Below are 72089 nucleotides of genomic sequence, written 5' to 3' on the forward strand. Positions count from 1 at the left end.
CCCTCCGAGCGCAGATTACGCAGTCGTGCCGAGTCACTGACGCGAAAGGTGGAACTAAAGTGCGTGATTTAACATTCTAGTCGGACCCTTTAGTGCGCTGCGCCACTTAAAAATGAGCGGGAAAATGAGAAGCAGTCCGCAGAGAAGGAAATTACCACGACACGAGTGCTATTTGCGTGTGTGTGTGTGTGCGTGCGTGTGTGTGCGTGCGTGTGTGTGCGTGCGTGCGTGTGTGTGTGTGTGTGTGTGTGTGCGCGTGTTTGTGTTTGTGTGTGTGTGCGCGTGTGCATGCGTGTGTGTGTGTGTGTGCATGCGTGTGTGTGTGTGTGTGTAACTTTTTTAGTCTCCCTTTTTATTTTAATTTTTATTTAACAGGATCAATATATAAGACATTGCCTTTTAAAATTTTGATGATTATATGCATGTAAAACATCTAGCTTCAGTGTATTTGCAATTTTTGTCCCCGGCAGGCTGGTACCATATCATCCCCTAGCTTGAATATTCTCAACAGACGTATTGTTACGCTTGCAGACATTTTAGCCCTCCTAATACAGTTTTTTTCTCATCACTGTAATGTTATGACTACAATTTCAAAGTCTGAAGAAATAAAAAGTCAAATACGATTTCGAATTTGTCTTTTTAGCCCTGGGTTGAATGTGCCCCCCCATCAAAACCCCTGGCCCCAGCCCAGCCCCCTCAGTGAAATATATCCAGAACCGCCCCTGCCTCAGAGGCACACATAAAAAACCCAGGGGCTACATCCTCCCCCCTCTAAAAGTCCTGATGGATCGGACTACATCATAGTCACGAAAAGACTGTCTTTACCTATAATTAGTGATTGCAAAATGAAGCCCCATAAAGCAGTGAAGCCAGTGGCGGGCCGTGCATTTCAACCTTCGGCCTTCAGTGACTGTCACATACATACACAATACTGTATCGGCTCGTCAAGCAGCACTTAATTTCAGGAGCATTTGAAACCACCAAGTATGCATTCACAATTAAGAGCAGGAAAACTAAATTTACAGATATTGTCAAAAATAAAAAGATGATTTAAAAATACGAAATAAAATGTCACCCAAATTACGCTGTGTGATCTTAAACAAGTCTGTCCAATAAATTGTGCAATGTTGCAGTTCATTTTAAGACACCAACCAAACAATAACAATAACAAAACAAACTATTCTTTGAAAATAAAGTAAACAGATATTTGCATTTTGAAAATCGGCGATACAACAGCAAATAACTGAAAATTTTGAGCAGCTGAGATTGAACGAACATCCGTGCACGAAAGTGACTACAATGCGCCATTATAAAGGCGCTAATCCAATCTTTTTTTTTTTTTTTTAAGAATCTTTATTGAACAAGTCAGGATATAATTCTCAGTAAACAGAAAAGGCGCTAATCCAATCACCGAACGCGCACGGCCAGTCTCGACGTAAGGCCTTCTAGCTGGCCCAAGTACACAGTCTCGTGATCTGATTGGCTATTGCAACCTGACTGTGCCCGTTCACTTACAGCGCACGGGGGCCTGCTCTGTTTAATATGAAGGCCCCGAGCAAGTTTAATTTACCTGGCAACACAAGCTAGCTGAAATATGATTGGTTAAAAACTACCATAATAAATCAGTTATTTATCGAGTGGCTTTCAATGTTGTTTAAAATAACATTGAAAGCCACTCGACTAAGTGGAAATAATATCAGAATCTGAATCAGAATCGTAACGTATACAGAATGGCGTAAAGAATACAGAGAATAATTCTGTTTACGTATTTATGAAAATAAAATAAATTAAATTTATGTTATTCTCAGAAAAGTAAATTTAATTTTAAATTTAATAATTAAATTTACTTTTCTGAAAATAACATAAATAAAACATAAATTTATTCAATTTACTTTTCTGAGAATGTTTAGGCCAGCAGAGAAGGCCTTGCTGGCCCTGACGTAACGCCACTGAGTGAAGCCCTGCAGGGAAATACTTCACACACGCTTCGGGGCTTCAAGATGAATCATGAATACGCCATCATGTAGACAGGAAAATTTATAACATGCTTAGTGCATGCAATAAAATGGTGGGGTGTAAATCATGCTCTGAACACATAATATGTATTTGAGGAGTGTTTTTACATGAATTGTTCTGTGTTACTTTGTCTATGTTTGTGCTTATGCAACAAGTAAAAATATGAAATAAGGAGGTAAAATAAAGTGCGTATTCATTTTTATTTAAAAACAATATTTTCTCCAAAGTTTTTGGACTCAGGCGGTTTCATTTTTTGCAGAGAATTTCACCTGCTTTTGAACAAACTCTTTCACATGGTACTGATGAAGCAGAGGTGCATAGATATGTGATAGCAAGTTGGTATGAAGGGGAATCCATAGCGTTTCTTTGCCGCTTTTATTTCGAACAACACTCGAACCTATCGTATCATTTCCTGAATCAGTCACGTGGTAGACCCCCTTCGCGGGGGTTCAAACCTCACCACTGACGTCATCAACACGCGCTACGACTCCCCATTCATGAACCACTCATCTAGATTACTCGGCACACGCTTCAGTGATTCGACCCGTGGAGCACATCACTACCTATAATGGTTAAATGTCTTAATCCAGAGGTCCCCAAACTGCGGCACACGGGCCGGATCCGGCCCCCTCTGCATTTGGTCTGGCCCCCCCTGAACAAACCAGAGAGTACTTTGATTTATTTTTCATCTATGTGGATTTGTATTTGGTAATAAAGTTGGGCTTTTGCAATAAAATGTTCCTTAGTTGTGAACTATTTTCACTATTAACTATTCATTAGTAACTATTTCATAAACACATAGAAGAGAACGGGATCATGGCGAAAATGTTAGGTCAGAGAAAAATAGATGCAGAATGCAGGGAATTCAACCCAAAGTGGACAAACGATTATTTTTTTGTTCAACGCAAAGAAAAGGCTGTCTGTCTCATCTGTCAAGAGGCGGTGGCGGTATTCAAAGACTACAATCTGCGGAGACACTATGAATCCTGTCACGACAAATACGAGCAACCTGTCAAAACTAAAAAGTGGAATGTTAGCTCTCCAAAATACATTTGGACGCCAAGCTCAGCTGGACCAGTCATCTCTTTGAGCTAGCTTTCGTGTTGCTCAACTGATAGCAAGCAGGGGTATGTCCCGAGAAGAAAGACGTCTTCAATAGCGTGAGTCTATCAGCGAGTACAATCACCAGACGTATTGAAGAAATCGCGGTTAATGTATATGCCCAGCTGCAGCAGTAGACGAAAGATTTATTTTCATTAGTACTGGATGAGATCACGGACGTGCAGGACACAGCGCAACTGCTAATTTTTATTCGTGGGGTTAACACGAACTTTGAGATGTGCGAGGAGCTGGCAGCCCTCCAAAGTCTCAAAGGGCCTACGACGGTGGAGGATATTTTGGGCAAAGTGCACCAAACTATGGAAGAGTTAGACCTGGACTGGTCAAAGCTAGCCAGCAACACAACTGACGAGGCTCCGAGTATGGTGGGTCTAATAGGACACATGAACTGGAAGATGGAAGAACGGGGTTTCAAATTCACTGCCTAAAACACCAGCAAGCAGGCACTGTGCTGCAAAGTACTGACTTGGGATTCTGTCATGAAGGTTGTGTTATCATGCATAAACCTCATCAGAGCAAAGTTAATTATTTATTTCATCAATGTAATTTATTTCCTGGCTTTTTTGGAGGGTTATTTAGTTATTAATTATTCCATGAATAGTCATATTATGTATTTCCTGACTTTGGTTCTGTGAAAAATCCAGAAAAGGATAATTGATTTTGTGTGGTGGTTTCTGGAAAACAATAATTTTTTACATTTAGGTACTCTTTCAGTCACACTTTTTCTGTTACAAACTGACCCCGGCCCGCCATCACAGAAGCGAAAGGTTATGCGGCCTTCACAGGAAAAAGTTTGGGGACCACTGTCTTAATCCCTTAACCCAGGGTTCGGCAACCCAAAATGTTGAAAGAGCCATGTAGGACAAAAATAAAATAAAATTAAATTAAAAAAAAAAAACCAAATATGTCTGGAGCCGCAGAAAAATAAAAGCCTTCTATAAAACTTACAATGAAGGAAACACATGCTGTATGTATGTAGGAGACTGGACTGTCTCAGAATTGTTTGTCAGGGGTGCCCACACTTTTTGGACCGAAGATCTACTTTTCGATCAACTAACCTTACCTGCACGCGCGCGCGCGCACACACACACGCACGCACGCACGCCATGAGGAGAAACAGCCTGAAACTGAGGCATGCGATGCACTTTTGCAGCCTGTTAACTATCATAGCTCACACGTACCATTTTAAAGTGCTTCCTTGGGCCCTCCTAGATTCCTATTCTTTGCCCGTGCCCTCGGTGAATTGTACACGAAGCAAACTCTGAATGAGAATAATGACGATAAAAGATAGACCGCAACAGCTCTGATCACAAGCTGCAATTGCAGACTGCTGAGCGCTAACAACTTCCGGTGACGTAATCACGCGCCATCGTAAATTCAAGATTTACCTGCTTTATTTTATTTTTAAAACATTTTTTGGTGAAAATGAGACTGATAGGATGATTAGGGTGAGCGTACATTAACACAAAAATATATATTACGAACATGTACAAAGACACACAACTGGTTGTTTTGTTTATTTTCTCCTGGACACTCCTCGGATCTACTTGGGACCTGTCTTAGATCTACCGGTAGATCAGGATCGACGTAATGGGCACCCCTGGTTTATGTTATTCATTCCTTTGTTGTGTGTTCACAAACAGTGGCAGTTCTAGATCAATTTACTGAGGGGGCCCTGGCTGGGGCCAGGGGTTTTGGTAGGGGGGCACATTCAACCCAGGGCAAAAAAGACAGATTTAAAATCTTATTTGACTTTTTATTTCATCAAACTTTGAAAACATTGCAGTCATAACATTACAGTGACGAGAAGGGGAAAAAACAGTATACCAATCACATTCTTAAGCTGCCCTACCCTTACAGTAACCGTATTCTGCGATTTTTATGATTTTTGGCAAAACGATCAACAAATAAGTCAAGATTTAGTGCTCTTGCCCTCTTAGACTCAATGCTCAGTAACCCAAGATTACTTAATCGATCGTCATTTATGGTGGGCCTGAGGTATGTTTTCACCAGCTTTAATGTGGAAAAACTCTGTTCGCAAGCTGCAGCGCTCACTGGGATTGCGACAGCTATTTTACAAAGTCTGTAGAGCTAAAAAAAAACGTCTTTGTATGGTTCAATGAACTGTAGAAGCTGCATTGTCTCTGCATCCCAGCCTGGATTTTTCTTTCCAAGACTCTTTTGAACTGATGTCGTTCATGCCCCAGGTTATAAATATTTGAATCATACAGTTCTGCAAACAGATCCATCTCTTTGAGGAATTTATCTTTTTGGGGATTTAGAGCTGGAATACCATTCATGATTTCTCAGTTTTTATTTGAAAATCGTCTTTCAAGCTCACTGAGCATAAGATCAATGACCGGGTAGAAAAAGTTTGTCCGAAACCAGTCTTTATCTCTTTCTGGCTCTCTCTGCCCAAGAGTGGTAATACAGTGCTGGCTGAGTTGTGAGCTGAGCGTTTTTGGTCGTTTTTCAGCTGGATCACACTGCCCAAAAACATTCAACACTTCATCCCACACATCATCAAAAAACAACTCTTGCTTGAAATCACTCAATGTCTTAACTCATGCTTCAACTAAATCTAGAGCTTTTGAAAAGTCAAGTGTTGAAGACTGCAGCATATCAGAGAGAAGCTTTGTTTCTCCAAACACTTTACGAAGCATTACAAGACACACTGTGAATTCAAAATTTATCTGTGCTAGCAGACCTCGAGTCTCAACAGATCTTTCACCATGAAGTTCTTCTGCAATCTCTTGCAGGAGTCGCTTAAGGGCAGGCAGTCGATCCATGATGTTACGTAGAGCTATAAATCGACATGCCCAACAAGTGTCACTTAAACGTTGGAGTTCTCTTGGTGCACCTTCATACATATCTCTTTGTATGGCAATCCATTTAGGATGGACAGCTGATCCAGATGTGAACAAATATAGTTTTTGTAGTAAATAGAAGAACTGCTCTCCCTCTGGGATAGCTTTGACTGTATCTACTAGAAGTAAATTTAGACAGTGGGTGGTGCAATGGATGTAGAAGGCATATTTTGCTCTCTCTCTGATTCTTGCCTGTACCCCGGAATGCTTCCCACTCATGACAGAAGCTCCATCATAAGCTTGGCCGACAATGTTCTTTTTGTACTCTAGACTATAACTTTCCAGTATGTGGATTATTTTCTCACTATGTCCTGCTGCATCGAGCTTCTCTGTGGATTCAAAATGGAGGAAACTTTCCTAGATCGCTCCATTGTAGTAGTACCTTAGTAAAATTGAGATCTGTTCATTTTCCTTTACATCTTTTGTTTCGTCTGCTATGATGCTGAAAACTTCACTGTTTTTCACTTTTTCTGCAATTTCAGTTCGAACCATGTCTGCTAAACAATTGAGAGCCTCATTCTGAATAATTTTGCTTGTGTATTTTGCATTATCGCACTATCCAACTGCCCTGTGTCAACCCTCGAGACCTTCAAGTTCCTGGGAATCAGTCTCCCAGGACATGAAGTGGGAGGTCAACACCAACTCCATCCTGAACAGGGCCCAGCAGAGGATGTACTTCCTGAGGCTGCTGAGGAAGCATGGCCTGCCACAGGAGGTGCTACGACAGTTCTACACGGCAGTCATCGAATCAATCCTGTGTTCTTCCATCACGGTTTGGTTTGGGCCCACCACAAAAAAGGACAAAATCTGACTTCAATGGATAGTTAGGACGGCGGAAAAAATCATTGGCACCGCCCTACCCAGTCTTGAGGACTTGCACATTGCAAGAATCAAAACAAGGGCACGGAAAATCCTCCTGGATCCCCCGCACCCTGCCCACCACCTTTTCCAGCTACGCCCCTCAGGCAGACGCTACAGATCCATGCGCACCAAATCCAGTAGACACTTAAACAGCTTCTTCCCTCTAGCCATTAACTCCCTAAACAGTCACTGATGTATACTCCACCGCACCAGACACTTCAAAGCGCTCAAGGACATCTGCACAATTGCACACTTCTTGTACTCCAAATACTGCTACTGGTCACTTTAAAATGGTTCAATGATTTTCTGCACCAACTGTACAACTGTTATAGTATTGTATTCTACCACTGATGAAGGTCTGCTTGATACTTTGCACATTGTCTCACAGTTGTTACTGGGTGGTACCACCGCACTACGGTTCACTTACATTACGAAATATCCTTCCATACTTATTTGTCATGTCCTTGTTTATGACGATACTAATGCAGCGTGCTATACCGGAGACAAATTCCTTGTGTGTTCTACATACTTGGCCAATAAAGATGATTCTGATTCTGATGAATGGATGTCAACCTTTTCTGAACAGCTTTGTCATGTTTGCGATTGTGTCAAGAATTGCTTTAAAATTCCCTTTGTTATCCGAGTCTGCAGACTCATCATGACCTCTTTGAGCTATGTTTTGTGTGGCAGTCAGTAACAGCACTTCCCCTATTGTTATGTATTCTTTTCTTTGATGTATCTGTTGTGCTCCTTATTGAAGGCAACGACCAGTGTTGCATTAGATGCTACAGCTCTCTGATAGTCCCTCCATGCAACCATGGCTTGCTTGTGGCGCTCAGATCTTGCATGCAATGCAAACCCTCCTGTTTTGTCAGATGCTTTCTTCTAGTTCTTGAAACCAACTGGTGAGTCAAAGACTGTGTCTTGGTTATTAGGAGGGCACAATATGCCAAGTCCATCTGTTGTGAATATTCAAGCCAGGGGTGGATGTGGTACCAGCCTGCCTTGAAGCTCCTTCTCCAGTCCCCCATCAGGGTCCTGGAAAACTGTTTTAGGTCTGGCTGCATTGGCGGGTCCTCTTTACATCTGCTGATATCTGTGGACAAAGACAAACCAAATAGATGTAAACACAAATTCTGCATGGACATAGCATATACACGAACCCGCTACACTTACATTGCTGAGGCACTCAGACATACACAATTGTCTAAAATGTTTTTATTGATGCTATTTATTAATTTTATTAATTATTTTTTATTGTATTCAATAAATATAAATTAACTGCGATTGGCTGGCAACCGATTCAGGGTGTCCTACTGCCCGAAGACGGCTGGGATAGGCTCCAGCACCCCCCGCGACCCTAGTGAGGATTAAGCGGTTCGGAAAATGGATGGATGGATGGATAAATATAAATTAATACATTCTCAAGCCTGACCAGGGACTAAATTGCAAATACACTGAAGCTAGATGTTTTACATGCATATAATTGTCCCAATTTTAAAAGGCAATGTCTTATGTATTGTTCCTGTTAAATAAACTTTCAAAAATAAAAAGGGATATTTAAAAAGTTACGCACACACACACACACACACACACGAGCGCGCACGTACACACGCAGACAGTGGGTGTCCTCATTCTCAGGATCTTCATCTGTCTCTCTTTGCTGCTCAGTGTCCTGTCTGAAAATAAGTGTCTCCCGTGTCCTCTGACTCTTCCTCTCTTGTGCTCTCAACTTGCTCCTCTTTAGCTCGATCACCACCATCATCTGGCTCTGTCTCAGTGTCTGAATCATTGAGTTTCTTTTTTGTGTAGAAATAGGATGGAATACACTTTTTTTCTCTTCATTTTTAACTTTAAAGTTTTAACAGTGAAGAGGAATTACACTTCAGCAACCCTCCTGTTGCGGGCTTGCTTGGTTTTGGCGTTGTGGTCTTACCTTGACAACAGTGGCGATTGCTCTCGGACTGCAAGGGAAGCTCAGCTTCCCCTAAAATGTCAAAGAATAAGTGATCAAACACTGTATATGAATGTAAATGTCATTGTGTGTACATGTCATTGACTAATATGCGCTACAACGTGCTCAACTTTTGTTCCGAATCAGCTTCTTCTTACTGGTTACGATGCGACTCCCTCCTCATTCATTCCCGCAGCTTCGCTGAGCGTCTCGAGAGTTTACGGTAGGTTGTCCCAATGCGTTGAACGGAGACGAGTCATTGGATACAAGCTGTTTTTTGTCCCGCCCACGGACGCTCGGCGTCTCTGGGACTGGATGGCAGTGGGCGGGTACCGGACGCTCATCTTTTCTGCATCTGATTGGATGATCTGTCTGAGCCTGCGTTCCAGTTTGATTGACATCAAAATGAGCCAATGACCGACCTTTTAGTGGAGACTTCCGTGTGAGCAATTATTCAATTCACATTCTGTTCTGAGTTGAGCTGAAGACTTATTCTAATCATGTTAGCGACACTCTCTTCGTTAAAAACGACTAGCGACAGATTCATCTTTTATTTCTGGTGTGTTTTATTGTAGTTGCTTGTGTTCGCAGAGTGACTTATATCACCCGTTAAATCCCTGGAAAAGACTCCTTGTTGGTATGACAGGGTCACATATCATTTTCTTGAAAAGGAGCGCAGAGTAGAATTCACGTATAAATAAACGGACACATTTTATGATGTAGCCCGAAATTGAGCTTCCCCTTGACAGACCAGCATCATCGGGCGCCGACAGGTATGGCAGCCTCGGTCACACGCTCCCTAGTATTATCCCTGTTTTTGTCATTTTCGTTAGTTTTTGGCGACCCTGAGCGGCTTACTTCCACGAGGGAAAAGTTGCTGCGCATTGGGGAGTCTACGCTCGGTCTTTTTTCACCAGCATGCGAAAATCCACAAGGTTTTTCGGAGCTAATCGCGAGCGGAGCGGCTGCGCTGTACGGAGCATGGAAACGCCGCCGGAGGAGGGGGAAGAGAGCAGGGGCGGTTCTGGATCAATTTCACTGAGGGGGCCGGGCTGGGGCCAGGGGTTTTGATGGGGGGGCACATTCAACCCAGGGCTGAAAAGACAGATTCGAAATCTTTTTTGACTTTTTATTTCTTCAGACTTTGAAATTGTAGTCATAACATTACAGTGATGAGAAAAAAACAGTATTAGGAGGGCTAAAATGTCTGCAAGCGTAACAATACGTCTGTTGAGAATATTCAAGACAGGGGATGATATGGTACCAGCCTGCCGGGGACAAAAATTGCAAATACACTGAAGCTAGATGTTTTACATGCATATAATTATCCAAATTTTAAAAGGCAATGTCTTATATATTGATCCTGTTAAATAAAAATTAAAATAAAAAGGGAGACTAAAAAAGTTACACACACACACACACGCATGCACACACACACACACACGCATGCACACACGCACACAAACACGCGCACACACACAACCACGCGCACACACACACACACGCAAATAGCACTCGTGTCGTGGTAATTTCCTTCTCTGCGGACTGCTTCTCATTTTCCCGCTCATTTTTAAGTGGCGCAGCGCACTAAAGGGTCCGACTAGAATGTTAAATCACGCACTTTAGTTCCACCTTTCGCGTCAGTGACTCGGCACGACTGCGTAATCTGCGCTCGGAGGGGGGGCCACAGGGGGGGCCAGAATCGGTGCTACAGGGGCACTGGCCCCCGTTGGCCCCCCCCCCCCCCCCAGAACCGCCACTGGAAGAGAGCCGGCGTGCTCGTCAAGCTCCGGCAGCGCGGATTTCGAACCCCGCTCCCATCGATCCATCTTGCTAATCTACGATCTCTGCCAAACAAGATGGATGAACTTCTTCTCCTCACAAAGACCAACAAAACCTTTGCACGTTCTGCTGCGCTCTGCTTCACTGAAACCTGGCTCAGTGACCGCCACCCCGGCTTCCGCCTTCTCCGAGCCGACCGTGACACGGAGCTATCAGGGAAATCGAAAGGTGGCGGGATTTGCTTCTATATCAACAAAGAATGGTGCACTGATGTCACGAAGCTCGACGCACACTGCAGCCCGGACCTGGAGTCGCTGTCTTTAAACTGCAAGCCATTCTACTCGCCACGTGAGTTCACCTCCTTTTTACTAGTCGGTGTTTACATTGCGCCACAAGCTAACGCTAACACGGCGATACAAACGCTAGCCGAACAAGTAAACAAACTCGAACCAAAATACCCAGAGTCACCCCTGATAATTTTGGGCGATTTTAATAGAGCACATCTTAACCGTGAACTTCCCAGATATAAGCAGCACATCGACTGTTTCACCAGAGAAGGCAATATTCTAGACCACTGCTATACAACAATCAAAAATTCATACCGATCGGTCGCCCCTGCAGCATTGGGTCTTTCTGACCACAATTTAATCCACTTAATACCTATATACAGACAGAAACTCAAATGTGTTAAACCGGTTGTTAAGACTGTGAAAAAATGGACAGATGAAGCAAAGCTAGCTCTACAAGAATGCTTAGACTGCACTGATTGGGGCGTCTTTGAAACTTCAACGGGCACACTGGATGAATACACAGACACTGTAACATCATACATCAGTTTCTGTGAGGACATGTGTGTACCAACGAAGTCCTTCCGCTCCTTCAACAATAACAAGCCATGGTTTACTCCCAAACTCAGGCAACTCAGGAAAGAGAAAGAGGCCGCATTTAGAAGTGGAGATCGGGCACTGTACAAACACACCCGAAACCAATTGACAAAGGAAATTAACATCGCTAAGAGAAGCTATGCAGAGAGGCTGAAAAACCAGTTCTCTGCTAACGACTCTGCATCTGTATGGAATGGCCTGAAAGCAATCACTAACTATAGAATGCCACCCCCCAAACAGTGAACAATAAGGGTCTTGCTAATGAACTAAACATGTTTTTCTGCCGATTTGAAAAGGTCACCCCCATTTCCCACACACACCCACCTCTACCAGAAACCACTCTACCTACCCCCCCACCCTCTTTTTCTCCACTACATATCCACGAACAGGACGTGAGACGGCTCTTCAAGCAGCAGAAGATCAAGAAAGCTGCGGGGCCCGACAAAGTGTCCCCCGCCTGCCTGAAAGTCTGCGCTGACCAGCTGGCTCCGGTCTTCACACAAATCTTCAACAGATCCCTGGAGCTGTGTGAGGTCCCATCCTGCTTCAAACAGTCTACCATCATCCCAGTTCCCAAGAAATCGGCAACATCGGAACTGAACGACTATAGGCCTGTCGCCCTGACGTCTGTGGTCATGAAGTCCTTTGAACGCCTTGTGCTGAACCACCTAAAGAACGTCACCGGACCCCTGCTGGACCCACTCCAGTTTGCCTACCGGGCAAACAGGTCTGTGGAAGACGCAGTCAACATAGGTCTGCACTACATCCTCGAGCACCTCGACAGCACAGGGACCTACGCAAGGATTCTGTTTGTGGATTTCAGCTCTGCGTTCAACACCATCATCCCGGAACTCCTCACCCCCAAACTTCTCCACCTCGGTGTGTCCCCTACGATCTGCCAGTGGATCCTCAGCTTCCTGACAGGACGGACACAACAGGTGAGACTGGGAGCAACAACATCATCAATACGCACCACCAGCACTGGAGCCCCACAGGGATGTGTCCTCTCTCCACTGCTCTTCTCTCTCTACACAAACGATTGCACCTCAACAGATCCAGCTGTCAAACTCATAAAGTTCGCAGACGACACCACGGTCATCGGTCTCATCAAAGACGGCGACGAGTCTGCGTACCGCCAACAAGTGGAGCAGCTGGAGCTCTGCTGCAGCCGACACAACCTCGGGCTGAACACGCTCAAGACTGTAGAGATGATCGTGGACTTCAGGAAACATTCTTCTCCACAGTTGCCCCTCACACTATCCAACTGCCCTGTGTCAACCGTCGAGACCTTCAAGTTCCTGGGAATCACAGTCTCCCAGGACATGGAAGTGGGAAGTCAACACCATCTCCATCCTGAAAAGGGCCCGGCAGAGGATGTACTTCCTGAGGCTGCTGAGGAAGCATGGCCTGCCACAGGAGGTGCTACGACAGTTCTACACGGCAGTCATCGAATCAATCCTGTGTTCTTCCATCACGGTTTGGTTTAGGGCCGCCACAAAAAAGGACAAAATCCGACTTCAACGGACAGTTAGGACGGCGGAAAAAATCATTGGCACCACCCTACCCACTCTTGAGGACTTGCACACTGCAAGAATCAAGACAAGGGCACGGAAAATCCTCCTGGATCCCCCGCACCCTGCCCACCACCTTTTCCAGCTACTCCCCTCAGGCAGACGCTACAGATCCATGCGCACCAAATCCAGTAGACACTTAAACAGCTTCTTCCCTCTAGCCATTAACTCCTTAAACAGTCACTGACGTAGTCACTCTTCTTGTACTACAAATACTGCTACTGGTTATTCTAAAATGGTTCAATGATTTGTTGTTTACGATGATACTAATGCAGCGTGTTATACCGGAGACAAATTCCTTGTGTGTTCTACATACTTGGCCAATAAAGATGATTCTGATCCGCCACTGCTTGACAATATAATCACACTCGTCGTCGTGGTAATCTTGGGACTGCTTCTCTGGGGGATGCTTCTCATCTTCGCGCTTGTCTTTGTTCAGTGTTGCAGCGCACTAAAAGGTCCGACTAGAATATTAAACCACGCACTTCCGTTCCACCTTGGCGTCGGCGACTCAGCGCAACTGCATAATCTACATTCGTTGGGGGAGGAGGGGGGGGCACAGGGGGATCCAGAATCAGTGCTACAGGGGCACTGGCCCCTGTTGGCCCCTCCCCAGAAACACCACTGTTCACAAACGCCACCATAGAATTTATTTTGTGATTTCATCGCTTGAGTTTCTGTTTTGGTCGATTTTCGCTTTTCTTAGTGTCATTGAGTCGGTAATTCATTTCCGTTTTTCGGAGGTTGTCTTTGAACGCCTCTCGAGTCGTACCAGAGGAGAGAAGGCACGAAGTCGGACACAGATTTTCACATTACACCAAGCGCGTACACATGAAACAACCAAATTCCCAAATTTCATTTAATTGAGCCGCCAAACGGACGACACCATGTTTCCACTCACCAGGGTCAACCCTCAATCTGGTCCCGCATGCAAACATCAAGTACACATTCACACAATGTGAGGCTCAAACAAAAACAACAACAACCCCCCACCCCCAAAAAAAATCCACTGGGTAAATTTCTGTTTCAGATTGTAATTAAGACAAAACTATGTATGCTCATTAAATAAATAACTTCCAGATCTCCACTGTCAATTTGGTACCGATTACAAAATGTAACTTGCTGGATCTTGTCACATAAGTTGATTTCTTCACAAGAACCTCATGAGATCTGTTTTGAACCTCATACATAATTCACAGCATCACATTGTTCGCATGATCCTAATCCAGTGTGTAAGTGTATGGCAACATCCACTACGTGATTATTCAGCTCCTCTGCAAACATGAGCAGGGTTAGCAGTGTTAAAAAATGCACACAAAGAATGTTGGTTTTTTTTCTTGTTTTATCCCATGTTTTTCCACAGTCAGTTTGGTACCTTTTCCAAAGAGTAACTTCCAAGCAGTATGGGGAGGCAAGAAAACAGTGTGAAAAACAAATTGCCTTTTGGCTTCTTATCAGTCAAGATTTATTCTTTGTTCAAAAGCAGGTGGCCATAATAAACAACAAAAAACAAAACACATTATGCTTGTGCGTGCAAAACAATTGTTTTCCATAACAATATTGATTGGCTTGAACAAAATATAAAGCTCAGAAAAATATTTTGTTTGGGTCTGTATCTGGATCTGTACTGTTGTTGGATACCCCGGTGGGCCTCGTGTGCCCTTGTCCTGGACTGGTTGCGAGATAACGAAATTTCATTTTTTAATGATTTTGTCAAATCAGGCGTAAAGGTCAAAATGTCAGACTTTAGGGGGATTTAATTTCAAAATGTAATATTAGATCTCAATGAAAATTTGATACCTGGGGTGGCCTGGTTTGGTTCCGAGATAAATAAAATTAAAATTTTCATGCATTTTTTTAAAATGACGTAAAATTTTAGTTATGGATGGAGAGTTAACATGGAGTTCATTTTCTGTCGTAACTTCAGAATGCTTCTTGGTACTATTCTGAGACCGTTTCCATTCACCCTGGATGCACCTATCGTTGCCTGACCGCTAAGATATGATTTATGACAAACCAGGAACGGAATACATTATTTGGCAAGCTTTTATTTTGAAGGGGGGCAACGACGCTGGCTGGCGGCACGTTACCGTAATACAGAGTTTTAACAAGCAATGAAGCATAGATACCCTTTTGTAAATTCTCCTGAATTTTGAAGTTAACATGGTCAAACCTCCACTCGGGGCGTCCACCATCATCTCGCTGGACCAGAAGATCTTTTGTTGAATCTTTGTGCCCGATTAAAGTCGTCTCGGTGTACGTTGGTGTTTTTCTCGGCCGATTTTTGCTTCGTTTAGCTTGCTAGCTGCTAACAAAGAGCCGCTCGTGCTCAACACATCGCTCCGACAGAGATCGTAAGCGTAAAGTGTTGTTGTAATTTTCGTGTGGAAATGTGCGCAAGGACAGCAGAGTACGAGGAGGAACTTTGTGGAGAAAAAGAGGAACACAAGCGACAACGTCAACTACTGGACGCCATGAGCAGGATGCAGCCAAGAATTGTTCTTCACGGAGCAGGTTCGATCACACTGTTATTCTCACGCGTGTCTCTTGTTCACAGCCTTCACATGTTTTTCTTGTATACACGCATGCACACAGTGTTATTGTAATTTTCGTCTTGTGTGAGTGTGTGTGCGTGTGTGAGTGTGTGTGCGTGTGCGTGTGCGTGCGCGCTCGTGTGTGTGTGCGCGCGCGTGTGTGTGTGTGTGTGTGTGTGTGCGCGCGCGCGAGCGAGTGTGTGTGTGAATGTGTGTGGGGCCGGCGCTCGCCATTTTGTTGCCCTAAGCATAAATCAGTGGTCCCCAAACTTTCCTGTGAGGGCCACATAACTTTTCGCTTCTCTGATGGGTGGCTGGGGTCAGTTTGTCACAGAAAAACTGTGACTGTAAGAGTACTTAAACGTAAAAAATGATTGTTTTCCAGAAACTCAAAACAAAATCATATAACCTTTTCTGGATTTTTCACAGAACAAAAGTCAGGAAATAAATAACACTATTAATGAAATAAATAACTAAATAGCCCTCCCTGGGTTCTTCACAGAAAAAGCCAGGAAATAAACTACACCATTTATGAAATAAATCAGGGGTGGCCAACTCGTGGCTCACTTTTGAGCTGCCTCGGCGATGGCGCTGCCAATCAAACAACGGTGCTTAACTCATTAAATCCCAGCCATTTTCACTGGAGCAGCCCCCTCAATCCCAGCGTTTTATTGGATTTTGACTGATCTTGCAAGGCCCACAGAATATTTGGTTCTAATGCTACATAAACATGGAGCCTACCAAAATAAAGTTTGGACTCTCTCAGCAGAAACAATTTTTTTTCCATTCTTCAGCAATCGGCATTACAAAATGGCTAAGTTTCATGAAAATGGTGATTCCTGGGCAAAAACCCCCCGAAGAAAAAGAGCTTTTTGTAAAAGCATGCATTTCAAGCACGTGAGGCACCACTGCCACCTACTGGTCTCTTTTTTACATGATTTACAATGCAAACGGCTTATTCTCATTCACAGATTGCATCAGACCCTCCTCCTCTCTATCACGCAAAAAAAAAAAGACTTAGACGTACAAGTACGTCTTGTGTAATGAAAGAGTTAATACACAGAACGTACTACGTCAGCCTATCATCAATTCCGTTCCTTGATTGACATAGAGGGCAACCAATCAAATGACTGAATCACCACTCATGCGCAGACAACGGCGCTAAATGCTAATTGCTAAGCTAGCCAGTGAATTACCTCTGTTTTTAGGGCAGGGGTGCCCAATACGTTGATCGCAATCAACCAAGAGCCAGCAGACTGGTCCCAAGTCTACCGCGAGCGGTGGGAGGAGGAAGTGGGTGTGTGTGTGTGTGTGTGGGGGTGGGGTTTGTGTGTTTGTGTCCTAAGGTTTTATTTATGTTCGGGCGCTCCGGCTGTTACTCGTCGTGGACTGCATGCATATGTGCATGCGCGTTTCGCATGCGTGTGCACCTGTGTGTGTGTGTGTGCGTGTGGCTCTTTGCAGTAACACAGTAAAAAAATTGTCTCTTAGTTTCTGACTGGTTGGCCACGCCTGAAATAAACGTATAAGACCCAAATACAGCGTTTGAAGTATTTCAGTCTACCATCATCTCCTTATATGATAAACATTTTCCATTAACTAAAGTCTCCAAAAAGTATAAAGACCCAAGTAAGCCATGGATAACGAAAGGCATAGAAAACGCATGTAAAAAGAAAAACAATTTATATAAATTGTTTTTAAAAGTGAGAACTGAAGAAGCAGAAAAAAATATAAGACCTATAAAAATAAACTAGTAAAAATGATAAGAACCAGTAAAAGAGATCATTATCATGCACTATTAGAGCAGAATAAAAGTAACACACAAGAAATATGGAAAATACTTAATCAAGTAATCAGAAATAGTCCTCAAAAAGTGGATTATCCAGAGTATTTTATCAAAGGCAAAAATACTACCAGTACCAGGTACCAGTTCTCTCGAGAGGGGTTGGACTCTCTTCCACTCTGGAGTTGCTCACGGTGAGAGGCGCAGAGCAGGTGTGGGCATACTCATTGCCCCCCGGCTCAGTGCCTGTACATTGGGGTTCACAACGGTAGACGAGAGGGTTGCCTCCCTCCGCCTTCGGGTGGGGGGGACGGGTCCTGACCGTTGTTTGTGCATATGCACCAAACAGCAGCTCAGCGTACCCACCCTTTTTGGAGTCCTTGGAGGGTGTGCTGGAGAGTACTCCTACTGGGGACTCCCTTGTTCTGCTGGGGGACTTCAATGCTCACGTGGGCAATGACAGCGAGACCTGGAAGGGCGTGATTGGGAGGAACGCCCCCCCCCCCCCCCCCGATCTGAACTCGAGTGGTGTTTTGTTATTGGACTTCTGTGCTCGTCACGGATTGTCCATAATGAACACCTTGTTCAAACGTAAGCGTGTCCATATGTGCACTTGGCACCAGGACACCCTAGGCTGCAGTTCGATGATTGACTTTGTGGTTGTATCATCGGATTTGCGGCCGCATGTTTTGGACACTTGGGTGAAGAGAGGGGCGGAGCTGTCAACTGAACACCACCTGGTGGTGAGTAGGTTCCGATGGTGGGGGAGGATACCGGTCTGTCCTGGCAGACCCAAACGTATTGTGAGGGTTTGTTGGGAGCATCTGGCGGAATCCCCTGTCAGAAAGAGTTTCAACTCCCACCTCCGGCAGAGCTTTTCCCATGTCCTGGGAGAGGCGGGGGACATTCAGTCCGAATGGACCATGTTCCGCGCCTCTGTTGTTAAGGCGGCCAATCTGAGTTGTGGCCGTAAGGTGGTTGGTGCCTGTCGTGGTGGCAACCCCCGTACTCGCTGGTGGACACCAGCAGTAAGGGATGCCGTCAAGCTGAAGAAGGAGTCCTATCGGGCCTTTATAGCCTCTGGGACCCCAGAGGCAGCTGACAGGTATCGACTGGCTAAGTGGAACGCAGCTTCAGTGGTCGCCGAGGCAAAAACTCGGGTAATAGGAAGAGTTCGGTGAAGCCATGGAAGCTAACTTCCGGACGGCTTCGAGGAAATTCTGGTCCACCATCCGACGTCTCAGAAGGGGGAAGCAGTGCACCACTAACACTGTGTGCAGTGGGGATGGGGCGCTGCTGACTTCGACTCGGGACGTTGTGAACCGGTGGGCAGAGTACTTCGAAGACCTCCTCAACTCCACCAACACGCCTTCCTCAGAGGAAGCAGAGTCTGAGGACCCTGAGGTGGGCTCTCCTATCTCTATGGTTGAAGTCACCGAGGTGGTTAAAAAGCTCCTCGGTGGCAAGGCCCCAGGGGTGGATGAGATCCGCCCAGAGTTCCTCAAGGCTCTGGATGCTGTGGGGCTGTCCTGGTTGACACGCCTCTGCAGCATCGCGTGGTCATCGGGGAGAGTGCCTCTGGATTGGCAGACCGGGGTGGTGGTCCCTCTTTTTAAAAAGGGGGACCGAGGGTGTGTTCCAACTACAGAGGGATCACACTCCTCAGCCTCCCTGGTAAGGTCTATTCAGGGGTGCTGGAGAGGAGGGGCCGTCAGGAAGTCCTCAGATTGAGGAGGAGCAGTGTGGTTTTTGTCCCGGCCGTGGAACTGTGGACCAGCTCTACACCCATAGCAGGGTCCTCGAGGGTACGTGGGAACTTCCCCAACCAGTCTACATGTGTTTTGTGGACTTGGAGAAGGCATTTGACCGTGTCCCTCGGGGAGTTCTGTGGGGGGTGCTTCGGGAGTATGGTGTACCGAGCCCCCTGATACGGGCTGTTCGGTCCCTATACTGCCGATGTCAGAGTTTGGTTCACATTGCCGGCAATAAGTCGGAATCGTTTCCAGTGAGGGTTGGACTCCGCCAAGGCTGCCCTTTGTCGCCGATTCTGTTCATAACCTTTATGGACAGAATTTCTAGGCGCAGCCTAAGCGTTGAAGGGGTCCGTTTTGGTGGCCTCGAGATTCCGGCTACAAGCGCCCTAAATGAGTTTTCTCCGCAGGGTGTCCGGACTCTCCCTTAGAGATAAGGTGAGAAGCTTGGTCATCCGGGAGGGGCTCAGAGTAGAGCCGCTTTTCCTCCACATCGAGAGGAGCCAGATGAGGTGGCTCGGGCATCTGATTCGGATGCCTCCTGGACGCCTCCCTGGTGAGGTGTTCCAGGCATGTCCCGCTGGCAGGAGGCCCCGCGGACGACCCAGGACACGCTGGAGAGACGATGTCACCCAGCTGGCCTGGGAACGCCTCGGGATCCGCCAGGAAGAGCTCGAAGAAGTGGCTGGGGAGAGGGAAGTCTGGGCTTTCCTCCTAAAGCTGCTGCCCCCGCGACCCGACCCCGGATAAGCGGTGGAAAATGGATGGATGGATGGATGGCAAAAATAGTATCCTGGAAAAAACTGCAGAAATAGCAACTGAATTTAATGAGTATTTTGTCAACATCGGCAGTAACCTAGCAAAACAAATTCCTGATCCAACAAACTTGTTTGAAATACATGGATACGTAGAGAAAAACTCCTCCATGATGTTCCTTCCTGCTGTAAAACAAGAAGAAGTATCAAATATTGTGAAAACTTTTAAAAATAAAAAGTCAACTGATTGCTTTAATATTGATATGACATTAATAAAGCAGATTATAAACTATGTAGTGCGACCTTTCACGCACATATGCAACCTGTCATTCAAAGCTGGTATCTTTCCATCAAAAATGAAAATTGCTAAAGTTATTCCAATTTATAAAAGTGGAGAAAGACATCTGTTTACAAATTATAGACCAATATCACTACTACCACGATTCTCAAAAAAATTAGAAAAACTATTTTCTCGCAGACTTGTTAGCTTTCTACAAAAACATGCGCTGTTAACTCATTGAATACCACCCCTTTTCACTGGAGCAACCCCCTCAATCCCTCACATTTTACTGAATTTTGACTGATTTGCAAGGCCCACAGAATTTTCTGTTCTATGGCTATATATACATGCAACCTGTCAAAAGAAAGGTGAGACTCTCTTCTTTCAGCAGAAAAAAAAATTGTTTCTAGCTTTCTCCGTTCGTTGGCAATCAGCATTAGAAAACTGCTAAGTTTGATGGAAAATGCCGATTTTCTGCAGAAATCCAGAGAAAATTAGCTTTTTGTAAAAGCATGCATTTCAAGCATCATTTCAAGTTTTACACTATTTTTTGCTTTTGTGGCAGCTCAAATACCTCAATAATGTGTTCCTCCTACAAAAGAACATTACAAATAATGTTTTTGTCGCAAAATAATTTATTTGCACACACCAAAACTATTGAACTATGAACAAAAGTGCAGCTGTGGAGAAGATGGTTTTTGGCTTCCATCCAGTTTGTCACCACATCGATTCATCCCACCACGTCCAGATGCACGACCTATAAATTATAGAAACATAAAAAGTTGCAAATATATCTTGCTGCAGTGAGGTACAATAATTTTATTTACCTTTCTTTCCACCACCAAAGCGAGGAGTCGTCATCTTTTGGCTTCTGGTTGGACAATCTGTAATTTATAGAAGTATGTACAATTACCACACTTTTATTTTTCTATTTTTTTTATTGTTGCTTTCCACTTACATTTCAACATCTCTCACACACACACACACATACATGCTCGCACACTGCTATTTACACCATTCATTCCACGTTGTTCAGCATCCAATTTGAAATGAAATGGAATATGAATTTAACACGAGTGGTTTTAGCAGAGCTGAGCGGACCAAATGTGTCCTGTTTTTTTTGTTTGTTTGTTTTTTGAAAACCTATGGCGACATGCAAGTCAGCGCATTTACGGCGCATATTTTCATCCACATCTACGAGACGCATCAACCGTACATAAATGATTAGTGTTACTGGCAACTTCATAGTATAGCGGGGAATGTAGCGGTGCATAAAAGTGACTGAGGAGGCATAAGAAGTGATGAAGTTTTGAATGGGAACTTGCAAGCTAGTCAGCAGTTACCTCCTCGTTCCAGCGGCTCTGGCGAGGACTCTCAGCTGCTTTCCGTTATGTCCGAAGGCACATATTCGTCCGACATCGGGATCCAAATCGCTCTCCAATTCATCGTTTTCGCCGTCGTCTTTATAAGACGATTCCAATGAATCGCTGACGTGTGCCCGGCATCGGCCATGCGAAGCAATGCAGCCTCTTTGCCGTCATCGCTGGAAATCGCCGGGGAGACGATTTGTGGGCAACGTGGGGCATCGGGAGGCACAAAATGCTCTGCCAAGCGATGATCGCTGATGTGGAGCAAGTTCATCTTCATCAGATGAACTCGAAACTCGGCGTGAGCTATGCGGGCTGCGTGTAGCACGCCATGTTTGTGCAGGCCGACGTTCGTTTGACGGGTGCCGCTTTCGATTAGTGACCGAAGCGTCATTTTCTCTTCCACACAAACACCATCTCCTTTGTTGTTTTGTTTCGAGGACGCTTTTATACCGAAAAATAAATAATTTTTAGTTAGTTATTTCCTTTTCTCCATCGTTGCTAGTTGCTAATGTTCCAATCCACTATCCACATACGCCCCTCCTTCACTGTACGCCCTTTCTACTACTTCTGCTGCGTGATCCTGGTTGATTTTTGCACCACTGCCACCCGATGGCCATTTTTTTGCTATTTAACATTGCCGTCAAGCCTAATCCTGTGGTGAGAAGTTGCATCGGACTCTCTTGCACCCTCCCCCATGAAAACACGTGATTGACGTATTAATACGTCATGGGGAGGGAACGGCTATGCGCAAATTGACGTATTTATACGTCAAAGGGTGTAAATGAGTTAAGTGAGAATCAATATGGCTTCAGGGAAAAACGGACCACCTCAATGGCAGTTATGGAGTTTGTGGAAGCAATAGCCACTAATATAGACAACAAAGAATTTACTGTTGGGATTTTCCTAGATCTAAAAAAAACTTTTGACACAATAGATCACAGTGTATTATTGAAAAAACTAGAAAGATATGGCATTAGAGGTGTAGCTTATAAATTGATAAAAACGTTATTTAGAAAACAGATATCAGTACGTGTAGCTCAACAATAAAAAAACGAATCAACTGAAAATCACTCATGGAGTTCCTCAGGGGTCAGTGCTTGGTCCAAAACTATTCATCTTATATATAAATGATATGTGCAATGTCTCAAAACAATTTAAATGTGTCCTATTTGCTGATGATACAACTTTCTACTGTTCTGGAATAAATCTGAAACAGCTCCTGACAACCGTAGAAAATGAATTAAACAAATTAAAAAACTGGTTCGACAGAAATATATTGTCAATTAACCTGAAAAAATCGAAGTTAATTGTTTTTGGCACAAGACCAATCAAACACCAAGCTAAAATTATGGTAAACTCAATTGAGATAGAAAGAGCGTATGAAACCAAGTTTCTCGGATTAGTAATAGACTCAAAACTATGTTGGAAGCCACATATCGATAACGTAAAAAGAAAAATAGCCAAAACCATAGGGATCCTCTACAAAACCAAGGAAGTGCTAAATAAGAGATCTTTGTACACATTATACTCTTCATTATTATTACCATATATGACCTACTGTGTGGAAATATGGGGAAATGCCTGCAAAACAAACACACTCCCTATTCTAAAACTACAAAAAAAAGCAATTCGAATTATTAATCGATCAAAATATACAGAACCCACAAATCCACTATTTATCAAATTAAATACGATGAAATTTTATGACCTGGTTGATTTTAAAATCGCCCAATTAATGTACAATGCACACAATAACCTGCTCTGCCAAAACATTCTGAAGTTTTTTCAAATTCGAGAAAGCAGCTATGATTTAAGAGGTACCAACTTATTCAAAAAAACTCAAAACAAGAACAAACATCAAGCAAAGAAGAGTGTCAGGGTGTGGAAGTATATAATCCCGATACAAACCAAAAGTTGTAAAAATATCACGGTTAAGGGTAAAGTATGAGCCTTAATGGAGACTTCTTTCTTCTTACTTTTTTCTTTTCTGATTGATATAAAAATGATTTATTAGATACACCCACATAACGACGTAGGACTAGATAAGTTTTTTACTTCTTCCTACTCCCTTGAACATAATAACTGTGTTGAATGATGACTGATTTCTCTTTCATTTTTACTATTTTATTTACCTTATGTTCTGTCAAATTATTACTGTATATTTTTTATGTTCAATAAACAAACCAAACCAAACTAAATAATCAACTTTGCTCTGATGAAGTTTATGTCTGACACCACAACCTTCATGACAGAATGCCAAGGCAATACTTTGCAGCACAGTGCTTGCTGTTGAATTAGGCAATGAATTTGAAACCCCGTTCTTCCATCTCCCGGTTCATGCGTCCTATTAGACCCCCGAGATGCGCCCACTATACTCGAAGCCCCATCAGTTGTGTTGCTGGCCAGCTTTGATCGGTCCAGGTCAAACTCTTCCATAGTTTGGTGCACTTTGCCCAAAATATCCTCCCCCGTTGTAGTCCCTGAGAGACTTCGGAGGGCTGCCAGCTCCTCGCACATCGCAAAGTTTGCGCTAACTCCACGAATAAAAATTTGCATTTGCGCTGTGTCCTGCACATTCGTCATCTCATCCAGTGCCAATGAAAAGAATTGAAATACTTTCCTCTTCTGCTGCAGCTGGGCATATACATTACCCGTGATTTCTTCAATACGCCTGGTGATTGTACTCGCGGTATTGAATGCGTCTTTCTTCTCGGGACACAACTCCTCCGCGACAGCATTCATGCATTTCTTGACAAAATCTCCATCAGTAAAAGTTACCGCTGCTTGCTATCAGTTGAGCAATCCGAAAGCTAGCCCACACGGATGACTGGTTCAGCTGAGCTTGGCGTACAAATGTATTTTGCTGAACGAGCATTCCACTTTTTAGCTTTGACAGTTTGTCTGCTCCCATTTGGCCATGCAAGCTACAGGCCTGAGGATTTCACAGTAACGATCGTTACTGGTAGCGTATCGTTTACGTGGGATCATTTTTACGGTACCGAAAAATCGTTTCCTACAAAAATCACCGCACACTAATTGACTGTACGCGATCGAATCTCTCCTGTGTGATCAACGCGATTTCACTGTGCCCGTATGTGTGTTTGTGGTGTGGTGTGAGTGTTTTTCTTCGATTTTACTTTCATTTTGTTAAGTGGTGCGGGGTGGAGGGTGGGGGTGGGGGGCAGGAAACTTTATGTGCGCATGCGGGTAGCTGTTTTAGTCCGCGAGCTGAGAAAGCGCACAGGTGTCTCCCCGTGCCGATGACACATTGAGATGGTGGCGAAAAAACACACCGAAAGGTGTTTACTTCTGACGTTTAAGAAAATGGGAAGTCAGATTTTTCATACGAATCATCCGAAGAAAGGCGTATCACTAAGCTTATGTGTGATGTACACAAAAAAATACCAAAGAGAGATTCGACGGGAGGCACAAGTCCCTGGGACTCGCTGATCAGAAAAGTACGAGTCCCATTATGCATTTGGAGAGTCCCAAATTTTGAATTCTGAAATGGTCTACTTATTCAATTGCATATGATAATAACACATACAACAACATATACATACAATTATAAACAAATGCTGCAAAAATTTAAATAATTCAGGTATACAAGATTTGCTGAGATATACTGTAGGTTCTTATTTCATCCCATGGTTCAGTCTTTGAGTTCATAAATTCTCCTCTCTTTACTCTGCTTCCAATGATGCAAGGCTTTCTCAAAGTCAACTTATTATTGCAAAAAGCTATCCAACTTTAGCTGCTTCCTCTGTGATATCTCCGCAATAAACTTTCGCAACACTTGTTCGCAACACTTGTTTTATCATTACACAACTTGGCAATCGTCTGCTTTCCGCGAGGTGAAGGCTGATCTCGCCAATCTCGTCTCGCGAAAGTGGAAATCTCGTCATGCGAGATTACTTAGTGCGAGATCAAAACAACAATGGCGGCGATTGCCAAACTGCGATCGTTGCGGGAAAAAAAGATGTACCGTAGCAGGCCTGAGGATTTCGGGAATTCACGGTAACCGTTTTTCGGTTCTGTCGGATTACCCAATGGGAAACCACAGTAACTAATTTTGGGTTCCATAAACGTTCATCACGGGAACCCATTTTTCTATTTTGACTGATATTCATAATGAAGAATTCTGAGACTCCGAAGTATAATGTTTCAAGGGTAAATGTTTGAAAACTATGCATTAACAATGAACATTACATCAGTAGCTGTGTACTCCAGGTTGATTAAAAAAAAAAATGGATCAAAATATAGTGTACTCGTATGGCTTCATGAATACAGCATACCACAAAATCAGAGTATTTTTTCCAGTCTCACACTGCAAAGATTAATTTACTGGTAATCATTAATACAGGTAAGTATTGATGTGGCTTGACATCCTCTTTCCAAGACGATGCATGTGTAATCCACTGTCAATTTGACGAAAGAATCTACCACACGTCATCATTAGTTCTACCAACAGTTAACATTAGCATTACCACACCTTATGACGAATGTTTTATTCATAAAGTTACCACGCTACAACCAGTAAATTATAGAATAACCAATACTGTTTCATAATATTTTTCAGAGCGATTAGCCTAAAGATCAAATGACCAACTTGCCTCATAATCGTGCCTCCCGTCGTATCTCGCTCTCGTGTTCTGTGCATACATCACAAGTGAGTTTTGTGAGACGCCCTTTGGACAATTCATACGAAAAATCAGACTGGCATTCCCATTTCTTAAATGTCATAATTAGTAGACCTTTGTGTGTTTTTTTCGCCGCCATCTCAAAGTTTCATCCGCGCGATTCCTCAGTTTGCGGACTAAAATAGCAACTCGCATGCACACATAATGTTGTCTGTTACGCCCCCCCCCCCCAACACTGAAAACAAAACGAAAGTAAATTGGAAGAAACACTCTCACACTCACACACCACAAACACACACACAGGCACAGTGAAATCACGTTGATCACACAGAAGAGATTCGATCGCGTACAGTCAACTCGTGTGCGGTGACTTTTATAGGAAACCATTTTTCAAAATGACGCCACGGAAACGACACACTACCGGTAACGATCGTTACCGTGAAATCCTCAGGCCTGCCGTCATTTTTTTTTTTTGTTTGTTTGTTTTGACTGAGAAATTTCCTTGCGTCCCAAAAACGCACATTATTTGGAACTGTGCCAGCGGGAAAATTATTGGATTGGATTGGATAAACTTTATTGTCAAATGTACTGTATGTGTAACATGCAGCACAGATGAAATTTCTTCCCTCAACATAAAACAAGGGGAGCCGCTGCGGGTGTCCGCCCCGCCATCAAAAGAAAAGTTCACAAGAAAAAGACAAAATAATACAAAACAACACATGAGACACAGACAATCGTGCACTCTTAACCACTTTCCGGCATACACTTTGTTGTCTGAAGCAGTTATAGATGAAAGAGGAGCGAAACAAAGTGTCCTTTTCACTAGTGGATCAAAGACCGCATGCTGCAATGTGCACACATCTGCTACAAGCGAAGCTTGAAAGCATCAAGAAGCTGTAGCATCCATTAACAAAAAAGAGATTGGCTCTCTTCTCCTGTCCCATGTAAGTCCGCTTCAATTCCAAGCCGCGACTCCCAGCTCCACATACGCATCGGCGTTCTGCGCTGACGCTCCTTCTTTTCATTGGCGGCTCCTCAATCCATGCATCCATCCAGCCGCAGACTGTCCATCAGCACCAACCTTTTTGCTGAACAAAGCTGAAAAGGCTGAAAATGCTGCCTACTTCAGGCGCAAGACACAAGCGCCCCGGGGATGTCCAGCAATGACAGTCAAATGGCGCCGACATTCCTCCCAATCAAGAAATCAGTGCTGGTACACGTGTGCTGCCGAAAATGCGTCTAGGACGCGGGACGGAGAGGTAATGAGATGGCTGGTTGTAGACATGGTAACTTTATGAATAAAACATTCATCACAAGGTGTCTTAATCACTGTCGGGAAGGCCTAACGATGACGTATGGTAGATTCTCTCAGCACGATGGGGTGCAGAGCTTTCAGCCGCTCTGCCCCCAAACTCTGGAACTCACTCCCACCCGACATCCGTAATATTAACTCTCTAACCATATTCAAAACTCATCTCAAAACCACCTATTTAAAATTGCATTTAAACTTTTCGCTTTTTATTATTTATAATTTTATCTGTGGTTTTATTGCCCTTTTTTGATTGTAAAGTGTCCTTAGGTATTTTGAAAGGCACTTATAAATAAAATGTATTATTATTATTATTCTTTGGCCAACTTGATCATAGATTACACAGTGCGTCGTCTTGGGGTTGCAAAGAGCACGTCAAGCCATGTCAATAGGATATGACTATATATAGTAACAGCACATACAGCACATTTGACAATAAAGATGTACTTGACGAGTAATAAGTCATTTTTTATGAAAGATTCATCACATGATTTTAATCACTCAATTCTTATTACATGCTTTTGCATTAATAAAGGAGTGAGTAGCCTTTAATATGTTTATTTCCATAAATTGTACACACACACACACACACACACACACACACACACACACACACACACACACACACACACACACACACACACACACACACGTATAATCATGTTAACAGTGTCAGGTTTACTTGTGGCCCATGATATGTAGCCCGGACTGAAGTATTGTGTACACATACAGTATGTGTTTCTGATGGCCATAGTATTTCACAGTAATTGATATACCGTATTTTCCGCACTAAAAGATGCACTGGATTATGAGGCGCGCCTTCAATGAATGGCTATTTTGTAAAATTTTTTCATACATTGGTCGCTTCACATTATGAGGCGCAATCTACAATGCTTCCACTAGATGGTGCTACGCTACTTCCATTTAACTCGAGAGGCGTCTGTTCAACTTGAGAAGCGTTCATGACCGCCTCTGAAAAATGTAAATGAACTATTACTGAAATTAAACTACGAAAATTGAAAATAATGCATCAAAACAAAATCAAGCGAGGAAATCACAAAATAAATTCTATATCCCCCCCTACAGAATGTCTTTTGTGATTTCCTCGCTTGATTTTCTTCGTGGTTTCATTGAAGAAATAATTAATTTACGTTTTTCGGAGGCGGCCATGTATGGCTGAGTTTTTGTCCGTCTCCGTGCCTTCTCTTATTCCGTTCAACTCGAGAGGCTTTCATGACAGCCTAGGAAAAACGCATTGACATTTCCTTGATCATAGCGCCACGACTACTACGATCAGATTTCAGTAGTACTTATTTTTTCATTTGTTGTGTATTCACAAATGATGAAATCACAATATAAATTCTGTAGGGGTGGCTATAGAATTAATTTTGTTATATCCTTGCTTGCTTTTCAGTTTTGATGTATTATTTTCAATTTCCGTAGTTTCATTGAAGTAATCATTAGTTTACGTTTTTCGGAGGCGGTCCTGAACGCCTCTCGAGTCGAACGGAAGAAGGCACGTAGACAGACAAAGATGTACCTGTATTTGTTGAGAATATTTTAAAAAATGAACACCACAGCTCTCCTTTTTTCGAAGCTGCAACAACAACTTATTTAATAAAGCAACGACACAGTTCACTGAACCAACAGCAAGTTATAACATTCGAAGCATGTCTCCAGGGAGGAGCCTTATTTGAGTCGATGTATTACCGTAATGACCATACAAAAGACGCACCGAATATAAGGCGCTCGGTGAGCTTTTAAGAAAATTGAAGACTTTTTGGTGCGCCCTATAGCGCGGAAAATACCGTATTAATGATTACCAGTGAATTAACCCTTTAAACCGAGGGCAACTTTGCCAAAAACACCTAAGGAAAATTGCAACCAAAGTAAATTTGTAGCTATTCTTGAACCATTTGGAGTACAGTATCAGCATAGTTTCGGTCTCTTTTTGAAATATTCAAAATGTTGTTGTTACTATGAATATTTCTCCCGTACAGGAAGAATCTGTGTAAGTGCTCCTGTCACTGAACTATGGATGTTCGAAAACAGACAAAAAAGGTGAATCTTCTGTTCGTCTAATTTCTTTTCACAATATCTGCCTTGAAAATGGATTGAGAATGTTGATTAGGACTTGAAAACACAACAGGATCAAAGCTTAAGTCTCCCCAAGCTTCGGTTCAAATTTGACAATTGTAACATGTAGGGTACCATTCAAATCTCCAGAAACTCAGCTTTTAAAAGATCCATAACATGTTTTCACATGACGACGTGCATCAGTGATTTGTTTTGACAGATGACGGAGGCCCCTTGGTGGGGCCCTCCTAGCTTTGCATTGTGAGACTGGAAAAAATTACTCTGATATTGTGGTATGCTGTATTCATGATGCCATATGACACTGGTGTCAAACTCAAGGCCTGGGGGCCAAATCTGGCCCACCACACAATTTTATGTGGCCCGCGAAAGCCAATCAAGCATGTCAACTTCCAAGATGCGCCCTAAATCCTGTACCAAAATTTAAAATGATCATATGTAATAAATGAGAGGTGTTGTCAGCTTGTTACCAAACCCCTCATTACAGTCACTTAAATAGTTGAAGAAATGGTTATTCTTCACTTCTTTATTTGGTTTCAAAGTCATAATGGCCCTCCAAGGGGAAGGGCAACTACAATGTGGCCCGCGACAAAAATGAGTTTGACACCCCTGCCATACGAGTACAATTAAAGTGTGAACATATTTTGATCAATTTATTTTATTTAAGAAACCTGGAGTACACAGCTGCTGATGTAATTATGTTCATTGTTAGTGCATAGTTTTCAAACATTTACTCGTTATATATTATACCTTTGAATATCAGAATTCTTGATTATGAATATCAGTCAAAATAGAAAAATGGATTCCCATAGCGAACGTTTACGGAACCCAAAATTAGTTACCGTGGTTTCCCATTAAGTGATCCAACGGAACTGAAAAACGGTGTCTGTGAATTTCTGAAATCCTCAGCCCTGAAGCTATCATACTTCATTCATAGTGTCTCTGCAGATTGTATTCGTTGAATACCGCCACCGCCTCTTGATAGATGAGACAGACACTTTTCTTTGCATTGAACAAAAAAAAAAAAGAATTGTTTCTTCCCTTTGGGTTAAATACCCTATATTTGGAATCATGTTTGTCTCTGACCTAACCTTTTCACCATGATTACGTTCTCTTTGAGAGGGGCGCGTTGAGAATTTGTTTCAGCGGTTGCCAGATAATGGCACAGACCGCAGAAGGATGGAACACATCACGTTACATATGTTTTATGATATAGTTAATAACTAATAGTTAAGAATGAAAATAGTTCAGAACTAAGGAACACTTTATTGCAAAAGCCCAACTTGAAGAGATGCACTTCCCCAGAAACAATTTGGTGCATTTTTGCCAAGTCAGCCCAGTCCATGCATCTGTAGCGTCACTGCTCTGTGCGCCTGGCGCGTGGGTCAGCAAATTGATGTTGTGGGACACATCACAATAAGATAAGAAAACCTTTATTTGTCCCACAATGGAGAAAATTGCAATCTACAGCAACAAAATTGAGGGGGGGGGGGGGGGAGAGAAAATGAAAACAAAGTATTGCATGGACAAAATAAATGTTTCAGAAAATGAACCGTACACAGGACAGAATGCAATATAACATATAAAATATAGATATAAGCAGATATGCAACTGCATATATGCTGCATAAGGGGGCTGTGCTATTTAAATTGGGTGGATGGGAACGTGCGGCGGTATCTCCCCCTCTTGCAAACCTGGTAAGTCGGTTAAAATCTCAATTTAAAAAAAAATCCTCGTCTCACTCCTCGGTGGTGTCCGTCCCCCATTCAGCTTGGGTCCTCTACCAGAGGCCAGGACGCTTGAGGGTTTTGCGCAGTATCCGTGCTGTTCCCAGCACTGCCCTTTTCTGGACTGAGATGTCCGATGTTGTTCCCAGGATCTGTTGTAACCACTCATCAAGTTTGGGGGTCACTGCCCCGAGTGCTGCGATCACTACAGGCACGACTGTCACCTTTACCTTCCAGGCTCTCTCCAGCTCCTCTCTGAGCCCTTGGTATTTCTCCAGTTTCTCGTGTTCCTTCTTTCTGATGTTTCCATCACTTGGGACCGCTACATCCACTACAACGGCGTTCCTCTGCCCTTTATCTATGATCACGATATCTGGTTGGTTCGCCATTACCATCTTGTCAGTCTGTATCTGGAAGTCCCACAGGATCTTCGCTCTGTCATTCTCCACCACCTTCGGAGGTGTTTCCCATTTTGACCTTGGGGTTTCCAGTCTATACTCCGCCCAGATGTTTCGGTAGACTCTGCCAGCCACCTGGTTATGACGTTCCATGAAGGCTTTCCTTGCCAGCATCTTACACCCTGCAGTTATGTGTTGGATCGTCTCAGGTGCCTCTTTGCACAACCTACACCTTGGGTCTTGTCTGGTGTGGAATATCTGGGCCTCTCTGGCTCTGGTGCTCAAGGCCTGCTCTCGAGCAGCCAGGATGAGTGCTTCTGTGCTGTCCTTCAGGCCAGACCTCTCTAGCCACTGATATGACTTCTCTAGATCAGCTTCAGTTATGGCCTGGTGGTACATCCTGTGTAGGGGCTTGCCCTCCCATGATGGTCCCTCTTCCAGCACCTCATCCTCTGTTCCCCATTGTCTTAGACATTCTCTGAGTACATCATCCGTTGGAGCCTTCTCCTTGATGTATTCCTGGAGCTTGGATGTTTCATGCTGGACAGTGGCTCTCACACTCACTCGGCCCCGGCCTCCTTCCTTTCGATTTGTGTACAGTCTCAGGGTGCTGGATTTGGGATGTAACCACCTTATTATTCCTGCAGGGTATTTGATCACTGGCAGGGCATAGCCATTTATTGCCCGAGTCTTATTCTTGCCATTGAGCTGGCTTCTTAGGACTTGCCTCACCCGCTGGAGATATTTGGCCGTAGCCGCTTTCCTTGTTGCCAGTTCGAGGTTGCCATTGGCTTGTGGTCTACCGAGGTACTTGTAGCTGTCCTCAATGTGTGCTATTGTTCCTTCAGGGAATGAGACCCCTTCAGTGTGGACTACCTTGCCTCTCTTAGTCACCATCCGACTACATTTCTCAAGCGTGAATGACATCCCAATGTCACTGCTGTAGATCCTTGTTGTGTGCATCAGGGATTCTATGTCCCTTTTGCTCTTAGCATACAGCATTATGTCATCCATAGAGAGGAGGTGACTGATCGTAGCTCCATTTCTGAGGCGGTATCCATAGCCTGTCTTGGCGATTACTTGGCTTAGGGGGTTCAGTCCTATGCAGAACAGCAGTGGGGAGAGTGCATCACCTTGCTATATGCCACATTTGATGGACACTTGGGTAAGTGGCTTGGCATTGGCTTCAAGTGTGGTTTTCCACATCCTCATCGAGTTCGCATCGAAGGCTCTTAGGGTCCTGTTCACCTTATAAAACTCCAAGCATTCAGTGATCCATGTATGTGGCATCATGCCTGACATGAGCTTCCATGTTGTGGAGGGACAGGTTATTGGCCGATAGTTGGATGGGACTGCACCCTTTGAGGGATCCTTCATGATCAGGATCGTTCGCCCTTCGGTTAGCCATCCTGGCCCTTTTTTTAAAAAATTTTTTTACGGTACCGAAAAATTGTTTCCCATAAAAATCACGACGCACTGTTTGACTGTACGCAATCGAATTTTTCATGTGTGATCAACGCGATTTCACTGTGCCTGTATGTATTTGTGGTGTGGTGTGATTTTCTTCGATTATACTTTCGTTTTGTTCGGGGGGGGGGGGCAGGAAACATTACCTGCGCATTCTGGTTGATATGTTCGCCCGCACGCTGAGAAAGCGCGTGGATGACTGATTGAGTTGGCGGCGAAAACGACACTGAAAGGTGCATTACCTACAACTTTTAAGAAATGGGAATGCTAGTCGGATTTTTCATCCGAATTATCCGAAGAAGGGCTCAGCTCACGTGTGATGTACGCACAAAACACGAAAGAGATTCGATGTGAGGCATGTATTGAAGTCTATATATCATAATACCGTAAGTTCATTCTTTTTAAAGATTCATCACATGATTTTAATCATTCAATTCCTATTCCATGCTTTTGTATTAATAAAGGGGGTGAGGAGTCATTGATATTATGTTGATTGACAAAAATAGTACACACACACATAATCATATTAACAGTGTCAGGTTTACTTGTGCCCCATGGTATTTAGCCAGAACTGAAGTACAGTCAAACCTCGGTTTTCAAACGTCTCTGTTCTCGACCAAATCGGTTTTCGACCAAAAATTTTGAGATTTTTATGCCTTGGATTACGACCGACATTCAGTTCTTCACCAAACTGAGCGCTTGAGCACTTGAATGCGCCACTCGACTTCTCTCGACTTCCTCACACGAGGAAGTGATGCTTCCTCGGGTTGACGAAGAAGTGACGCCTCCGTTGTGAGCAGACGTGTTCAATAAATATATATATTTTTAAAAGAAAGAGCGTCCATTAGAGCAAACGTGTTCAATCAAGATTTTTAAAAAAGCAAACGTGTTTGTTAAGATCGACGCAAATTGGACTGTTATTTCTGCATGGCACCAAAGAAAGCAAGTGGAAGTAGTAAAGCTGCTGAAAAAAGAGGAAAATAGTGTGCAAAACTATTGAATTTAAGAAAGATTTGAGAGTGAAATATGAATCAGGTGTGCATGTGTCTGTGTTGGCTAAGGAGTTTGGCATGCTGAAATCAGCAGCATCAGAAAAAAGAAAGACTGTCATAAAGTCAGTGATGTGGCTAAAGGATCTCGTGTGTTTAGTGAACAAAGGCCACAAATATTAGAGGAAGTGGAGAAACATTTGCTTATTTTCATAAATGAGAAACAGCTAGCAGGGGACAGTCTTGGCCAAGATACAATTTGTGGCAAAACAAGACAATTATATAGAGATTTGATTTAAAAAAAAAAAAAAAAAGGATCCTAGCATTGCCCCTGAAGAGTTTGATTTTAAACGTTCAGAAACGCCCTGCGAAAGCTGAAAAGCACAAGGTAGAATTTGCACTCTGGCCTTGTCCACCACTCAAAATGTGCAATGTCACACTCTGGACAATTCTTTTGACAAATAACCATGGGTAAAAAAAGAATTAAACCACCACCAAGGATAAAAATAATCAAAGAAAGAAAGAAAAATCCACTACTAATATGTGATGTTGGTAATGTCACATATTTAATTATAATCTGAACTAATATAGCTCTCCGAGTAACCTAAGTGTATACCATAATTCCACGTGTATTTTTGTCTCCTTGTGTCTTGCAGACATCAGTGAATATGGTTGTCCTGAGCGGCTGGATGCAGAGCCCTCTCACATTAAAGAGGAAGAGGAGAGCAGAGAGGTCTCCCACTTTCAGGTGGAAGAGGAGGCCCAGGCCATTTACATTAAAAAAGAGGAGGAGCCAGAGCACCCTTGCACGAAAGATGGTGACAACACATCATCAAATGTTGATGGTGATGAGGATGAAGAGTCTGATGGTGATCTGACATGTCACACTGACAACAAACTCTGTAAATGTTCTCTGTGTGGGAAGATGTTTACTGGTCGGAGGGCTTTGAAAAGACACGTGAGAACACACACAGGTGAGAAACCTTTTGCCTGTTCAGATTGTGGCCAAAGATTCTCTCGGAAGGGAAACTTAAAAAGACACATGAGAATACATACAGGTGAGAAACTTTTTATCTGTTCAGATTGTGGCCAAAGATTCTCTGAGGAGGGAAGCTTAAATGATCACAAAAGAACCCACACTGGTGAGAAACCTTTTTCCTGTTTGGCTTGTGGTCAAAGATTCTCTCATAAGGGAAGCTTAATTCGCCACACAAGAACCCACACTGGTGAGAAACCTTTTTCCTGCTCAGTGTGTGGCCAAAAATTCTCTCGGAAGGGAACCTTAAAAACACACACCAGAACACACACTGGTGACAAACCTTTTTCCTGCTCAATTTGCGGCCAAAGATTCTCTGAGAAAGGACACCTAAAAAGCCACACAAGAATCCACACGGGTGAGAAACCCTTTGCCTGTTCAGTGTGTGGCCAAAGATTCTCTCAGAATGGACACTTAATTCACCACACAAGAAGCCACACTGGTGAGAAACCTTTTTCCTGCTTAGCTTGTGGTCAAAGATTCTCTCGGAAGGGACACTTAAATAACCACACAAGAACACACACTGGTGAGAAACCCTTTTCCTGCTCAATTTGTGGCCAAAGATTCTCTGAGAAGGGACACTTAAAAAGGCACACAAAAACACACACTGGTGAGAAACCCTTTGCCTGCTCAGTTTGTGGCCAAAGATTCTCTGAGAAGGGACACTTAAAAAATCACACAAGAACTCACACTGGTGAGAAACCTTTTGCCTGCTCACTTTGTGGCCAAAGATTCTCTGAGAAGAGAACCTTAAAAACACACACCAGAACACACACTGGTGAGAAACCTTTTGCCTGCTCAGATTGTGGCAAAAGATTCTGTCAGAAAGTACAATTAGTTTCCCACACAATAACCCACACTGCTGAACAACCTTTTTCCTGCTCAGTTTGTGGCCAAAGATTCTCATTGAAGTCTCAGATTAAGAATCACAAGTGTGATGAGATGAACAATTATCAATGAAATTTTCACTTCTCATCAGAGTAGCCTTCATCAGGCTGATTGTATTTTATGTACCTTCAAACTGGGATGCTGAAGTTTTATTTTCCTTGACTGCATTGGAAAGTTTTTTCTTTCTTGATTGGAATGAATTAGGAAATCTCGCATTGTAATTGCCGTTATAATACTTTTGGATTCTTCATTTTTATTTGGTTTTGAAATGTGGTTTTTCAATGTCATTTGTTGTCATTCGTTCTCAGAGAGGCTTGGTCATTTGGATTCATTCTTTGTTTTTTGTTTTGTTTTGTTTTTCCAAAACGGAGCCGTTCTTGTATGGATAGTACCCCACGTATCGAGATTTGTTTCATCATCTTTTATTGGATGCGATTCTGAATAAAATTAAAATGGACATCTTCCATTTTGTCATGAAATGTGTGATGGATCCAAATGTATTTGTCATGTTCCGTATTTGGCAGCAGGTGGCAGGCGTTCCATTTCGGCCGCCTGCACACCTGATGCCTATTTGTCGGTGATTGCACCTGCTTATCAGGCGCTCCGGCGGTTGACTCATTGCCGGAGTATTGCATGCCGTGCCACTGCTGTTGCCCATGTATTTTAGAAAGCGCTACTTGGATACTATTGCTGTTCTTTACATTCTTCGACGTTCCATTGTTAAGATTATCGTAATTACCTCATCGATTCCCTTGCCGTTTTTTGCAAGCGTTTTTTCGTTGTCTCGTTATATTAATTCCTGGTTTTCGTTAGTAACCAGCGCTTTCTGTTTTTCAATTAGACGGTGTAATTTTGGTTTGTAATAAACATTATTTTGTGAGACAGTCCTTTTTCAGTGTCTGCTATTTCGGGGATCCACTCATTCTCATTTGCTCTGTTACGTACGAAGCAGTTCCTTTTGCTGCTTCGTGCGTAACGTGACAGAATACTCCGGCCACCATGGATCCCGCAGGCACTGAAAAATGTTTTTTCCGCTCTATCCCGTCAAGAGCAACATATGAGTCAGCAGGGCCAAGCCATTACGGAGCTCCGCGGCGTGGTTTCCATGCTGGCTCACAGGTTTGATGATCTCGAACCACGTATTGTGCGTTTAGAGGGACGGAGAGCACCTGGTTCAACTTACCACCGCTGAGGTACCCGTCTCTCCCCCTACGGTAAGTAGGGAACCAATGCTCCCACACCCTCATCCGTTATGGTGGTGAGCATGGTCAGTGCGGGCACTTCCTTCACCAGTGCTCGCTCATTTTCGATCAGCAACCTTCCGTTTATGTCAACGATGACGCGAAGGTTGCATACATAATGAGCCTTTTGACAGGTCGGGCGGCGTCATGGGCAATTGCGGTGAGCGAAGCACAACCGAGCCTCCGGTCTTCCTTCCCCGGCTTTGTGGCTGCGTTTCGTCGGGTGTTCCATCATCCCGTGCGGGGAAGAGAGGCTGAAGGCCGGCTACTGGAGCTCCGCCAAGGAAACCAATCCGTGGCGGACTGTTCAATTGAGTTTCGTATTTTGGCTGCTCAGAGCGGCTACGCCGACCGGGCACTATGTGGTTTGTTTCGTCGCGGATTGGACACCGTACTCAAGAATGAACTTGCTACCCGCGACAACTGTACCGATCTGGAGGAGTTGATCGATCTCTCCCTGCTCTTGGACAACCACCTGAGAGAGAGGAGCCGGGAGCGCGGAGGTGGTTGGTTTCCGTTGTGGCATACGGCGTACACGGGGACATCCTGCGAGACAACTCGGACAGCTGGGTCCGGAGACCATCGCAGAGCCCGGAGTGCGGCCACCGGGGAGGAGCCGATGCAGCTGGGTGGCGGAAGTTCGAGACCGGAGGAGAAACGGCGCCGGTTCGAGGACCAGGCTTGTTCCAACTGCGGCCTACAGGGACATCGGGCCGCTTCCTGCCCATCGGGACCTCAACCACCTACGCCCGCCGAGTACTGTGAGTCACGACCCCGCGCTGAATCTCAAGAGCCTCGCAGAGTCGACTCTCGGCCGGGACACCCCAGGAGACTTGAACTAGAGGGAGAGATCTACGGGGCGTCTCGGTCGCGGCGGATCAGAGCTCTGATTGACTCGGGGACCGATGATTGTTTCCTCGATACGGACATTGCCTCAGAGTTAGGCTGTTTAATCGAGGAGCTAACCGAAAGGAAGCGCGTTCACGATCTTGATGGGCGCCTTCTGGCAATGGTGGCACAGATCACAGAACCTCTCAAGCTCAGGTTATCTGGGAATCACGTCGAATACAGACGGTTTTATTTGATGCATTCCCGAGCCGTGCCGGTTGTTCTCGGCTTACCCTGGCTCAAGACACACAACCCCATTATTTCATGGGACCGCCCGGCCATTGGATTTGGAGCCTGTTTTGTTATGAGCATTGTTTACGGTCCGCCGTAGGGGGGCGCGTGCGTGTCTACAACGATGCCCCCAAAATCATCTGCCTTGACGGAGTGCCTAGTTGCTATCACGACTTGCAACAGGTGTTCAGCAAGGACCGCACCCGATCTTTGCCTCCACACCGTCCGTACGATTGCGCCCTAGACTTGCAGGCGGGCGCCCCGCTGCCGAGCTCTCTGCTTTATCAGGTGTCTCATCCAGAACAAGAGGCATTGAGGGACTATATTAACAGCTCGCTCGCTGCAGGTCTTATCAGACCGTCGCAGTCACCGTTAGGGGCAGGGTTCTTCTTCGTTGAGAAGAAGGACAAGTCGTTGCGGCCGTGTGTGGACTATTGTGGGCTCAACGACATTACCATTAAGAACAAATACCCACTTTCGTTGTAGGACTCAGCTTTCGCTCCCTTACAATCAGCCACCATTTTCTCGAAATTAGACTTACGTAGTGCGTACCATCTGGTTCGCGTGCGGGAAGGGGATGAATGGAAGACGGCTTTTAAGACTCCCTTAGGCCATTTTGAGTATTTAGTTATGCCATTCGGTTTGACTAACGCTCCCGCTATATTCCAAAGTCTGGTCAACGACGTGTTGAGAGACCTGTTGAATGTATTTTGTTTTGTGTATCTCGATGATATTTTGATTTTTTCCCGGTCATTGCAGGAACACAAACAGCACGTCAGGCTCATTTTACAACTTATATTAGAAAACAGGCTCTTCGTCAAGGCAGAGAAGTGTGAATTCCACGTGCAAACCATCTCTTTCATGGGATTTATAATCGAGCAGGGTAAGCTGAGAGCCGACCCCGTCAAAACTAGGGCGGTGGTGGAATGGCCAACTCCTACTAGCCGTAAAGAACTACAACGGTTCTTGGGGTTTGCCAATTTTTATTGAAGATTTGTCCGTAATTATAGCCAAAAGGCTCTTCCGCTAACCCGGTTAACTTCCATTAAGATCCCTTTAAAATGGGACTCAGTTGCAGACTCGGCATTCACGAATTTGAAAAAAGCCTTCACTAACCCACCCATACTGCAACATCCTAATCCCGACCATCCTTTTATTGTTGAGGTGGACGCCTCGGATTCAGGAATGGGGGCGGTTTTGTCTCAACGTTCTCCGGTTGACCAGAAGCTGCACCCCTGCGCTTTTTTCTCTCGTCGACTCAGTGCCGCTGAGTCGAACTACGACGTGGGAAACCGCGAACTACTGGCGGTAGTAGCGGCCCTACATGAATGGAGACACTGGCTCGAGGGGACTAAGGAGCCATTTACTGTTTTCACAGACCATAAAAACCTGGAGTACATTCGCTCCGCTAAAAGACCGAACTCACGCCAGGCCCGGTGGGCACTGCTGTTGACTCGATTTAATTTCACCCTCACATCCTGTCCCGGTTCAAAGAACACCAAGCCTGACGCCCTCTCCCGTCTCCACGATCGCGCAGAAAGGGACCGCACACCAGGATCCATACTTTCGGACCATTGTATCCTGGGGGCGTTGAGGTGGGAGATCGAGCGGAGGGTTCAGGAGGCTCAAGATGGGGTCCAAGTCCCGGCTGACTGTCCCGCAGGGAAGCTGTTTGTGCTTCCACCACTGCGTTCGGAGGTGTTGCAGTGGGGGCACGCGTCCAAGGTGGCTTGCCATCCCGGGGTGAACCGGACTTTGCACCTCATCTCCCAGCGGTTCTGGTGGCCAGAGCAACGGAAGGATGTCGTGGAGTTCATCAACGCCTGCTCCACCTGCGCCTGCGGTAAGGCCTCGCACCGGCCTCCGGCAGGGTTGCTCCAACCACTACCCATTCCTCCTCGACCCTGGTCCCACATCTCCCTGGACTTTGTCACGGGTCTTCCTCCATCCCGTGGGCGGTCCGTCATTCTCACCATTGTGGACCGTTTCTCGAAATCAGCCCACTTCATCCCACTGTCCAAGTTGCCGTCGGCGTTGAAGACCGCCAACCTCCTCGTCAGGCATGTTTTCCGTCTCCATGGCATTCCTCTGGACATTGTATCCGACCGGGGGCCCCAGTTCGTGTCCAGAGTGTGGAAGCGGTTCTGCCGGTCCCTCGGGGCCACGGCGAGTTTGACGTCGGGATACCACCCGCAGTCCAATGGGCAGGCGGAGCGCGCTAACCAGGATCTGGGGGCGGCCCTCCGTTGTGTGTCTCTCCACCGTCCCTCGTCCTGGGCTGACCACTTACCTTGGGTGGAATATGCACACAACACCCTCGTCTCTGCGGCCACTGAGCGGTCTCCTTTCATGACGGCCTACGGATATCAGCCACCGCTGTTCCCGTCCCAGGAGGGACAGGTGGAGGTTCCATTGGTGCAGTTCCACCTCAAACTGGCCCATCGCGTGTGGAAGGAGGCCAGGGCCGCATTGTCCCGCACCGCATCCAGGAACCGGCAGATCGCGGACCGTCGGCGACGCCCGGCGCCGACCTATGTGGTGGGGCAGGAGGTGTGGCTGGCTACAAGAGATCTGTGCTTGGCCGGCACGTCTGCCAAGTTGGGGCCACGTTTCACCGGACCGTTCGTGGTGGACTCCATCAGCCCCGTCGCAGTCAAGCTCCGGTTGCCAGCCTCCATGAAGGTTCACCCCGTGTTCCACGTCTCGCTGATCAAGCCGGTGGCAACCAGTCCCTTGGCTCCTTCTCCCACCCCGCCTCCTCCTCCGCGGGTCGTCGATGGTGACCCGGTGTACACTGTGCGGGCCATCCTGGACTCTCGGCGCAGGGGTAAGGTGTTCCAGTATCTGGTCGACTGGGAGGGCTATGGGCCAGAGGATAGGCAATGGGTCCCCCGCTCCTGGATCTTAGATCCGTCCCTTCTTCGCGACTTCCACGCTTCTCACCCGGGTAGGCCGCCAGGAGGCGTCCCTTGGGGGGTGGGGGGGGGGGGGGTACTGTCATGTTCCGTATTTGGCAGCAGGTGGCAGGCGTTCCATTTCGGCCGCCTGCACACCTGCTGCCTATTTGTCGGTGATTGCACCTGCTTATCTAGGCGCTCCGGCGGTTGACTCATTGCCTGAGTATTGCATGCCGTGCCACTGCTGTTGCCCATGTATTTTAGAAAGCGCTACTTGGATACTATTGCTGTTCTTTACATTCTTCGACGTTCCATTGTTAAGATTATCGTAATTACCTCATCGATTCCCTTGCCGTTTTTTGCAAGCGTTTTTTCGTTGTCTCGTTATATTAATTCCTGGTTTTCGTTAGTAACCAGCGCTTTCTGTTTTTCAATTAGACGGTGTAATTTTGGTTTGTAATAAATATTATTTTGTGAGACAGTCCTTTTTCAGTGTCTGCTATTTCGGGGATCCACTCATTCTCATTTGCTCTGTTGTCAATAAATGTTGTCAAGTCAAATACTGTTGACTTGACTTGACTGTTACATACGAAGCAGTTCCTTTTGCTGCTTCGTGCGTAACGTGACAGTATTGTTATTTGCTGTGTGTTGCTTGCTGGCCAATAAAGTTCTCTTGGCTCAAAAAACTTTGATCAGCCGAGTCTTCTTCAATATTACCAATCACAATATTGGTGAGATTCTTGACTGGCGAGGCACTATGTCCCTGGAGTGAGATATAAAAATAGGAGCCCAAGAACAGGTTTGCCTGTTTTTCAATGTTCACCTTCATTATGTCTCAAGTTAGGTCAGAATGGAATTTTTGAACGCCGCTTTGAACTGGGAGGTCCGAGCCCCAAAGTCAGGGGAAAAAAGACTCCAAATCCACTCATCAGAGAGGATCCCCGTGGAGACAAAGACTGTGAATGGCAAAACATCATCCATTCATCCATTTTCCAATCTGCTTTATCCTCACAAGGGCTTCAGGCGTGCTGGAGCTTATCTCAGCTGTGTTGGGGCAGCAGGCGGGGGACACCCCGAACTGGTTGCTGGCCAGTGTAATGGGAATTTGACATCTAACAATGCTAGTAATAATAATAATAAAAAGTTTCATTAAAAAGCGCCTTTCATGCCATCCAAGGACACTGTACAGACAGTACAATGTAAAAATAAATAATAGAAATATTGTATAAAAACAAGACATAAAATCACAAAACAGAGGAAATGGAAGAGTTATGTATTCTAGGCAGTCCTGAACAAGTGTGTTTTTAGACGGGACTTGAAAGTGGAGAGAGGTGTACAGTTTTGGAGGTCCGGGGGTAGATTGTTCCAGAGCTTTGGAGCAGCACGAAGGCTCTGGCTCCCATGGTGTTGAGGCGGGTAGGGGGCACTGACAGGCGGAGGGGGAATGAGGATCTGAGGGAGCGAGTGGGGGTATGCACCTGAAGTAGGTCGGACAGGTAGGGAGGGGCCAGATTGTGGATGGCCATATATGTATATAGGAGCAGTTTGTAATTGATGCGGTAATGGACAGGGAGCCAGTGGAGTTGCTGAAGGACGGGGGTGATGTGCTGGAAATGATCAGTTACAGGAATAGCATCGGCAGTGGGCTTGGAGGGGCTAGAGGGACCAGAGCAGCAAACCATGTCCAAAGTGTGGCCTTTGATGTGGGTGGGGAAGTCGATGAGACAATGTACCCAAGACTCTTCAGACAGGATGCGAAGTCTCTGGTGAGTGGCAGGTTAAGGTTGTCCATGTGAATATTGAAATCTCCCAGCAACATTAAATTTGGCGAGAGAGTGAATAGATGTGTGATTAGGCTAGAAAATTCACCGATAAAATCACTATGTGGCTTGGGGGGGGGGCAATAAACTGTAACAATGATGGTTGGCGAGGGTCCAGGGAGCTTAAAAACCAGGCATTCAAAAGAGCTTGATGCAGGAACTGAGAGGGGCAGGACTTTCCATTTCTCGCGGTGGATAACCGCTAGACCTCCTCCACGGCCGTTGCCACAGGTACGGCAGATGTAAACAAATCCAGGAGGAGTTGATTCATTCAAAACAGAGAAGTCGTTCGTCTGTTGCCAGGTTTCTGTTAAAACGAGAAAGTCGAGTTGGTGGTCGGCGAGGACATCTTGGATGAGGTGTCCTTTGCTCGTGAGTGAGCGGATGTTCAGCAGACCAAAGTTGACGGCGGAGGTGTCGTGTTTGACGGCAGCAGTGCTGTTAGCCGACCTAGCCAGGCGGGCTAATGCATGATGGTTGATATCACGGCCGGAGTTTCTGGAAGGGCGTCGAGAAGTGGACCAGGTCGAGTTGATTAAGCCGGAGTTTTTTTGCTCGACATGTCTGTGCGTCCCGCGGTGGATGTAGCGACGTCGAGGTAGGCGAGCGATGTCCGGATGATGGTGCTGCTCCGGTGGCGTAGGCTGCGGTGCAATCCACCGGATCCGGAGAAGATCCGCGACAGAATACTGGAGCAGTCCTGCCACTGGATGATGGCATAACGTCGGGAGTATGGACTTAAAAGCAGGTGCGGCGAGGAGGTTTTTGCGCCCCATGTCGGGGGAGCAAAGCCGGCGTGGTGACAGCTGGTTAGCATGAGCTAGAACAAGCTACCGGCGTTAGCCCGTGGACTAAGCCACGATGGGGTTCGATTGATCAGACGAGTGATGATTCAAGTCGTATCAATCACAGTACCCACAGTCCAAGCAGAAGGGCAAAAGAAAGATCAGAAGGAAGATCTGTATTTAAAAGAGCTCGGAGTGAGAAGCGGCGGCATACACGCCTGCGTCCTCTCACCCGGAAACCAACTGTATCCAGTGACGGTTCTGGGGGGGGGGGGGCAACGGGGGCCAGTGCCCCTGTAGCACTGATTCTGGCCCCCCCTGTGGCCCTCCCTCCGAGCATAGATTACGCAGTCGCGCCGAGTCGCCGACGCGAAAGGTGGAACCAAAGTGCGTGATTTAACATTCTAGTCGGACCCTTTAGTGCGCTGCGCCACTTAAAAATGAGCGGGAAAATGAGAAGCAGTCCGCAGAGAAGGAAATTACCGTCGGGTACAACATACAACAAAAGGTTGTATGTTGTTTATGTAAATGTAAATGGAAGTAACTGTTCGTACCATTGAAATGTTGACCAGTTATTTTGCAGATAAGCAAAGTTGCCTGCTCATACCCTCGACTGCATTCTGTGTAGCTGCTCAAAATGCTGATTGTGTTGACCTTCACCCCTCTCTAATAGAAGGGAACGAGATCAAAAGAGAGCGCGAGACGCAGGAGAGAGAAAGCTCCCTTGACAGATCTGTGAATAGTGGTCCTCTGTTTCTTTTTTCTTTCTCAAAAAAATCTCATCATTTTTTACAATACTTGTTGTCTTTGTTTCCCTGGACAAGACAATCTGGAACCGCACATGGGGCCTCGAGTGGTTGCTTGAGGGCAGTGTTTCTCAAATAATGGGGCCCCCCCAGGGGGGCGCGAGGCTCCTTCAAGGGGGGCGCGCTTAACCTCGGGGAACATGCTTTTTCATTCAGATTTTTTTTTATATTGTCCTAGAATAAAGTGCAGTTGCACCTCCACTACATTAGGGGGCAGTGATGCTCTCATTGGCAGAGTGTGCGCAGGGAGCATTCAAAGAGAGGAAATATGACAAAGCGTATGTAGTGCTTGGCTTTACTTTGACTACGGTGGGAGACGAGGAAAGACTGGTGTGCTTACTGTGTCTAAAAATGTTGGCAGTGGACAGCATGAAGCCAAATAAATTAAGCCGTCACTGAAAGACATTACACCCCAATCACACTGATAAGCCGCTTGAGTTTTTTCAGCGAAAACAGGCCGGATATTGCCAACAATCATCCCGCTTTGTGACTGCTACTTCAGTAAACTAAAATACAGGTCCCAGCTACACATTGAGCAGGAGCCAAGAGTTGCTGTGTCCTGCTTCAAACCTCGCTTCGAAAAGCTGTGCATTGCAAAATGTGCTCATTGTAGTCATTAATCCAGACATCCTCTTTGATGAAAAAAAATCAGCACAAATTATTTCATATATTTTTGTTTTGCAGGTTGAAGTTTTTTTAATATTGTGCTCCTGAGTTAATGTTGGTGATCAGTTTGAATGTATTATTTATTGATTTTATGTGATTTCATTTTTCAGTATCGTATGGTTTGACATGGTCAGTCAAAAATGTTTCCAGTTTAATTCAGGATTTAATTTTATTTTTGAATTTATGATGCACTTTAAATGTCACATTTTATAGACAAATGTCAAGTCAAGTCAAGTCAACTGTATTTATAGAGCACTTTCAAACAGCCATCGCTGCATACAAAGTGCTGTACATGGAGCAATTTAACATGCACAATAAACAGTACATGCACAACAAACTCAATCCTCTCTGAATCAAATGATACTAATTATTGTTGCGCAATGAAGAGGGTGCAAGATGTTTTCTTCTTACTAGGGGGGGGGGCATGAGAGAAAATAATTGAGAAGCACTGCTTGAGGGGGAGACGGATGAGAATTAGACTGCGCAACCTTCTTCACAAAAAAAAAAAGCTGAAGAACTCATCATTTCCTCTGTCCTCGTAAATTCAAGATGGGGGGATTGCCGTCCGGCTCCCTGAAAGCTTCCCTCCGAGGTCTCGACGAACTCAAACCGTCTTTGACACGGTAAATCCGATTTCAAAATTCATGATAAGTAGTGATGTGAACATATGAATTTGAAGATGAGATGTATTTTATTTCAATATCTTGTGTGTGTGTGTGTGTGTGTGTGTGAGAACACTGAATGATTGCCTGCTCCAATTCTTATTGTTGAATAGGGGTTTTTTTTGTTGTTGTTGTTGGCTCCAATCTTTTTCGTCGAGCGAGGCCTGCTCCAAAAAACAAAAACAAATATATCTGGAGCCGCAAAAAAATTAAAAGCCGAAAATGAAGGCAACACATGCTGTTTGTGTCTATATGAGCTACAAAAGCCGACTGTCAAGATGACTAAGTTGGCTAGAAATACACAACGAGCATTCATGATGAAAAGTTTTTTTCCCCCTGCAGTTCATCCTATAGAGCAGGGGTGCCCAAACTTTTTTGACGGAAGATCTACCGGTACTTTTCGATCAACATACCTTCCGCGATCGACCCATTACCGCACACGCGCACATACACACACGCATGCCGTAATGAGCAACAGCCGTAATGGTCGCTAAGATGAACGAGGCATGAGACGCACTTTCGCAGTGTGCTATCGTAGCTCTCGTGTACCTTTTAAAAATGCTTCTCTCGGCCACCCAGATTCCCATTCTTTGCAAGTACCCTCAGTGAATTTACATGAAAGGCTGTTTTTTTGTTTTGTTTTTTACAGCCCCCTGACTGACATCCGCCCCTGCTGATAGAAACGTGTGTCACAGGCTATGACACAAATACTGGTTGACGAAATGTTGAAATTTAATATTAATTCGACACATTTTTGCAGCATTGGAAAACGTTATGAATGTTTATGTCATGTTTGTGCTCTTATAGAAGCCATATTAAAACAAAAAATATATATTCCCCCCCCCACACATTTTCAAACATTTTTGAAAAAGCTCCAGGGAGTCATTCGGGGGAGCATGCGGCTCTTGAGCTGCGGGTTGCCGACCCCCGGTCTAACCTGTGTCCTCACCGGCGTCAGCCACTTCGCCCACGTTGTGGCACTCTGCAATCAAGTCGTGATGGCTGCAACAATTCCATCGATCAACACCCACAGTGAAGGTTTGGTCCCAACAACCCTTTCTCCGACTGACTCGTCAATTCTGGGACACGACAGTCCACTGTGGGGTCCAAGGCAGACAACAACCAATGCAAACAACATATCACACGCGCACTGCAAAGAAGAGCTGCTTGCTACTGATTCACTGCTTGCCTGAGTGCAGTATAAGATTTGTGAGTTGGGGGCTTCAACCTCCGCCCCAACAGGTACCTATGCCCAATGTTTTGGAAAGGTTTTCGGTACCGATATCATGTTCTTGGTCAATCCCGGGAGAAACTGGAGCTCCTTTAACGTTGTAACATTATTTTCTCATCTTATGTCACTGTCCAGTCAATCTGCTGGGCCGAGATTTAGTGATTTGATTGTTGATTGAAACTTGCGTACAGTGTCAGGGTGCTGGATTTGGGATGGAACCCCCCCATGCATGGTTAGGAGCTTTCGGGTCTTAACGTCCGTGGTCTGAATCTCTTCCATTGGCCACCTTATTATTCCTGCAGGGTATCTGATCACTGGCAGGGGATAGCTGTTTATTGCCCGGGTCTTTATTCTTGCCATTGAGCTTAGGACTTGCCTCACTCGCTGGAGGTATTTGGGCGTAGCCGCTTTCCTTGTTGCCAGTTCGAGGTTGCCATTGGCTTGTGGTGTACCGAGGTACTTGTAGCTTTCCTCAATGTCTGCTATTGTTCCTTCAGGGAGTGAGACCCCTTCAGTGCGGACTACCTTTCCTCTCCTAGTCACCATCCGACTACATTTCTCAAGCCCGAATGACATCCCGTTGTTGCTGCTGTAGATCCTGGTTGTGTGGATCAGGGAGTCTATGTCCCTTTCGCTCTTCGCATACAGCTTTATGTCATCCATGTAGAGGAGGTGACTGATCGTAGCTCCATTTCTGAGGCTGTATCCATAGCCTGTCTTGGTGATTACTTGGCTTAGGGGGTTCAGTCCTATGCAGAACAGCAGTGGGGAGAGTGCATCACCTTGGTATATGCCACATTTGATGGACATTTGGGTAAGTGGCTTGCCATTGGCTTCAAGTGTGGTTTTCCACATCCTCATCGAGTTCGCAACGAAGGCTCTTAGGGTCCTGTTCACCTTATAAAACTCCAAGCATTCAGTGATCCATGTATGTGGCATCGAGTCATAGGCTTTCTTGTAATCAATCCAGGCTGTGCACAGGTTGGTATGCCGGGACCTACAGTCTTGTGCGACTGTTCTGTCAACCAGGAGCTGATGTTTGGCTCCTCTGGTATCTCTACCAATGCCCTTCTGTGCTTTGCTCATGTATTGATCCGTGTGTCCACTTATCTTAGCGGCAATGATGCCTGACATGAGCTTCCATGTTGTGGAGGGATGGGCTATTGGCCGATAGTTGGATGGGACTGCACCCTTTGAGGGATCCTTGATGATCAGGGTCCTTCGCCCTTCGGTTAGCCATCCTGGGTGAGTCCCATCACTCAGCAGCTGGTTCATTTGTGTTGCTAGGCGCTCATGGAGTGCTGTGAGTTTCTTTAGCCAGTAGGTGGGGACCATGTCCGGGCCTGGTGCTGTCCAGTTTTTCATATCTGAGACTCTTTCCTGTATGTCTGCCACTGTTATGGTAACTGGGTTCTGTTCAGGGAGGTTGCTGTGCTCCTCTCTCAGGGTCACCAGCCAATGTGCACTGCTGTTATGTGCAACCTCCTTCTCCTATATGCCTTTCCAGTACCTTTCAGTTTTCAGTCTTGGTGGGTCAGCTCTGTTGTTAGTACCCTGCCACTGAGTGTACACTTTAGCAGGTTGTGTTGCGAACAGCCTGTTTATTTGTCTGGCCTCATTCTCTTTCGTGTACAGCTTTAGGCGGCTGGACAAGGCTTGGAGCCTTTGTTTGGCAAATTTGAGTGCTTCAGGTATGGTCATCTGGATGTACCTCTCGGGTATCGGCCTTTTCATTACACCTCTCTGGGCCTCCATCAATTGACTCACATCTTTCCGAGCCGCCTTGATCTTAGCCTCCAACCGTCATTTCCATGGTGGGTAACGTATCTCATGGCTTCCATGGTTGCTCTTATAGCGAAGCATCTCTAAGATCACTGATGCTGAAGCGTATATCAGCTCATTGGTTTCCGTGATCGTTATGGTAGGGATCGCCCTCAGTGCTGCATTCACACTTTCCATGAGACTTTCAGGTGGTACGTCACATAGCCGTTTTAATCGGTTTCTAGGTTGCCCAGCTTTCATTCTCGCCATGATCTTAGCTTACAGGTCAGAGACGACTTTCATCGGACACGAAGCTTCAACGAAAGATGTTTTGATCCAGCGAGATGATGGTGGGCGCCCCGACTGGAGGTTTGAGCACGTTGACAACAAATTCAGGAGAATTTGGTAAAGAGCGTTGATCGCTCCTCGCACCCCAGTCCCGCACTGCGATCAAGCCAGCGATTGTTAACACTCTGCATCATGGAAATCTATTGACAGCGAGCGCCGTTGACGACCTTCAAAATAAATGTTTTACAAACTGTCAGTGGTTTGGATTTAAAAATAATGTTTTAAAATAATTTCTTGGCAGTCAGGGTACGATGAGTTTACCCAAAGAGAATGAAAACTCTCAGAAGAGCACCAAGAAGCGTTATGAAGTTGAGACAGAAAATAAAGTCAATGTTAACGCTTCATCAATCACTAAAATTTCACCTCCTTTTAAAACATGGATAAATAAATTAATGAATTTTTTTTTCCCATAACCAGACCAGCACACTATGCCACCCCAGGTATTGAACCACAGTACTTTCATTATGATCTCATGATCACAATTTTTTTTTACCTTGACGCTTGTTTAAAAAATAAAAATAAAATAAAGAAATGTGGCCCTTGTGAGCAAAAGCGGATCGGAAAATGAATGGATGGATGCATGTTTAGTTTCTCTTCGATTGTTGCTGTGTTTTCTTTTTCTCTCGCTGTTTTATTTGGGTGAAATTAACAGTTTGGTTTGTTGAGGTAACCTTACATTTGCTGTGATTTTGCTTTATTTCAATGCAGTTATTTCAGCTTGAGTTTTCTTTTTAATATCTTCAATTAAAAGGTTTGGACTCAAATGTTACTTTTAAATTCAGTTTATTTTTCACAAATGTCAATAAAATTGCGTGAAACAATGATGTCGTGATTAAATACTTACTTATTTTCTCATCTGTCAATTGGTAAGATTTAAATAAAGATAATGACGAACCACAGTGCGCTGCGACGACAAAGAGGGTCACTCTTCTCCGCACAGCAATGCACGACTCCCATTGTGCATGTGTGACGTCACTGCTTCAGAACGGCCCTGTCTTGTGTCATTTTCTTGACTATGCTTTTGTGTCCTTGCATGAGTGTCTCTACGTATGTGTGGTGGTGCGATGCCCGCCAATCTGTAGAGTGCTGGCAGTGGTTTTGGTTTTAGTGTGCCAGTAATTATTCTGCATGTGTTGTTCAGCTCAGGATCTATTTTGTGAGCATGACACGATCTTGCCCATGCTGCTGAGCAATATTAATAATAATAATAATAATAATAGATTTTATTTATAAGCGCCTTTCAAGACACCCAAGGACACTTTACAATAACAAAAAACACAAAACAATACGGGTTGAGCAACGGCAGCCAAAATGCGCCAGCGTTCACTCAACCCGAAAGTTCAGCAGTAGAGTAGCATAGTACTAGAGCTGTTGTTCTCAGAGTTTTAGGATCTGTTCCCCAGTTAGAGTTAGCAAGTTTAGCTAAGAGGTTGTTTCTTGTGGCAACTTTTGACTTGAGTTTCCTTACATGTTCTGCGAAGGAGAGCGTTCGATCTAATGTGACTCCAAGATAGACGGGATAGTCAACATGCTCAAGTCTCTCATTATTCCAGTGGATGCTTAATTTTCTATTTGCCTGGTGGTTATTTAGGTGGAATACACACACCTGCGTCTTTCCTGGATTGGCATTAAGTGAGTTTTGTTTATAATACTCTGTTAGATGTTGAAGAGCAGCTGATAGTCTCCTTTCAGTGGTTTCAAATGAGCGCGATTCGGTAGCAATACACAAATCATCGGCATATATAAATCTTCGGATGTTTTCAAACTCTGGCTGGTCATTTGTGTAGATGTTAAAAAGTACTGGAGCCAGAACAGAGCCTTGTGGGAGACCATTTTTTTGTGTTCGATATCTACTACCTTTCTGCTTGGCTCTCGACGAAGGCGGACGCTTTTGCACTGCTCCCTGCCCCCCCCACTTTTTTTCCTGCTCGCCACTTAGTCTTCTTGTGCTGTCTTTTGTCCAACTTTTTTTCCCTAGCCTCCTACCGTGTTTTCATCCGAAGAACTAACCATGGAATTAGTTGGCTGGTCTCTCGATGTAATCGACAAAACTTTTTCGACGAAAAGAGCGGGCAGTGGGGAGCCTGCTTGCCCTCCGGGGACACTTGCTGCCGGTTACGCCCTGGATCCATGGAGAAAGTGGAGACCGGTGTGCCTGACAGTACTGTCCGTGGAGGATGTGGAAGACATCTACATTATTGGCCTTTTGATAACAGGTATGCTGCTGTTTGGTGTTGGCAGAATTCAACCGACGGGAGCGGCTCTATTGGAAGTGAAGAAGCTGCCGGTCACTCTGGATGGCTTGGCACGAATGTCCAACACTCAGACTCAAGCGGTGACTGAGCTCAGTCGCAATATTGTTGTGATTTTGGAGCGACTCCGCGCGATCGATAATACCATGGAGACGTTGGAATCCATGCTGTGGAAAGAATTTCTGGATCAGACTGATCGGCGCCACTGAGGAGATACAGACCAAGGACTCAAGGCTGTCTGGAATTGTTGGCGGCCGTCTCTCCAAAACAAAAAACGCTATCTGGCCTTTCCCCTGGATGGAAATATGCACGGAGTCTAGGGCCCCCACCACCCCCTCCTTCTCGGCCATGGACTGATAAGCCGGGACTGTCTTCATGATGAGCAGACCTCGACGAAGCAGCTATGACCTGTACACGCATACACATACACAACTGGACAACCACACGCGCATACACATCCTTGTTATCACCGTCTTCATCGCTCCGATTCTTTTTCCCCCGTGACGTGGTTCGATAATGCGGAGCGCAACGGTGACCGTGCAGCTGGTCATTCTCGGCCGCGACGCGGTTACCCTACCCTACCCCCCCCTTCCCATTCATCCCCCCCTTATACATGTTATGTCTCGTGACTTGTTGTAACTGTCTAATGCTTATTCATGTGCTAGGGTCTTTTTTATCCTGGACATAGTTAAATTATCCTCGGAAGAGGATAGTTCGAGAGTGTTTTTTTTTCCCTCTCCCTACCCAGCGTTTTTTCCTTTCTGAATTCTGATTGTAATTTCCCCATTGCGGGACAAATAAAGGATATCTTATCTTATCTTATCTTACTTTTCTTGCCATCCATTTCTACAAAGAAGCGTCTGTTTGTAAGCAGTGATTGTATGATTTTCACAATCGTTGTATTATGAACAGCTTTGGCAAGTTTCAGGAGAAGAATTCTGTGATTTACTGTGTCGTATGCAGCAGTCAGGTCTACAAAAACTGCACCAGTAATTTGCTTGGCCTCAAAACCATCCTCGATGTACTGAGTGAGGTTTAATATTTGGCTACAGCATGATCGCCCTGGACTAAATCCAGCCTGGTCTGGCGATAGTTGTTGTTCCACTGTAGGGTACATTCGGGCCATTATCATTCGTTCATATAATTTGTAGAGGATGCATAGGAGCGAAATAGGACGATAGCTTTTTTTATTCTCTGGGTCTTTACCAGGTTTTAGCAGGGCCACGACTCTTGCTCTTCGCCATATCTTCGGGATCTTTAGGCTTGCTACACAGTTGTTGAAGAGAGCAAGTATCCATGATCTGGTCTTTGTACCGAAGTGCTGAATTATTTCTGTTGTAATACCATCGAGTCCTGCTGCTTTGCCAGGTTTTAGGTATTTCATGGCTTCCAAGAGTTCTTCCATGGTGAACGGATTGAAGAGTTCATCGCTTTCTTGCATAATGCGGTCCATTTCTGATTTCATTTTTTTGAGGTATCCTCGTTCTTTATTGGGTGGTTTTCCATTGAGTAGTAGTTGGTTTGCCACTTCGTCCGGTGTTACGGCAGCTGTTCTTGTTCGGATGTTCTTTTCTGTATTCAATTTCTTTATAGTGCTCCATGCCTTCTTGCTATTATGAGTCATATCTGTGTTGCATATAAGTTCTTGCCAGCGTTCACGTTTTCCGTTTGCAACAGAGGCTGTTAACAATTCACCTAGTTCGATAGTATTTTCATCAAATGGATCTGCATTATATGCTTGAACATAACCCTCATAAAGTTCCTTGCTTTGATCTGTTAGGCAAGGAATGAAGGTCTTTCTACATCCTCTTGGGATGTGTCTCCTGGAAACCTCCCAGACAAGCTTTTGGAAGTGTTCATAGTTCTCTGCTCGCGCTGCAATGGTGGAGATCCTGGAATCTAGTTCATGGGTGAAGTCTTCCCATTTTGCCTTTCTAAAGTTAAATCTGGGGGTTGATTTGGAGTTGAGAGGCCTGAGGACTGGCCTCACATTCAAAGTGATTGGTCTATGTTGTGATCTGGGGATTGTGTCGTTGACACATTTTTCAAAATTTGTGTAGATGTTAGAGGACACAAATGCCAGATCAGGGTTATAGCCTCTTTTCCATCTTGCACTCATGAAGGATGGTTTATCTTTAGCGTTATGTAAGATTGTCAGATTGTTATTTAATGCCCATTCTTCAACGACCTCTCCATCATTATCATTTTGGGCATAGCCCCAGATGGTGTTATAATAATAATAATAATAGATTTTATTTATAAGCGCCTTTCAAGACACCCAAGGACACTTTACAATAACAAAAAACACAAAACAATACGGGTTGAGCAGCGGCAGCCAAAACGCGCCAGCGTTCACTCAACCCGAAAGTCAGAAAGAAACAAGGGAGGGAGAGGGGGAGAAAAAAACCCCACGCTCGAACTACCCTCATTTGAGGATAATTTGAGTGAGGCAAAAAACTCCTGCACAAGCATATGACAGTTACAACAGGTCACAAGACATAAACAATGAAGACGGTGAAACAAGGGAATGTATGAGGGAGGGGGTGATGGTGGGGGTCTAGCTTCCGTGCGTACTTTCATCAGGGGAAGGTCGAGATAGCAGATGTTGTTTTGGTAGCAGGCTGCCCAAGAATTTAAGACAGCCTTGAGTCCGTGGCTTATGTCTCTTTAGTGGCGTCGATCAGCCAAATCCGTGATTTCAGTCAATATTTGAGCACGGATTCCAGTTTCTCCAAGTTCTTGACCATCTTGCAGAGACGCTCCAAAACCGCAACAGTTTGTGGTTGAGCACAGTCTGAGTCTGAGTGTTGGACATCCGCGTTATGCCATCCTTAGACCGGCAGCCTCTTCACTTCCAATAGAGCCGCTCCCGTCGGTTGAATTTTGCGATAGATCAGGAAACTGCTAACACCAAACAGCAGCATACCTGTTATCGGAAGGCCGAAAATGTAGATGTCATCCACATCCTCAACGGACAGTGTTGACAGGCACACCATTCTCCGCTTCCTCCAAGGATCTAGGGTGTACCCAGCAGCAAAAGTCCCCGAGGGGCAAGTAGGCTCCCCACTGCCTGCTCTTCTCATCGAGAAAATGTTGTCGATGGCATCGAGAGACCAGCCAACCAATTCCATGTTTGTTTTTAGGATGAAAATACGACAGGAGGCTAGGAAAAGTCAGACAAAGACAGCACATGGACTGAGTGGCGAGCAGGGAAGGGTGGGGTGGGGGACAGGAGCAGAAAGCAAAAGCGTCCGCCTTTGTCGAGAGCCAAGCAAGAATGCCCTATATGACTATTGAAATCACCAATAGCAACTAGGGCCTTGTTTCTTTGGCTGACGGTTCTGGGCCACATGAATGGTGTTAATGGTGGTTTGTAAACTGACACAATGGTGATATGTGTCGTTTCTACTTCAAGTATTTCCATCCCTTCTTCAGAGAGATCCCTGCTGTTTAGGATGTTCGATGGATCTCGTGTGGAGATGGCACTTCCATGAACAGGGCTAGCATGGTGGACCACTAGGTGCATGCCTGGGACTTTAGGTGGTATTGAGTCCTTGTGGGTCTCTTGTAGGCATAATATGTCGGCTTTGAGGTTGGAGAGAATTTCGGTTTTGTTGATGAAATTCCTTCAGTATTGAAGCTGACTATCTTGAAGTTTGACATAATTGGGGCTGAGGGTTTATCCTTTTACCACCCCAATTATTCAGTACTGTGCATGGTGTAGAGATTGGTCTCCCCCGTGGGTTTGGGAGATTAACAGGGTCGCCGGTACTTGTAGGTACACGTGTGAAGGCTCTCTACTTGACCCCGCTTTAGTGGTGGGTCCATGAGGCCTCATGAAGCATGTTGACACAATGGCACATTGTGTTGATACTGTGTTGATACTGTGTCGCTGACCTGCTGGACTTTCACAATCCCTGCAGACAACCCACTTGACAGACTGAACTGACTGATTTGACAATGAAGTGTATACAATATCATTCACATTTATGCATTCATATTGTATTGTTCAATATGTTTGAATAATGTGAAAATTATGGAAATGAGGATGCTTGTGGGCTTTGTTTTCACAAATTTTTAGTCAGGAAAATAAATAAAAATTGCTCCAGTGTTTTGAATTTGAGTCTGTTGCGTTTCTTGCATGCTATTTCCCCTGCTGTGGAGAACACACACTCGCGTGGCACTGGTGATGCTGGCGAACAGAGAAACTGCTTTACGAGGTTGGTCCTTCAATTATAACAGCGGGTCTTGACTGCGTGCAATTTTCCCCTCTGCCAGGTATCGCTGGACCTCAGGTACCCTCACTCATTATCCAGATGTTGCCACGGGTCTTCTAAAAAACCAAACCTAACAAATTTGGCACACAGAACAGTTGTCGATAAACAAACTAATAATGATGAGTTGCAGAGGTGCTTTTGTTGGTATATGATATTTCTGTATGGCAAATTCGACATTTCACCTGCAATAAAATATGTGAATAGCAAACTGAGAGTTACCATGAAATTAATTTGAATTAGAATGGAATAAGACATGTCAAAGATCCGAGAGGCACTTGGTGAGACAAGGAAATTTGAATAAATACCTTCTTCTCCAAAAGAAGATCAAAATGGCTCTACAAGGCGGACAATATACGTTTCTCCAGGAGCTGCTCCATAATAGGCACGTACTGCAGCAATGCCACTCGAGTGAAGCCTTAGCAGTCGATAGTCCACTGCTCTATGTTGTGCGCGCGTGAGCACAAGCACATACTCATGGCGCTGACGCAGCCCAAGCTTTGAACTATGACAACAGCGAAGCTAGCCTAGCCGACACGACGCTCGAAGTCAGACGGACACATTTTTTCTGATGATCTGTGTGTTTTCCTTTTTGCCCAAATCTATATTTTTATTCTAGCGAGGGTGAGGTCTGGCTTGTTTCGGCAGGCGCCATCGCGTCGCTCAACGCACTTCCTTATAAACACAGTTTGGCAGGCTTTTGCGGCGTCGACGCAGCCTAGACTGAGTCGACGCAGTTCACGTGATCGTCTTGAAGCAGGACACGCGCTGACGCAGGGGTTGCTCTGTGACCTGGACGTGTGCGTCGACGCATCGCTTTTGTTGCCCTATAGTGACAGGAATCAGCGGCCAGACGGTGCACCAGCCGGAACGGGGCATCCACACCGTGGAGGGTGCAGCAGTGACGTGGACTGCAGCTACGACAGTTTGGCGGACATCTTGTTGTACAAACAAGAAGGGAACTCATTGCCTGACTTCATCCTCAGCACATCACAGTTCCGTCACTGCAAGAAGTCGAAAAAGTACAGTGAAAGTTTCGCTCCAGCATGGATGCCAGCACTCGGCAAGCTTTTCTGCATATCGAGCGCGTGAAACCCAGCTATCGAGGGTTTTCGATTGCGCCCTGGAGGCCACGCGGACTGTCGTGCCTGCACAAAAACACATGCACCCGTCTCATATTGTCAGTGAAGTTGGGGGCATGGCCTCACCGGATGGATCACAGAGTCGCAGAGCTGCAACTCTTCCGTGCTCGATGATGCAATTGCCTTGTTTTTTTAAATTTATTTTTTATACTTTACTCAGCTCTGTCGTGGGCCCTCATACCTTGTTTTCTCTTGAGTCTATTTCATTGGATACTTCATGTGGATTTTGCTTCCTCGTTTCTCTTAAATTATATTGGCAGGGCAGCTCAGACATTAATTAGGAGGCCGATTTTGGGCAAGCTGCTTGGCAAATGTGGCAGGCTCAGCTCCAATAAAATGATGAAAGTTGCTAAACCACACATGTACAATCCAAATGCATAGTACTATCTACATGAATCTCACAAGCATGCTGGAGCCTATCCCAGCCATCTTTGGGCCCTAGGCGGGGGACACCCTGACCTGGTTGCCAGCCAATCGCAGGGCACACTCACACCGAGTGACGATTGAGAGAGTTCCATTAACCTACCATGCATGATTTGGGAATAGGGGAGGAGCCAGATTACCTGAAGAAAACCCACACATGCACAGGGAGAACATGCAAACTCCACACAGGGAGGCCTGAGCCAGGATCAAACCCACGACCTCTGCACTGTGAGATCAATTGCTAACCTGTTGACCACGACCCTTGTGAGGATAAGCAGGTCAGAAAATGGATGGATGGATGGATGGATGTTGCGAGCCTCAAGAAGTTATTTTGTGCGTGTTGAGTTAATTCGCTGCTCTTAATTAATCGAATGAATGTTTGACATGTTTTGTTCAAATGTTTTAAAGTTCCTCGTGGAAATGGCTCGTGTTTACACTGTACCATCTGTCAATCGAAAGAATGCCAGTTGCTGACGTAGATGACTCTCATCCCCATTTTGATGTCAGCATACAGGGAATAAATAGCTGTCACCACAACCTTGGTCAGCTCCTGTGATTTTATTTCTGTGAAGATCTCACTGATGTCACACATACATTGGCCCGTTGTATTTGTACAGTATATTCGTGACCACAAATTGTGAGCAAAAAAAAAGTAATGCGTTTGATTTTTGTTTATTTTGGAGGTGGAGCATTTGTGACCCACGTTTATTTTGTCGCCCAAGTGGAAATGCTGCTAACATTTGTTGCACAGTAGTAATAGTCGTGGTAGAGGTATGATTATTATTCAAACCAGATTTCAACAGGATATTCAGATTTTCACTCTTTCTTTTGAATACTTTTCTTCTTTTTGTTTGTTTGCTTACTTTTTATTTCTGTAAGAGAGGGTACCAACAATTTTCTACACCTGTCGCACGTTTGTGGAATTTAAGATAACAGGTCACGATATCGTCTTCAGGCGTCACGTTGTCGCCCTCTTCTGGGCAATGGGAGAAATGCTGTCATGACAACTTCCGGGAATCGAAAAAGAAACCCCTGTGTCCATTTGTGTCTTGTGCAAATTCTATTTTCTGTAAAAAATGAACATCAACCTGTTTTTAGACTTTTTCTTCTACGTTACAGACAACAATATAGAATATCAAGCTGTATTTATACTTTGAAGTCAAAATGGCGCCCGAGTAGGCAGCCGTTGGCAAGTGCTCTCATGAGCCTTGCTTCTTTTTGTTGTTTTTTGGTTTGTTTTGTCACTTTGTGTTTGTTGTTACATCGTGTGGACCTGATGTGGACTTTTTTCAGCATTTTTTGGCCACGACATTCATCAAGGAGGAAACTCTGTGCTTGGTGGTTGCGCCTTCTCGGCAGCATGGGTATGCCAGCACTGTTTTTGCCTGGGAGGAATGTCGGCGCCATTTGACTGTCGTTGCTGGACAGTCCCGGGGCGCTTGTGTCTTGCGCCTGTAATGGGCAGCATTTTTCACAGCCCCGCTTTGTTCAGCGGAGAGATCGGTGCTGTTGAACGGTCTGCGGCTGGATGGATGTCAGGCTTGAGGAGCCGACGATGAGAAGAAAGGAGCGTTAGCGCGGAGCGCCGATGCGGATGTGGAATTGGGAGTCGCGGCTTGGAATTTAAGTGGATTTACATGGGACAGGATATGTGAGCCAATCTCTTTTTCATCAATGGACGCTATAGCTTCGTGTTTGCTTTCAAAACTTAGCTTGTAGCAGACGTGTGCACATTTTCAGCATGGCGTCTCTGATCCACTGGTGAAAGGACACTTTGATCCTCTCCTCTTTCATCTATAACTGCTTCAGAGAACAAAGTGTATGCAGAAAAGTGGTGAATATTGCACGGCTGTCTGTGTCCTATGTGTTGTGTTGTGTTATTTTTGTTATTTTGACTTCAAAATGGCGCCGCGTGAGTGGCTGCCTTTCCAGCAGCTCATATATTTTGTTGTTCTACTTCTTCCTTTCATAACTTTGCTGCTGTGAATCAGGAATTTCTCCATTGCAAGACTAATAAAGGTTTATCTTATCTTAACTTATCTTATTTCAATGTTGGTTTTTCGATATTAAAAGAAAGGTTAAATCACGAATTTTAACGTTTCCTACTTTAAAAAAAATTCAGATTCAGGAAACTTTATTTCTCCCCATGGGGTAATTTGGATTTAACAGGCACGCTCTGCGCAAGAAACATGAAAAACAATGACGAACATGGGATTAAGTGCAAAGGGCCTGTCGGTACTCGCCGTTATGTACAGCGCCCCGAGATCTTAGTTGAGAAAGTAAACACTTGGGAAGGAGAGGCGAAAAAAACATGCTCGAACTATCCTCTTCTGAGGATAATTTAAGTCTTGGAGAAAAAAAACCCCTGCACATCAAAGCATATGACAGTTACAACAACTCATAAGACATAACATGTAACGAGGGGGCGGATGGATTGGGGGGGGGGGGGGCGGCCCGACCGGCGTGCTGCCAGTCCATTCAGCGCACAGCAGATCAGGTCACATCATGGGGAAAAGCCAGGAACAATGAAGGCGATGATGATAAGGACAGGCCGCAGCTGCTTCGTCAAGGTCTGCTCATGAAGACAGTCCTGGCTTATCAGTCCATGGCCGAGAAGGAGATGGTGATGGTGGGGGCACTAGCTTCCATGCGTACTTTCAGGGGAAAGGTCCAGATAGCGTTGTTTTCTTTTGGGACGGCCGCCAACAATTTAAGGTGGCGTTGAGTCCGTGGCTGAACCCCTTCACTGGCGCCGATCAGCCAAATCCTCAATTCCTTTCCAAAGCGAGAATTCCAACTTTTCCATGTTGTTGACGATCGTACGGAGACGCTCCAGAACCGCATCCATATTGCGGTTAAGCTCAGTCACCGCTTGAGTCTGAGTGTTGGACATTCACGCTAGACCAGAGGTGGGCAAACTACGGCCCGCGGGCCGGAACTGGCCCATTGGTCTTTTTAATCCGGCCCGCCGAAGGTTGGTCCACAATTAAGGTTTGACGTGAATGATTGCATTCATTTCAATTGGACTTGTGATGACAGGCATTTCACCGCCAGGTGGCGCATTGACTTGAAGTTGCAGAACACGGGGGGGGGGGGGTCGTTTCGACCACCTAGGACCTCTGTATCGCTCTACTTCTACTGGTCTGATCACAACCCATCTGCAGCAATGCACAGGCTAAAATAGGTCATCAACAACACTGTTGTCATTTTTAAAAAGTACCGTATTTTCACGACTATAAGGCGCCATTAAAAGTCTAAAATTTTCTCCAAAATGGACAGGACGCCTTATGATGCGGAGCGTCTTGTCTATGCGCTGAGTTCCAAAACCTGACTGACAGCCGACACGCTGTTTATATAGAGAAAAGGCGGAAGTGACTGTGGACAGGCATGCGGCAAAGAAGTCGGCCAATCAGTGAAGGGTGGGCGTGTATATATACATATATGGAGAGAAAGAGCGAGAAAAGGCAGACGTGAGTGACAGGCATGCGGGGAAGAAGTCCGCCAATCAGTGAAGGGTGGGCGTGTAAGTGGACGCTAAAGGGACGCGACAAGCAGGTACCAACACCTGTATAGAGTGTGGCTATGTGCATTGTTGCAAAACAACTTCGGTTTTGGTTTCTAAGAACCCCCGAAAATAAATTCTACAAAGAGACACGCCTACGAAGCTCAGTTCAAACTTCAAGCCATCGGTTATGCTTTTGGCATGCGTGCCCATCTCACAGCAGCGGTGAAAAACCAAGTCAAGCAAATGAACTCTGAGCTTGCCGTTATTCCCGGAGGCTTGACTAAAGAACTCCAACCGCTGGACATCGGCATCAACCGGGCGTTCAAAGTAAAGTTGCGAGCGGCATGGGAACAATGAATGATCGATGGCAAACACAACTTTACAAAGAGTGAGAGGCAGCGCCGGGCGAGTTACGCCACAATTTGCGAATGGATTGTGGCTGCTTGGACGAACGTGTCTGCTTGCACTGTTGTTCGAGTTTTTGGCAAAGCCGGCATCATTTCTGTGGAGCCACATGGCAATAAGAGTGACTGACAACGAGAGGGAACACGGCGTTTTTGATGGATTACCGGTACTTGCACAATTGTTCAATTCTGATACAGAGGATGAGGACTTTGATGGATTTCTGGGTGATGATTGATCGAAAAACGTGAGTACATTGTACGATGGCTAAATAAAATACAACGGAACTCAGTTTTCCGTTGCCTTTTTAAAAACGTGTTTTTAGCTTGTATCTGTATGTCTTGGCATGCTACCGTATGCTACAAGCTAACGTGTTTTTAGCGTGCGCGCATGCATGCCGTATGTTTAAGCTGGCGTATGTTTTACCACTTTAAAATTGCGCCCAATAATACAGTGCGTTTTGTCTATGTGTAAAATACAGAAATAGCACCCATTAATGAGACTGCGCCCAACCATACGGTGCGTCGAATGGTCGTGAAAATACGGTATATTAATACAGTACTTTCATTCTTTTGTTCTTTTGATGTTTGATATGGACTGTCAAGAATGCAGTTTTTTTTTTAAATGTACCATAGCTCGTGCTGACCTGGCCCTTCTGTCAAATTTTAAAAGTCAATGCGGCCCCGAGCCAAAAAGTTTGCCCACCCCTGCGCTAGACCATCGAGAATGACCGGCAGCTTCTTCACTTCCAATAAAGCCGCTCCCGTCGGTTGAATTTTGCGATAGAACAGGAAACTGCTAACACCAAACAGCATCATACCTGTTATCAGAAGGTCGATAATGTAGATGTCTTCCACATCCTCAACGGACAGTATTGACATGCACACCATTCTCCACTTTCTCCATGGATCAAGGGTGTACCCGGCAGCAAATGTCCCCGTGGGGCAAGTAGGCTCCCCACTGCCTGCTCTTTTCGTCGAAAAAATGTTGTCGATTGCATCGAGAGACCAGCCAACCAATTCCATGGTTTGTTCTTAGGATGAAAATACGATAGGAGGCTAGGAAAGTTAGACACAGACAGCACGTAGACGAGTGGCGAGCAAGGAGAGGGGTAGGGGGAGGACAGGGGCTGAGCAGAAAAGCGTCGTTTTCTTGCAGTCGTGTAATGCCCTTCACTGTAGACAGAAGGGTGCACGCAGTCGCGGATGCAATATGTTCGTTTTTAATAAACAAAAGGAGGCAGAAAATAAACGTACAGTATTCACAGGAGCTGCTGCTGGCCACAACTCACGCCCATGCGCTCCACACTCAGCCTAACTTTGGCGCGGATATTTCCCCAACTTGGCTCGTCCCCTCTTTATGACGTCACCCGTGACTCAACTAACCCAGCCCTTGAACACACAAACAAGAAACAGATATTGCAGTATTATGGCGAAGGAGGAGTCAGTGGCGGGCCGTGCATTTCAACCTTAGGCCTTCAGTGACGTCACATACATGAACACAATATAGGCTCGTCAAGCAACACTTAATTTCTGCAGGAAACAGTCCTCACCGGCACCGATGAACATCCAGGGTATGGACATAGAGAGGGTGACCTCCTACAAGTACCTAGGTGTTCTTCTGAACAACAAACTGGACTGGTCTACAAACACGGACAACCTGATTAGGAAAGGACAGAGCCGACTCTTCCTACTCAGGAAACAGGTCTTTTGGGGTTCAGGGGTCGCTCCTTAAGACTTTCTATAACTCGGTAGTGGCCTCGGCCATCCATTATGGCATTGTCTGCTGGTCAGGCAGCATCTCAGCCCGGGACAGAAAGAGACTGGAGCGACTGGTCAGGAAGGCCAGTTCTGTCCTGGGTTGCTCCCTTGACACTCTGGAGGAGGTGGGCAACAGAAGGATGCTAACTAAGCTAAAGGCTATGATGGACAGTCCCTCCCACCCTCTCCAGCCCGCCCTGACAGCACTTGGTAGCTCCTTCAGCCAGAGACTGTTACACCCGCGCTGCAAGAAGGAGCGATACAGACGCTCGTTCCTACCAACTGCTGTCAGGCTGCTGAATAAAAAATAGCAACAATAATATTTAATAATTGAATGATGTGGAAAACAACGGTAAATAGCACTGCGATTTATCCATTTTGTATTTATATTGCACTTAATTGGACGGTGTTTGTTTGTTTTTCTTCTTCTTTCTGCCTACATTCTTGCTGCTGGAGGCTGTAAATTTCCCCAGTGTGGGACTAATAAAGGATATCTTATCTTATCTTATCGTTGTAAAATTGGATTACTGTGATTATCATTTTTGTATTATCGCGGTTTAGTTCAAATTCCTCTCCAATCACACATTTATATTTTGTTTTTTACAAGAGCAGAGCCAGAATCATAAAATTACTACATGTTGCTTTGCGCAAACGTTAGCTGCAATGTCCTCTGGGCATTGAAAACATCATAAGATAAGATAACCTTTATTTAAGATAAGATATCCTTTATTTGTCCCGCAATGAGGAAATTACAATCAGACTTCAGAAAGGAAAACGCTGGGTAGGGAGAGGGAAAAAAACCCACGCTCGAACTATCCTCTTCTGAGGATAATTTAAGTCCAGGATAAAAAAGACCCTAGCACATAAATAAGCATATGACAGTTACAACAAGTCACAAGACATAACATGTAATAAGGGGAAGGATGAATGGGAGGGGGGGATGACCGCGACGCGGCCGTCCTGACCAGCTGCACGGCACACGTGCGCTCTGCAGATCGAACCACGTCATGGGGGAAAAGAATCGGAGCGATGAAGATGGTGATAACAAGGATGTGTATGCGCGTGTGGTTGTCCAGTTGTGTATGTGTATGCGTGTACAGGTCATAGCTGCTTCGTCGAGGTCTGCTCATCATGAAGACAGTCCCGGCTTATCAGTCCATGGCCGAGAAGGAGGGGGGTGATGGTGGGGGCCCTAGATTCCATGCGTACTTCCATCCAGGGGAAAGGCCAGATAGCGTTGTTTGTTTTGGAGGGACGGCCGCCAACAATTGCAGACAGCCTTGAGTCCGTGGTCTGTATCTCTTCACTGGCGCCGATCAGCCCGAATCCGAAAACTCTTTCCGCAGCGCGGATTCCAACTTCTCCATGTTGTTGTCGATCGCGCGGAGTCGCTCCAAAACCGCAACAATATTGCGGTTGAGCTCAGTCCCCGCTTGAGTCTGAGTGTTGGACATTCGCGCCAAACCATCCAGAATGACCGGCAGCTCCTTCACTTCCAATAAAGCCGCTCCCGTCGGTTGAATTTTGCGATAGAACAGACAGCTGCCAACACCAAACAGCAGCATACCTGTTATCAAAAGGCCAATAATGTAGGTGTCTTCCACATCCTCCACGGACAGTATTGCCAGGCACACCGGTCTCCACTTTCTCCATGGATCCAGGGCGTATTCGGCAGCAAATGTCCCCAGAGGGCAAGCAGGCTCCCCACTGCCTGCTCTTTCCGTCGAAAAAAATTTGTCGATTGCATCGAGAGACCAGCCAACTAATTCTATGGTTAGTTCTTCGGATGAAAATACGGTAGGAGGCTAGGAAAAAGTTAGACAAAGACAGCACAAAAACTAAGTGGCAAGCAGGGAGAGGGTGCGGGATGGGGGCAGGAGCTGTGCGAAAAAGCGTCCGCCTTCGTCGAGAGCCAAGCAGAAAGGCTCTCGACGTCTTTCTGTCCCACAATGGGGAAATTTGCAGTCACAGCAGCAAAATTGAAGGGGGGGGGGGGGGTGTAGAAAAGAAAAAACAGTGTTGCATGCACAAAATAAATGTTTCAGAAAAATAACTGTACACAGTACAGAATGCAATATAAATATAAGATATACTGTAGATATAAGCAGATATGCAACTGCATATATGCAGCATAAGGTGGCTGTGCTATTTACAATGGTTACAGGTTTTCAAGTATGTTTATTCAGCAGCCTGACAGCAGTCGGTAGGAACGAGCGGCGGTATCTCTCCTTCTTGCAGCGCGGGTGTGACAGTCTCTGGCTGAAGGAGCTACCTCGTGCTGTCAGGGCTGGCTGGAGGGGGTGCTTTGTTTGCCAGGCTGCACTAGAATGTTTGAACTAAGTAATTTGCATTACGGCTGGAGTTAATCATGCCGGCGCTCCACTTCCGGGTTTTGACCGTTGAGACTTGTAGTTCTTTTGTTTGAGTCTACTTGATATGTTTGTGTTGTATGTTTTTTTTACGTTTAGAAAAATGAATAATGATGGTGATGATAATACATAGTGTGAAATCATGGTTGATAAACTTGGTGAGTTATTGCAAATGAAGGTATTAAAGTCAATTATATACATTTACATTGTGATGTATAAAGAAATATATTAATTTGTGTATTTTAGGTTATTACCTGCTTCTGAATACGGATTCTGCTCCTGAATACTGATTCTGCTACTGATACTGCTTCTACAACTGCTTCGACTACTTCTGCTGCAAAGTGCTTCAATAAATGATCAAAAAAGTACAGAGCGAGTAATCCTTCCATGCTGACTGATGATCCCTATTCAGAGGGCCGTGAAAAATGGAAATAACTGAACACAGGTACTTGTAGGAGGTCACCCTCTCTATGTCCGTACCTTGGATGTTCATCAGTGCAGGTGAGGACTGTTTCCTGCAGAAATCCACAACCAACTCCTTAGTTTTCCTGGGGTTGATCTGGAATTTATAAAAGTGGAAAAAGACATTGGTTTACAAATTATAGAGCAATACCATTACCACAATTCTCAAAAATATTAGAAAAACTATTTTCATGCAGACTTGATAACTTTGTACAGAAACATGTGCTATTAAGTGAAAAGCAATACGGCTTCAGAGAAAAATGGACCACCTCAAAGGCAGAAATGGTGTTTGTGCAAGAAATAGCCACTAATATAGACAACACAGAATTTACTGTTGGGATTTTTCGAGATTTAAAAAAAGCTTTTGACATGATAGATCACAGTATATTATTGAATAAATTAGAGAGGTATGGCACGAGAGGTGTAGCATATAAATGGATTAAAAGTAATTTAGATCACAGATATCAGTACGTGCAGTTCAACAATAAAAAAATCTAATCAACTGAAAATCACTCATGGAGTTCCTCAGGGGTATGTGCTTGGTAGTGATCATGAAGCAATGAGGCTTTCCATCCAACTGGTTCGTTCGGTTTCTTTTTTTAGATAGGATTTCTCCTGCTTTTGAAAATAGTCTTTCACAAGGGACGGATGAGGCCGGAGTACAGAGAAAGGTTATTGCTAGTTTGTAGAGGTTTGGGTAGACATGTTTGTGCAGCTCCCAGTAGTCCAGGGGGTTTGACATCCTGCTTATGTTGGGTTCGCCCAGATGAGTGTGGACCTCCACAGTCACATCTGCGGTCTCACTCTTTGTCCTCCTCTGCATGACTGTGTGGTCCAGTCGCCGCCACAGTTTGTCACCTAAGACACAACAAACAGACTAACAGCCAATAGGCAGTTCTGGCTGCACATCATAGAGATGGGAGCAAAAGAATGCCTTATCCCACAATAATGCACTGCCGCTCATTTCCTATTGCTTAATTAACACCATTAGAATGTATCGAATATTACCTTGCTCCACAGGCTGGGAAGCTTCTGATATGTCCGGATGTGTTGATGAAGATGGGTTGGAGGAGGAGGAAGATGCCCTGTGCCGGATCACTGTCGCACATTCAGTTGTGAGCCTCCTCTCAGCCTCTTGTGCTTTATTTGGGCTACAGAAGCCTATCTTTTTGAACCTGCAAATGACAATGAGACTCCCGGCAGTTGTGAACTGTTCAACAAGAGGCACTTGCTCATTTGTTGGTACTAGTAGACAGATGAGAAAACAGACAACTTATACAAACCTGGGATCCAGCAGTGTTGCCAGTGACATGATGCTCATGGCTTGGGGATTGTAGAACTTCTCCCTCAGTTGTTTTTAAGACCCTCATCCATTGCTTTGCTCTCCTCCATTTGTATGGTTCCCATGTCATCCTCCAAGGTGTGGTGCAGCATGGCCAAAAGTGGTATGACCTTGGACCCAGACACTCTCTTCTCCTCTGAGAGCTCTACGGTGGCATCATTAAATGGGGACAGCACCTGCAGACTCTCAGAAATGAGCCTCAACTGGTGGGATGTGAGTGGGTAATGTCAGTGTGTAGGCCTGCTCCTACGGCTTCCCTGAGGTTGTACATGCGTTGCAACATGTGGAAGGTGCTGTTCCAGCGTGTCTCCACCTGAAAATAAAAGGTCATTATTGTTTGAAAGGGGAGTGGAAGCAGTTATGGATGTCAACTTACCTCTTGAACGAGCTTCAGCACAGGCTCTGTAGGCTTCATTTGCTCCTGCACCCGTGTCAGGCTTGTCTACAAAAAATAAAATAGGAAACATTATTCAAGTCAGTCAGCATTAATTTGAATACTGCTGTGTAATAAAGGAATTCACCTTTGCAGTGGTACTGCTTTTGAAGTAGCCAACTATCCTCCTACACTGAAGACGGATCTCAGACAGCTCAGTGTTTTCTGCCAGAGCCTTCTTCACAATCAGATTTAATGTGTGCGCCACAGGAAGATGAAGGTCTCTGTCACATGCAGCCATGTTGGCTGCACCATCTGTCACAAGGCAAGTCACTTTGGTGGAAATGCTCCATTGTGCCATGAGTGCCGATTTAACGGCAGCCATGTTCTCAGCTGTATGGCGGTCAGGGAAATGGAGCACACCTAACACAGCTGAGTGCAGAGAGGTGTGCTCATCAATGAAATGACAAGTGACTGCCAGATATGCATCTGTGTTGATGCTGGTCCACATAGCTGCTGTTATGCTCACTGCAGAGGACTTTGCTATGAGCTCTTGGGCCTTCTCCTTTGCCTGTTGGTACCTCTCTTCCACCATGGCTTTCAAAGTCTAAAGGAAACGAGAAAGAACACTATTAGAAGAGCAGTTATAGGGGAATGGGGAATAATGATTCATGTGCCTTATGTAGGGTCGAAAGCTTGGATAATCTTCCTGAACGTTGTGTCCTCCACAAAACTGAAGGGCTGGCAATCTTCAATCACCATATTGATCAATGCCTCTTCCACTGCATTCTTATCCACTGCAGTTTAACAGAAACAGAGTTAATGATAGATGACATTCATTTCATCCGTCACATTTGAAATATACATGGTAGGCTATGCTGTTTTTTCATTGCATGTTAAAATGCCTTACCTGGGTGTGGTTCTGTTTGAGTTGTCTCCTTATTTTCATGCAGGGCCCTATAATGTCTCAACATACAGTAGATGGAGTGTTCTCTTGGTACCCAAGTTCTTTGGAAAAAAAGTTTACACTTCACCTTTTGAAATATCAGCAAGTAGAAGACAGACATTAAAACGAGGGATGCACTGTGCTGTCACAATAATTTACAATATATATTCACACTGGTTATTATAATTTGTACCTTTTTCGGAGAGATCTGCTAAAATGATCCCAGAGAGGGGATGTTCTCTTCTTTTTCGTTGTGGACAGTAGGGTGCGTCCAAAGCCGTCCATCGCAAAATGAATCGGATTGAAGTGAATTGAGGTTTGGAGATGCGAGTTGGGTGTGTCAGTGTCACCTGTCAGCTCATTGTCGTCCCGGTGCGCCAATTTATTTCGAATCACCCGTGAAACTTAGCTGCGGTGACGTAGGAATCCCGTCTCGTGAGGCTTCGGACGTAGCAACACGCGTTCCGAGCCTTTGGCCGTGGCCACAAGCGTAATCGACATATGCCTCGATGCGCGCTTCGCAGATTTTTTTCCGGTTTACTCGGCACACGCATTGGCGCCTCAGCACAGTTGGGCACATCACTTGTGCTTGGTCCAACACTATTCAACTTGTATATAAATGATGTCTGCAGTGTCTCACAACAATTTAAATGCGTCCCATTTGCTGATGATACTACTTTCTACTGGTCTTGAGGAAATCCCAAACAGCTCCTGATAACTGTGGAAAATGACTTAAATGAAAAAACTGGTTCAACAGGAATAAATTGTCACTTAACCCTTATGCCGTTTGAAAAAAAATGTACACAATATACTCTTCATGATTACGACCATATATGACCTACTGTGTGGAAATATGGTGAAACACCCATACAACAAACGCACTCCCTGTTTTAAGACTACAAAAAAAGCAATCAGAACTATATAATTAATAGATCAAAATATACGGAACTCACAAATCCGCTATTTATCAAACTAAACACTATGACATTTTATGACCTGGTTAACTTCAAAATAGCCCAATTAATGTACAAAGCACACAATAACCTGCTCTGCCAAAACATCCAGAAGCTTTTCGAAATTTGACAAAGTTGCTATGATTTAAGCGGTCGCAACCTATACAAAATCCAAAACAAGAACAATCATCAAGCAAAGGAGTGTATCTGTAATAGGTGTTAATCTGTGGAATAAATTTTAAACCGACCTGAAAATGAGTAAATCGCTTGCCGAGTTAAAAAGCTAATTTAAGAGAATAGTACAATAAACAACATCAATCAGAGTTCAGTTGATAAATTTGAAACATTTATTAAATATAGTAATCGATCAGAGTTAAGTTGATTAATGTATGAAATGTAGTAATGTAATGCAAGATCCATGATGAACACGAGAAAATCAACATTTAAATGTGCTCGGGTGTATGTGTATATAATACTACACAAACCAAAAGTTGTAAAAATAGGTAGAGCACATATAAGGGTGACTATATGCATACTTTTCCTTTTCGAATTGACAGAAAAACAATCTATTTATATATTCATAGATAATAAGGGGTAGGACTAGATAAGTTTTATACTTCTTACGACTCCTTTGAACATTAAATGGTGCTGTATGATGCCAGTTTTCTTTACCTTTTTCACATTTTTACTTACCATTACTTTCTGTTAATTTATTACTGTATGTTTTTTATGTTCAATAAACAAACAACAACAACATTCTGACCCCGATGACAATGCTAGAATTCATTACAACAACAAAAAAACCCCCAAACTTTTCAATGCAGTCAAGGAAAAGAAAAGTGCATCAAACACAATCAGCCTTGGTGCATGGACCAATGAAGCCTGCTCAGATGAGAGATGAAAAACTGTTCATCTCATCATCACACTTAGTGATTCTTCGTCTGAGACTTCCACGAAAATCTTTGACCACAAACTGAGCAGGAAAAAGTTTGATCACCAGTGTGGGCTCTTGAGTGGACTTTTAAGCTTTGCTTCTGTGAGAATATTTGGCCACAATCTGAACAGGCAAAAGGTTTCTCACCAGTGTGGGTTCTTGTGTAGTTCATTAAGTGTCCCTTCTGAGAGAATCTTTGTCCACAATCTGAATTGGCAAATCGTTTCTCACCAGTGTGAATTCTTACGTGCTTTTTAAGTCTCCCTACTGAGAGAATGTTCGCCCACAAGCTAAGCAGGAAAAAGGTTTGTCATCAGTGTGAGTTGAAGCATGTATTTTTAAGATTCCCTTGTGAGAGAATTTTTGAGCACAATCTGAATGGGCAAACGGTTCCTCACCAGTGAGGGTTCTTTTGTGATCATTTAAGCTTCCCGTCTTTTAAGTCTCCCTTCTGAGAGAATGTTCGCCCACAAGCTAAGCAGGAAAAAGGTTTGTCAGCAGTATGAGTTGAAGCATGTATTTTTAAGATTCCCTTGTGAGAGAATCTTTGAGCACAATCTGAATGGGCAAACGGTTCCTCACCAGTGTGGGTTCTTTTGTGATCATTTAAGCTTCCTGTCTGAGAGAATCTTTGGCATTAAACTGAACAGGCAAACGGTTTCTCACCAGTGTGGGTTCTTGTGTGCCTTTTTAAGCGATGCTTCCGAGAGAATCTTTGACCACAATCTGAACAGGAAAAAGGTTTCTCACCTGTGTGGGTTCTTGTGTGGGAAACTAAGTGTGCCTTCTGACAGAATTTTTGGCCACAAACTGAGCAGGAAAAAGGTTTCTCACCAGTGTGTGTTCTGGTGTGTGTTTTTAAGGTTGCTTTACGAGAGAATGTTTGGCCACAAACTAAGCAAGCAAAAGGTTTCTCACCAGTGTGGGTTCTTGTATGGGACACTAAGTTTCCCCTCTGAGAGAATCTTTGGCCACAAACTGAGCAGGAAAACGGTTTCTCGCCAGTGTGTGTTCTGATGTGAGTTTCTAAGGTTTTCTTCAGAGAGAATCTTTGGCCACAATGTGAGCAGGAAAAGGGTTTGGCACCAGTGTGGGTTCTTGTGTGTAATTTTAAGGTTCTCTGCTCAGAAAATCTTTTGCCACAAACTGAGCAGGAAAAGGATTTCTCACCAGTGTGGGTTCTTGTGTGTCTTTTTAAGTCTCCCTTATGCGAGAATCTTTGGCCACAATCTGAACAGGCAAAAGGTTTATCACCACTGTGGGTTCTTCTGTGATCATTTAAGCTTCCCTTCCAAGAGAATCTTTGACCACAAGCTAAGCAGGAAAAAGGTTTCTCACCAGAGTGGATTATTTTATGAGCATTTAAGTTTCCTTTATGAGAGAATCTTTGACCACAATCTGAACAGGCAAAAGGTTTCTCACCTGTGTGTATTCTCATGTGTCTTTTTAAGTGTCCCTTCTGAGAGAATTTCCAGCCACAGTTTGAACAGGTGAACGGTTTCTCACCAGTGTGGGTTCTCACATGTCTTTTCAAATCACTC

The 72089-nt window shown here is 44.8% G+C and overlaps 3 protein-coding genes and 2 long non-coding RNA genes across 6 annotated transcripts in view; 1 reads left to right on the forward strand and 4 right to left on the reverse strand.

Moving 5' to 3' along the window:
* The first annotated feature begins 15161 nt into the window (after positions 1–15161).
* LOC147188049 (uncharacterized) lies at positions 15162–36541 on the forward strand. 2 transcript variants are annotated; one of them, XM_086100509.1, is made up of 3 exons: positions 15162–15310; positions 15461–15568; positions 34808–36541. In XM_086100509.1, exons 2-3 carry the CDS (start codon positions 15529–15531, stop codon positions 36145–36147), a joined length of 1380 nt encoding a protein of 459 aa, XP_085956635.1. In that variant the 5' UTR covers positions 15162–15310; positions 15461–15528; the 3' UTR covers positions 36148–36541. The 2 variants fall into 2 exon arrangements, with proteins under 2 accessions (XP_085956635.1, XP_085956634.1); XM_086100508.1 differs by having other exon boundaries at positions 15162–15568.
* On the reverse strand, positions 20807–21622 carry LOC147188050 (uncharacterized). The gene is made up of 3 exons (XR_015097673.1): positions 21501–21622; positions 20985–21041; positions 20807–20914 (listed from the first exon to the last, which is right to left on the reverse strand). It is a non-coding gene; the product is annotated as an uncharacterized LOC147188050 (long non-coding RNA).
* On the reverse strand, positions 31351–32622 carry LOC147188051 (uncharacterized). The gene is made up of 2 exons (XM_086100517.1): positions 31807–32622; positions 31351–31599 (listed from the first exon to the last, which is right to left on the reverse strand). The coding sequence occupies exons 1-2, from the start codon at positions 32620–32622 to the stop codon at positions 31351–31353; spliced, it is 1065 nt and encodes a 354-aa protein (XP_085956643.1).
* A 29488-nt stretch (positions 36542–66029) lies between the features above and the next one.
* LOC147188052 (uncharacterized) lies at positions 66030–68313 on the reverse strand. Its single transcript, XR_015097674.1, has 5 exons — positions 67864–68313; positions 67719–67784; positions 67284–67655; positions 67009–67175; positions 66030–66858 (listed from the first exon to the last, which is right to left on the reverse strand). It is a non-coding gene; the product is annotated as an uncharacterized LOC147188052 (long non-coding RNA).
* Positions 68314–70703: 2390 nt separating this feature from the next.
* The window catches only part of LOC147188053 (uncharacterized), a 4879-nt gene continuing 3493 nt past the window's right edge, over positions 70704–72089 (reverse strand). Inside the window, exon 2 of the mRNA XM_086100511.1 lies at positions 70704–72089. This exon is cut by the window's right edge and continues 268 nt beyond it. Coding sequence (XP_085956637.1) covers positions 71186–72089 — 904 coding nt within the window. The 3' untranslated portion in view covers positions 70704–71185.

The sequence above is a fragment of the Hippocampus guttulatus genome, chromosome 20 (genome assembly GCF_054856545.1).
Source record: "Hippocampus guttulatus isolate MCC_2025c chromosome 20, RoL_Hgut_1.0, whole genome shotgun sequence".
Taxonomy (NCBI): Eukaryota; Metazoa; Chordata; class Actinopteri; order Syngnathiformes; family Syngnathidae; genus Hippocampus; species Hippocampus guttulatus.

Coding starts and splice junctions, on each gene's coding strand:
- LOC147188051 (XM_086100517.1), bottom strand. CDS start 32,622: ATGTCATTCACGCTTGAGAAATGTAGTCGGATGGTGACTAAGAGAGGC. Junction 31,600..31,806: donor CTGGCAGAGTCTACCGAAAC/ATCTGGGCGGAG, acceptor AGTGATGGAAAC/ATCAGAAAGAAGGAACACGA.
- LOC147188049 (XM_086100508.1), top strand. CDS start 15,445: ATGTGCGCAAGGACAGCAGAGTACGAGGAGGAACTTTGTGGAGAAAAA. Junction 15,569..34,807: donor AATTGTTCTTCACGGAGCAG/GTTCGATCACAC, acceptor TGTGTCTTGCAG/ACATCAGTGAATATGGTTGT.